This window comes from Gymnoscopelus braueri, assembly GCF_963280865.1.
Source record: "Gymnoscopelus braueri genome assembly, chromosome: 4".
Classification (NCBI taxonomy): Eukaryota; Metazoa; Chordata; class Actinopteri; order Myctophiformes; family Myctophidae; genus Gymnoscopelus; species Gymnoscopelus braueri.
In genome coordinates this window covers 13,136,431-13,196,544 of record NC_137605.1, presented here as the reverse complement: position 1 = coordinate 13,196,544, position 60,114 = coordinate 13,136,431, and the positions used below count along the sequence as shown (strand labels likewise).

The following is a 60,114-nucleotide window of genomic DNA, read 5'->3' as shown; positions in this document are numbered from 1 at the left end:
TCTCCACCTCCTCCTCCTCCCCCCAGAGGGGAAACGGAGGTTTGGGTGGTGGGTGTAGGGTGTTGGGTGTAGGGTGGCAGAGGGGACGGAGGGGGCTAGCTAATGAGAGAGGGATTGCAATACGTGGGAGAAAAAAAATAAAGAGAGAGTGAGGAATGTGGGGACTTTACTCTTCCAGCAGTCACATCAAAGCCAGGTATGCCACGGAAAGCAGAGAAGAGGTGAGAAAACGCCCGCAGCTGCAGGCAGCCAGTACAAAAGATAGAGCATGAGGAGAGCATGGGGAGTACAGAGATGTTGGGTCTCTCAGTCAGGACTGTTCAGTCAGAGAGGTTAAGCTTGATTTATACTACTTTGCAGGTCGTAAATAGCAGATCTAGGTAAAGATGTTGAGCTTGTTGATCGGCTATTCGGCGTTCGAGAAGAATGGGATCACATTTGACAGCGAGATCCATTTTATCGTCAAGTATGCGCTCCCATTCTTCTCAACTTCTGTTCTGCATTGGGACTTATGTGCCGACAAGTTTACCTGCTGTAAGTAAGCCTTGCCGAGCCATGTGAACCCATAGGGCAGGAGCCTATCTCCTGTTTCTGTAGTGTGAGGCAGCTTGATGTACAAGTACACCCCCTGGACATGATGCTAGTATGTCGCAGGGACTTACCCCCAATCCAACCCTTGATGCTGAGTGCCAAAAGGAAGGCATTGGGTCCCATTTTTAGAGTGTTTGGTATGACCCGGCCAGGTATCGAACTCTGACCTCCCAACCTCGGGGCGGACACTCTAACCACAAGGCTGCTGCGACCCACTGTAGCTACTAGTGATGAGCGGGTCGACCCGTAACCCGCGGGACCCGCGGGTCAACCCGCGGCGCGGGTAGGTCGAGTCAGGATTTCAGAGAAAATTATGCAGGCTGAGGGTGAGCGGGTCAGCCGCTCTCCACGAAAAAAAAAAAAAAAAACCTATTTTGACCAACATGCTTGTTTATTCAGCCCATGACAATGTTGTGCTACTGTAGACATTTAAAGGGACTTTGGGTACTTAAAAGAGCGCTATATAATATATATATATATTCCCACCGCGGGTCGCGGGGCGGGTTGAGCCATAGATTTATATATGGGTTCGCGGGGCGGGTTGAGGCGGATCGCGTTCCGTCGCGGGTTGGGGCGGGGCGGGTCATGAAAAAACCCGACCCGCACATCACTAGTAGCTACAGTTAAGAACATGCAAACATTCTGAAGGGGCAGAATTATAGCAGGGGACATGTTAAGTATGTACCCCAGAAGTGACATCTGCATTTCACACATATATTTAAAAAGAGCGATTATTTGTATTTATAAAACTAAATGAAATCAACGTGTAGCTCAGTAATATTCCACTTTACATTAAGGGGAAATACTGCATATTTCTTGTCAATTATTTGTGCCGTTATGGTTATTGAAAATTACACTTATTCACTAGCTTCTGCTGCCACTTGAAAGGGTCCTGTCTGTTTCACCCAAAGTGTTTAATAAAACAAAAGCGCCAATAAAAGCGCCTCTTATCCAAAGCACTTTACAATGTGCATTACATTCACCCATTCTCTCTCTCACACACACACACACACACACACACACACACACACACACACACACACACACACACACACACACACACACACACACACACACACACACACGTTTTGCTAACTATAAGACCTTTGATAGTGGTATTAAAAACTACCAGCTCATTGCCATAAGATTAAGATATCTCTCTTTTAACAATATTAAATTGGATGCTATGCTGTCACAAGTCACAACTACCTAGCAAGCCAGAAGGCTACACAACAGATTGAGGGATAACGTTAGCTACCTGCTACAAGCCAACTAGCTTGCAAAGCAAAAGCAAACTATGCCTATATTTCAATCAAATGTGTATCACTAATCGTCACATTTCATTTTCACACGTTAGAAAGAGGCACTGCTGCTCTACTAAACTGTTCGACAACAAACACACTGTTTAAGCTGTAGCCAATCTCCTTCATGATTGAGTGCCTGCATACTAAACTACCTGCTGTTGCACCACTATTGGAAGAAACCAATACTATAGTCTCTTAGCTAAGAGAGAGACAAAGCAGGAACCCCCAATACATATGTTGTATAAAATTGGGTTGTATATTATATCTAATGTAGCTTTTTGGGGAGGGGAATGTTTTATGACACAAATAGAAGAATATGTTTGAACCATTATATAAAATGATCACTGTAAAAAAAATATATATACATATTTTGTGCACCCCAAAAATTGTGCCCCCTCAGTTTCAATATGGCAATATGCCACTGTTTAAGAAGTGTTATTCCTCTGTGCACATCACTAACACTAATGACCCGACCCCAAGCAAGAAGAGCGTGTTTGACTGTGAACACATGCAGTTGAATGAAGGCCCTCCTCAGTGACTTACTTCTCTCACTGTAGTGTCTCATCTTCCTGGCTAGTTCATCCGACGACGTCTCCTCTGACACCTTCACCTCAGGCACTGTGACGGAGAACAAGGCACAATGAGAAAAAGACAAATGTGTTAATTGTTTTCCTCTTTCTGTTAATTATTTTCCTCTTTCTTCCACTGTTTCTTTTCTTTTTTTTTTTTTTTTTTTTTACATTACATCATGTATGTATTGTTCATTAATATGCGCTGTCCCATCCACAAATCATGTGATGTGACACAACAGTGTCACATCACTCCAGTCCTGGCCTCTTTGCACTGGCTTCCTGTTCATTTCAGGGTCCAGTTCAAGCTCACTTATGGAGCTCTGCATGGTCAGGCCCTGGAATACTTAAAGAGATAGTTCACCCATTTTGACCAATTTTTTCATTTATTTTCTATATCACCCATTTTTTAAATTAGCTTCTATCGATTAGTCACCCCATGGAGAGTTCATGGATATTTTTTAGTTTTTTGTCGCATTCCTAAGCCAATAATATGATGCCCAGCGGATCGGTAGGCAGCGGTTCCGGTAGGAGGCAAAAAGGAGACTGATTGGCTGCGGTTACATGCACAGTTTTATTCCACTTATATTCGGAATGAATGAATTCATTCAGAATAGAAATGCTCATGTAAACACCTCAATTGGAATAGAATATTCCATTCCGGTCTGACCCGAATACATTTTCATTCGGATTTGGAGGGGTGGTATATACCGTTTGAAATCGGTATATACCAATTGGAATTTACCATATAAACACTTTATTCCGAACGCTCCTCTCTGTATACAATACATGCATTATTTTGCACATGTCTGTGCCTGCTAGTAGTGCTGTCAGAATTGGCCAAAAATGACCTATCAAATCTCTAATTCGGCCACGGTTGGTGCTGAGAAGCGCTCGCTCCTGCGGGATAAAATGAATGATTCTATTCTATAGCGTCATTTAATAAGCCTGTAATGGTTAAGCCCAGACTTGTCCAGGAGAACGGAAGCTCCGAGGATCTGAGCCTATGATGGAGGAACAATCTTTACCTGTCCTTGACATGAAACGGGAACTTGAATAATCAAAAGAATGTATTCGGTCAGATGAAACGTTTTTTGTTTAAATAAAATTAAGGTAGCCTACATGAGAAATGTGACAAGTAGTATAGGCTAGCCTAAGTTTTACCGTGTCTGCTACCAATACAAAAAAAGAAACTGGTCTGAACTTGTAGATCTGCTACTTTCGCATTAAAACGGCGATAACAAAGGAACGCCGGCTTGCACCGCACACAACGCTGCCTGGCCAGGAGTCGGTGCGTTGCTTCCCGGCCTGCCTACGACCGACAGACCTCCGCCGCGGAGGCACAAGGGGGCTATTGCCTCCTCCCATGCCCACCAGGGGAAGCTCCGCTCCGGGTAGTGGAGCCGGGCGGCCCCTGGTCCATGCCCAGGCGTAGGCGGGAACCACTTTGCGCATGTCAAAAGTTATATTTCGAATGAATGCTTTGGGTCATGTAAACGAGGAAGAGTCTTATTCAGGTCCCATGTAAACAGATGAGTGGAACAGATTATGAATCTCTATTCGGAATGAGTTCATTGATTCTGAATTAATGCATGTCCATGTAACCGCAGCCTTTGTGTCTCCTATCGGAACCGCTGCCGGTCATCAAATTATTGGCTTAGGAATGTGTCCAAAACAATTCTCTCAATTCTCCATGGGGTGACTAATCGATAGAAAAAAGTATTTTTGGGGGTGAACTATCCCTTTAACTGACCTGCTCCCACGTGGGGCCCTAAGGTCTACTGAACAAGATCTGTTAGAAGTTCCCCATACTAAAACTAAAAACAAAAATGTGACAAAGCCTTTCAGGCTGTAGCTCCCAAACTTTGGAATGCTCTTCCACAGGTCTTGAGAAACTGCAGCCTCGGTGGACATTTTTTAAGAACAACCTTAAAAGGGCAAGACCACTTTGGTAGAGGTTTGGGTTGTGTAGTTACCTCGCCATGATGTAACGCCAAAGGTGGTCAAGAAATAAAAAAATCACACCCAGTGTGAAGTGGGCGGTGTGGTCACAGTGGTCATCACAGTGATGGAAGTTCACTTAAAGAAAAGTTATATTGTGGACCAACCATTGTACACCCCTAACTTTAAAAAAAACATAAATGTGTTTTTTTTAAGTGCATAGTCCTATTTATAGGGCTATGCACATGTGTCATGTTTCACTAGCCAATCACAGTCCTGAATAGACTGTGATTGGCCAATCACGGTGCAGGGTTAGGGGGTACACTGGTGGCCAATCGCAGCGCAGGGTTGGGGCGGTGCAAAATCCAAACCTCACATATAGGGGCGGTTTCACCGCCCAAAAATAATTGCTGCATTGATTAGAAATTGATAATTCAAAATATGCCCCCCATTGACTTACATTGTAAAACAGCTCTCAAAGTCGCTCTTTTAGCATGTAAACGAATGTAAACTAAGTCGATTCAGACAATATAGAACATCACCAAACCCAGTACTGTTTTTTTTTCAAATAAAAATGTTAACTTACTGTTGATCTAGCTATTTTTATTAGAACGAAAACCTGGACTGGATCTCCGGATCTTCAAATAGTAAAATCATCAGGAAGTTGACATTTTTATTAAAAAAATTAACAGTACTGGGTTTGGTGATGTTCTATATTGTCTGAATCAGCTTAGTTTTGTGTTCGTTTATGGGCTAAAAGAGTGACTTTGAGAGCTGTTTCAGTGTACAATGTAAGTCAATGGGGAGCATATTTTTAATGATCAATTTCTAATTAATGGAGCAATTATTTTTCATTTCTTGTCCACCTTTGGAGTTACATCATGGCAAGGTAACTACACAAACCAAACCTCTACCAAAGTGGTCTTGCCCTTTAAAACGCTACTACTGTATTTGAACAAGCGTTTGCAGATGTTACATGATTTTATTTCCATGCTTGTGTTGTTATTTGCTGTCCTGCTTGAGATTAATTGCACAGGCCTTTTCTGTTCCAACTGCTTTAATACCTTGTTTTGTTTTTAATCTCACTGTATGTAAAGCGCTTTGTTAGGACTCTTTGTGAGAAGTACTTTATAAATATAAAAATTACTTACTTCCTTACTGGGGGGAACAAAGAGTGGCATTCAATCAGTGACACAAACTGTTGTCCGTGACTTGGGCTCTCATAATATACTTACTTCTTTTTTTCCTGCTTTATTTTCTTTACCATACAATATGCACAACCCTTTTGACCTAATTATACTCTTTTTTTTTCTCACTCAGTTAAATCTACAGGGATTTGCAGCTTAAAAAGTGTGTGCGGCAGACAAAACAGCTTCAGCCGCGTTCCACAAGAAGAACACATTAGTCATTATGTGTGAAGACAGGTGACATGATTGTCATATCTGGTATGTTAGACAGGGTGGAGAATAAGACTAAAGGTATTAAATAGTTGTACTGTAACTAAGGCTTTGTTATGACACGGTAGGTAGGATATCGTATAGCAAAATAACTGAAACGCCCATCCCTGCTCTCCAGTGTCACACACGTTCCATTCTTTATTTTTGAGGTGGGGTACATTTATTCAAAGTCCATACTTAACTAATACCGCGTGTTCTAAGCCATTTGATAGGTCGGGGCATAATCAAGTAAGTTCATGCACAGGTTTGCGGTGGTTTAATTCAGTGGTTCACAAACTTTTTAGCTCTATACCCAAAAAAGAAATCTGATGTCTCCCCTGGACCCAAACTAGGTGAAAATAGCAGATCTACAAGTTCACAATGTGGCGCGATGCGACGCGTTGTGAGCTTGAAGATCGGCTACTTCCACTAACTTATTTTTAGATCTTATTCATGAAATTCTTTTGAAAAATGTTTGAATTCGATTTTAATAATTAGATCGATTTTTCCAAATCTTTATAGGAAACTAAAAATAAATCTACTTGCAACCCACAGAAATGGGGCCGCGACCTACAAATGGGTCCCAACCCACTGTTTGGGAAACAGGTGGTTTAATTGATTACATTTAGTTAGGGTCATGCATTGTTAGTATTGTTCAGTGGTGTAAAGTAACTAAGTACATTTACTCAAGTACTGTACTTAAGTCCAATTTTTAGGTACTTCTACTTTACTGGAGTATTTCCAATTGTCTATACTTTTACTTCTACTCCACTACATCTCCGAGGCAAATATTATACTTTTACTCCACTACAATCATTTGAAAACTTTAGTTACTAGTTACTTTGCAGATATAAATTATTATATTATAAAACATATAAAACATAAATTAACCACTTTAGCCCTATTTTATACGTAGGCTATTTGAAAATAGCAGATCTACAAGCTCACAACGTGTTGCATCTTGACGCGGTGTGAGCTTGTAGATCTGCTATTTTCAAACATTTTAGCACTTTTACTTTTGGTACTTTAAGTATATTTTTATACCAATACTTTTGTACTTTTTTTTTTACGGAATTTTGGATTCCGGACTTTTACTTGTAACAGAGTACTTCTACATTGCAGTATTGATACTTTTACTGAAGTAAAACATTTGAGTACTTTTTCCACCACTGGTATTGTTACGGTTAGGGTAAGGATCTGGGGTTGGTTACCATTCCACAGAGCACCCTTAACCCATTAAGACCGGGAACGCATCTGTGTCGTTTGAGATTTCTTTGGCTATTCAAAAATAGCAGATATACAAGCTCATAGCACGGCGCTACTGTATGAACTTGTAGATCTGCACTTTTTTTTTTTAATTGTGGAAAATTAGTGCAAATCTTTGAACATATGTGTTTTAACTCCGATCTTTTTTTTAGATAATGTATTTGGCCGCGGACCCCCCCCATCTCAAAATGTTTCGTTCCAGGGACCCCCAGAAGCAAAGATTTGAGCTACAAATATTCGCTTTAATAAAAAATATATATATTCAAAGATTTGCACACATTTTCACGATTTTTCAAAAATAGCAGATCTACAAGCTCATAGCATGGCTATGAGCTTGTAGATCTGCTATTTTTGAATAGCCAAATAAATCTAAAAAAATGACACAGATGTGTTACCGGTCTTAATGGGTTCAACTTTAACCCATTCAAACAATTATATGAAGATAGGTGAAATGGTCCTTTAACGGTTAAAGGACAATTTCACCTATCTTCATATAATTGTTCCTCCCTAATGCCCATTATAAGATGTCACCGTTCCTGTCTACACTCACTCCGTGTCTCAGAGATGGGCTATGGACAGTTTAGAAACCTGCCTACCAGTGACATCATCAGTAGCCAGGTTTCGTAATGTCTTTCTTTTCCTTTTTTTTTATTAATGCATGAACAATGGCTTCTATTTCAGCATGAAAACTTTCCAGGAAGAGAAAGGCAGTAGTTTCTATTACCTTGCAATACTTATCGATGATGTCATTGGTAGGCAGATTTCTGAACGGTCTATATAGCCCACCAATGCGACCCCTCCCCCCCCCCCCCCCCATCTCAAAATATTTCGTTCCCGGGAGTCGGGACCCCTAGCAAAGATTTGAGTTACAAATGTTCGCTTTAAAAAATATGTATATTCAAAGATTTGCACAAATGCTCAGGATTTAAAAGAAATAGCAGATCTACAAGCTCATAGCATGGCACTCGGTATTAAATCTGTCATTTTGTTTATCTTGTGGTTTTAAGTGTTATACTAACTAGACTATTGGACCACAATAGAAATAAAAGCCCTTGGGCTTTATTGTTTTTTTCCCCCCCCAATTCTCTGTGATTTTTAACATAACAACTCTGTCGGGTTGGAAGTCCAAAAACCAAAACTGTTAACTTTTCAGGATTCAAAAAAAAGAAATAGCAAAAGTAGCAGATCTACAAGCTCAAAACGCGTCGCTTCGCGCCGCGTTTTGAGCTTGTAGATCTGCTACTTTTGAGTGACGCTGGCTGTAATATGATCAAGTAGGGCATTGAGTTACGAAAAAACACAAAAAATGTAGAATATGGAGATTAGACGTTTCTGCCCGACAGCAACGATATGTAAATAAATGCAGTGCAGTGTTATACGACGCGTTATCTTTAATCAATAATTTGATGACCAGCGTACCGGTAGGCAGCGGTTCCGGTAGGAGACACAAAGGAGACTCCGCTGCCGGTCATGAAATTATTGGCTTAGGAATGCAACAAAAACAAAAAGAATATCCATGAATTCAAGTCTCCATGGGGTGACTAATCGATTGAAAAAAAGTCATTTTGGGGGGTGAACTATCCCTTTAAGTGGTACTGAATTTGCAGCTCAACAAAAGCTAATTCGTCCTAGTGTATGACGGAGGACAATAATTACGATTATCGTCCCATCAAATCTCTTACTGTCGCTGCTCTATGAAGGTCATGGTTTGTATAAAGTCTCTTACTGTCGCTGCTGAAGGTCATGGTCATGGTCTCGTTGCCGCTGTCAGGAAGGGTCCCGTCGCTCCTGCCGTTGTTGTTGTGCCGCTCCGCCGCCGTCAAGGGGCTCCTGTACCTCTTGCCCTTGCGGGTGCTGATGCGGATGACGCCGTGCACCAGCTTGCACTCGGCCTCCTGCTCCTCCAGGTTGTAGTCCTGGGCGATGCTGTAGATCAGCTCGCTGATCTCGTTGGTCTTGCGGGAGAACGAGGAGTCCGAGGTGCACTTGGCCAGCTGGTCGATCTGGTGCAGCGCGTACAGCTCCAGCAGCTTCTTGGTGATCAGCGAGTCGATGTCGGTGCCCGTGTCGCTCAGGTCGTCCAGGTCCAGGTCCTCCCTGGAGTACAGGCTGGTGTTGCTGACGGGCCGCTGCTGGCTCTCGCCCTTGCCCTTCTCGCGGCTCCGCTTGGCCGCCGAGTCCGGCGGGAAGTGCCTCGGGTAGACCACGGTCTGGCCCGCGATGCGCACGTCCGGGTATCGGAAGCTGTCGCTGGCGGGCAGCTTGGTGGTCTTGGCGGGCTTGCCGGAGTCGAGGGGGACGCCGCAGGTGGGGTTGGACAGCGCCATGCCGTTGACGGGGTGGGCCTCGCCGCCGCCGCCGCCCGCCTTGGAGGGGTGGTCCGTGGAGCTCTCGTTGACGGGCAGGCAGGGCTCTCGGCTGCCGTAGAAGCCGCACGTCAACACGCAGCAGATGAGCGTCTTGCAGCCGCTCCAGCCCATGGAGGCGCACGAGCCGCAGGCGTGTCTGCCGCCGGCCGCCGTGTCCGCCGAGCCGGGGATGAAGCCGATGGTCTCCGACCCCCGGCCGTTGGTGGTGTTCCGCGGGTGGCCCCCCCTGTGGCTGCTGTGCTGCTTGGACTCGGAGGAGTGGCGGGGGTGGTGGTTGTCCCCCCCGTGGTGGTGGTTGTCCCCCCCGTGGTGGTGGTTGTCCCCCCCGTGGTGGTGGTTGTCCCCCCCGTGGTGGTGGTTGTCCCCCCCGTGGTGGTGTTCCCGCGTGCGCTGGTCCCCGTGGTGGTCCTTGTAGGAGTCCTGGCTGGTGCCACTGTCCCGGGACACAGTTCGACCCTGGCGGTATGCGCCGCCCGCCCTGGAGCTGGAGTGCATTTTGCCGTGATAGGGAGGGGGTGTCCGTCCGGGGGGGTGGGGTGGGGTAGGGTGGGGGTGGCCTGTACTGTGGCCAGGGAGGGATCAGAGGACCCGAGACCTGGTGGTGTGGGAGCAGGACAGACAAGTTGAACACAATCAGAAGCATCACAGGTGTTTACAGGTGTATACATTCGTTTTTTTGTGCAAAGCTTCTATCATTCATAGTTTTCAGGAAAGAAACAAGGGGGGGGGGGGGGCAGAGAGGAGCAAGGAGAAAAAACATAGGAAGTAAACAGGCCAAAAGATGTGTACATATATACACATAGCATAAAGATATGTACATATATACACATAAAGATATGTACATTTATACACATAGCATATAAAACATATGTACATATATATACACATAAAGATATGTACATATATACACAAAGATATGTACATATATATACACATAAAGATATGTACATATATACACATAAAGATATGTACATATATATACACATAGCATAAAGATATTATGTACATATATACACATAAATATATGTACACATATATACACATAGCATAAAGATATTATGTACATATATACACAAAGATATTCATATGTACATATATACACAGCATAAAAAGCAGCAAGTAGGCCTAATATGTACGTGAGGTACATACGGTGCAACAAGTGGCAACACATCGGTAGGTCCACATAACAGCAGGTATGTACATAAAACAGTGTTTCTCTACCTTTTTCATTTTAGGGACCCCCCCCCCCTCTGGGATGACCCAATCTACACTGAAATCCTCAGTGTTCATTTAACTCTGAGAGTGTACAAATGGACATTTGTACACTCTCAGAGTTACAGCCCCCATAAGGGTCCATTCATTCATTGGGACCCCCTGGCCCCTACGTCGAGAAGAACAAGGGACATAAAAACTACTTCATGAATACATTTTTAACACCACAGGCACACACACTCACACACACACACACACACACACACACAGCCATCAGCCATGTAACCTCCCATGACATGATGACATTCTGTAAATGTCATCATGGCAGGAATGGCGAGAGTAAACAACTCAGAAAGAAAAACATTCCTATAGTGTGATTTCCATCTTTCCCGTAAGTAAGCGTCAGAATGTAAATAAATAATAGGCTACCAGCAACCATCACAACACTCTGTTGGCCCGACCTGTTGCACCCAAAAGCTTATTGTTTGTCTGCTACATCTGGACACAATGTAAAGGATTATAATGTAGCTACATCTGGACACAATGTAAAGCATTATAAACTACATCTGGACACAATGTAAAAGGATTATAAACTACATCTGGAGGACACCGTGTAAAGCAGGGTTCTTCAACAGGGGGTCCTCAGAGTAACTACAGGGGGTCCGCCAACGTGAATCGAAAATAGCAGATCTACAAGTTCACAAGGCCTCGCACTACGAGGCCTTGTGAGCTTGTAGATCTGCTATTTTCGGTTTGTTGTAGAGGGGGGGAGAGCAGACCAAGTACAGAGTCAAAGGTCAAGCTGATTAAGTATTGAGGGTTTTAAGTGGTTAAATGTCTGAAAATACACATTAACATGAATCCACATAATATTACTAGTAAAAATAATGTGTGGACAAATAAACAAACATCAATTTCGACAACAACAGTGCTGTCAATGTCAAGTCAATGAAGCTATCTATGAAATCTATGAACACCTGCAACACAATTGTATACGATATGTAATGGTGGGGGGTCCCTGCTTCATCTCTCTCAGCCAGGGGTCCTTAGTTGAGGACCCCCTGGTGTAAAGGATTATAAGCAACAACAACTACAACAACAACAACAAAAAACTGAAATTAAACCAAACCACCATATGACATTCATTCACACAACAACGCGTTTCCAAACAGTTGGTGTGGTGTGGTGTGGTGTGTGTGTGTGTGTGTGTGTGTGTGTGTGTGTGTGTGTGTGTGTGTGTGTCTTAAACTCACCTCATATGAAGAAACCTTCTGGCTTTGTTGTTGTCGTTTTTGTTCGATTGTTTTTGTTTTTTGACCCGTTTTCTAAACGTTGGATCAGCGGCAGAAAAGAAAAGGAAAGAAAAGAAAAGAAAGAAAAGAACCACGGAAGTGTCCGAGAGGAAAAGCTTGTTTTATAGTTGTTGTTCTTCTTCTTTTTAGTGGCGGCTGGGAAAAGAAAGAAAGAAAGAAAAAGTAAGACAGACTTGGACGGCTTTGGACGGCTCTCTAACTGAACTGTCCAGATGGTCTTGGAGATCTCTTTTAGTGCGTGTTTTCCGCCCTCATCTCGCTGTGTTCCCTCTCCTTATGGTGGATGTGTGTGTACTGTGTGTTGTTGTTGCAGTGTGTACTGTGTGTAACCTTGTGTGTGTGTGTGTGTGTTTATTACCTGCGGCTACAGGTTATTCCTAAATCCTGCACCCACCTGTGTTGCCAGATTCTGCGAGAGAAATAATCAAACAGGTCTATGAAAACAAGCCCCAAAAGAAGAGACTAGGCTATGGCTATTATATGGCGACCTATAAGCTCAAGCTGTTTTTTTTGTTGTTGTTTTTTTTTAAAGACTTTTTTGATTTTTTTTGATTTTTTTTTTCTGGTGGGCTGGCACAAATTATTTTGAGATGGGGGGGAGGGGGGGGGGTCTGCATGTGTGGACAAATACATATTAATTTGGGGGTCCTTGACATGAAATTGTTTGAGAACCACTTGTTAGAAACAAGCCCAAATATTGCAAATAAGCAAACACTTTAGAAACAAGCCCAAATAAACAACTGCACTTTAGAAACAAGCCCAAATAAACAACTACACTTTAGAAACAAGCCCAAATAAACAACTACACTTTAGAAACAAGCCCAAATAAGCAACTACACTTTAGAAACAAGCCCAAATAAACAACTACACTTTAGAAACAAGCCCAAATAAGCAACTACACTTTAGAAACAAGCCCAAATAAACAACTACACTTTAGAAACAAGCCCAAATAAGCAACTACACTTTAGAAACAAGCCCAAATAAACAACTACACTTTAGAAACAAGCCCAAATAAGCAACTACACTTTAGAAACAAGCCCAAATAAACAACTACACTTTAGAAACAAGTCCCCCCAAAAAAACGCAACTGCAAATATTTACAAGTAACTTTACAAGTAACTTTACAAGTAACTTTACCTTATTCTTCACGACCATAACCTCAGATTTGGTTGAAAAACTACCCCCTCACTCTGGGTGCTATGGTGAAGAGTATGTTGACTCATTTTACGAAAAACAGGGTGTACGCAAAGAGGATTTTAAACTCTCCCCTGTGAAAACAGAAGAGGTGTTTAAAAAATTGAGTGCTCTTCATCAACACAAAGCCACAGGCCTCGACAATATCCCCGCCAAATTTCTAAAAGACTCAGCCGCCTCCATTGCTCAAATCATTACCCACATAATAAACCTCTCCATCATACAGGGACGGGTCCCTAACGATTTCAAAAAAGCAAGGGTGACCCCTCTGTACAAAAAAGGAAACAAATTAGACCCTGGCAACTACCGCCCTATTTCTATTCTTAGCTCCATCTCGAAAGTCATGGAAAAAATAGTCTATGAACAGGTCGATAAGTATCTTGCCGAGAAAAATCTAATCTACAAATTCCAATCTGGTTTCAGAACAAACCACTCCACTGACACATGCCTTCTCTATTTGAACGACTCTATCAAACAAGATGTCGACAAGGGCAAATATTGCGGCATGGTCATGCTGGACCTCCAGAAGGCCTTTGACACCGTTAATCACCCAATTATGATCAATAAGCTCAAAGCAATAGGTTTTGATGATACGTCAGTGAACTGGATGAGATCCTACCTGGAAGGGAGGGAGCGAGTGGTGGAAGTAAACGGCACCCAGTCCCCCCCCCCTCCCTGTGACTTGTGGTGTCCCACAAGGAAGTATACTAGGACCTTTACTGTTCCTGATATATGTGAATGATATGTCATCAGCCTGCGACTGCAAACTGTTCCTGTTCGCAGATGACTCGGCCCTGCTAGTCTCGGACAGGGACAGGCTGCAGGTTGAGAAAACTCTCAGTTCCGAACTCAACAAGATCTGCATCTGGCTCTCTGACAACAAACTTTCATTACACCTGGGTAAAACTGAATCCATCCTCTTCGGGTCCAGTCCTAACCTTAGCAAGGCAGAGAGTTTCACGATCAAAGTGGGTGATGATGTCATCAAAAGAAAGGATGAAATTACCTACCTGGGCTCCATCTTGGAGGCAAACCTCTCTGGTAACAAAAACGCAGAAAAAGTTATCAAAAATGTCAACCAAACAACACGCTATTTGTGGAGGATTGATCGTCTAGTCAGTAAGAATACTCTGAAGATTCTTGCAGGGGCCCTCATTCAAGGTCATTATGATTATGCATGCACTTCATGGTATCACAACACCTCCAAGGCCTTAAAAACAAGGCTCCAAACATCCCAAAACAAACTTTTAAGGCTACTTCTTGGCCTCAATCACAAAACCCATGTAACCCCTGCTCATTTTGCTAGGATTGGATGGCTTAGGGTTGAGGACAGAGTACAGCAACTTGCTATGGGCCTGGTCTTCAAGATACACCACAACATTGGGATCCCCCTGTATTTGTCAAAATACTTCCAAAATGTTAATGAAGTCCATGATCATAACACCAGAGGCAGCTCCACAAATCATGTTCAACCCAGATTTGGCTCAACTAAGGGAATGAACTCGTTCTCATGCAACTCATCAAAAATGTGGAATGCCCTACCAAAAGGAGTAAAGAGTGTAAAACACTACTCACTTTCAAAACTGCCCTAAAGATACACCTTCAGGAGGCTGCAATTCGAAAATGGCCCCTGTCTAAGTCTTAACCCTTATTCCCCAACCCCCCCATCCTTCATTTTCCTCTTTTGTATATATATATATTTTTCTCTCTTCATAACCTGAAAGCTGATTGTATGACATTCTGTATAGTAGTGTGTATATCTGTCTGCCTCTTATATGTCATCATGATTTGTGTGCATGGGGTTCTCATCTTAAACAAGCTGCGTGCTTAATGAGAGTTCCAGTTTAGTAGACCTTGTATTGTGAATTTGTACTTCCATGTACTGTTATGTACTGTCATGTACTATTCTCATGTCTTACTAAATAAACTACATCAATCAAAAAAAAAACGAAAAACAAGCCCAAAGTCGCTTATAATAGGCGGACATGGCAACACTGGCACCAACCCACACAGGTAAGACATGACGTCATGACGCTGCTGGCTAGTGGGCGGGGTGGACGCACGCACTGCACGCAGAGCCTTGTATGTATGAAAAGTTGCGCACCGAAAACAGCCGATCTGCATTCTGCAAGCTTGTAGATCGTAGTAAGTAAGTAGTGGAAAATAAAATGCCCATGGTGTTTGGTGTAAAAAAAAAAGTGATACAGAGATCGAGGGCACCTCATCAAACAAGGGGTTAAATTCGTTCTGCTGTTATGCCACCAAAATGTGGAATGCCTTACCAACAGTCATAGAAAAGTGTGAATCCTTACTCTCCTTCAAAACCGCTCTAAAAGACCACTTACAGGTGGCTGCTATTCGGAACTGGCCCCTGTAAAGAGTCCAACCCTACCCCCTTTGGATTGCTACTCGTTTATATGATGTTTTTGCATAGTATTATTGTATTTGTCTGTCACTAAATGACATGTTCCTATGAATTGAGTACACACTACACAGAACCCCAATGGAAACAAGCCATCGTTGCTTTCTTGGGTTTTAATCTTCGTATTGAACTATAGGCTACTTTCTGTGCTTTTTTTGCAAACTGTTAATAAAGTATTCAATCAATCAATCAATCAATCAAAACCTAAAATATTGGACAGTGGACACCTCGATCTATATGGATTGGATTATTTTGTTTTAATCTCTCCAAAATGAAAATAAATAAATAAAATAAATAAATAAATGTATGCCTTGGAAATGCACTGTAGGCCTACTGTGTGTGCATCATTCATTATCAAACCTAACTCCATTGAAGGGTAAATTTAGGAACTTCATAAACAAGAAGTTGAAGGCCCTTCAACTTCTTGTTAATTATGCCCATAATAATGACTGGCTAGGTTTTGTATCAATTCGTAGCAGTTGTAGAAATATTAGGCCTTACATGTAATTAAAAAAATGATTATATATATTTTATATATATATTTTAAATATTAGATAAATATAAAAAATGGTGCCTAGAGTTCTCAGGTGCCCTCTCTTCCGGTTACAGAAAAAAAAGTACTATCTCAATGTAGAAAATAAGAATGAAAGGTGGGCACTAGGGAAAACTGGGCACCATCTTTTAGGGAAGACTGGGTACTAGAAAGAGTGGGCACTAGGGAAGAGTGGGCACCAGAAAAACTGGGCACTAGGAAGAGTGGGCACTAGAGAAATGTGGACACCCAGAAAAGTGGGCACTTTGGGGGGAGTGCCCAGTCTTGCCCAGATTCCCCTAGTGCCCACTCTTCTCCCCTCCAAAGTGCTCACTCTTCCGGGTGCCCACATTCCCTAGCGTCCACTCTTCCAATGCTTTGGTGCCCACATTTCCTGTCACCATTACAAATAAAAGTCCTGTATTCAAAGGGTTTAGGGTTAGTAAAAGGACAAAAGTATTGGCATTAAGTACCAGAGGCTACTCATTATGCAGAATGGTCCATTTCACAATTATATTATATTTATATATTGAAATGATTTGTCATATCTGCCCCTGTGCAATTCTTGTTTACAAAGCCTAAAGCCTTTTTTATTTATGTTCCAATGTTTAATGCCAAAAAACACAATGAAATAACTAATAGCAATTATTTGTATCACAATTAATCGTCAAGGTAAAATTCCATTATCGCTGTGAATAGTTGTCAAGCAGTAGAGGCCTTTATCACTGACGTCTCCTTTCACACACAACCCATGTCCTTTTCTCTCTCTTTCTGGTGTGTGCGTGTGTGTGTGCGAGTGCACGTGTGCGTGCGTGTGTGCGTTTATTTATTTAACCAAATTAACCCATTCAAACCGGTAACGCATCTGTGTAAACACTTTATCCATATTTCATACGTTGGCTATTTCTTTGCTTCTGGGGGTTCCTGGAACAAAACATTTGGAGATGGGGGTCTGTGGTCAAATACATTATCATTTTGCCCTTGACATGAAAATGTTTGAGAACCACTGATTATAGTAACATACATTTTTGCCGGACCCAGGGGGTCTGGCTTTCATGAGGCTTTGTACCTGTTTTCTCCATACATGGGCATGGTCACTTTGTCCTTAGGCCCCAGCCATAAAAGTCTGTCCCCCTTTCGTCCATACATGGGCATGTTTTGTACCTGTTTTCTCCATACATGGGCAAAAAAATGGTTTTGGTCACTTTGTCCTTAGGCCCCAGCCATAAAAGTCTGTCCCCCTTTCGTCCATACATGGGCATAGACACAGGCTGTCATGTGAAGTCTGGGACTGGCAGAACCAGGTCTCCTGGTCTTGTTTTTCTCCAAAACTGTTAGGATTTAGAAGACATTTGTACAATCCCCAGAAGCAAAGATTTGAGTTACAAATGTTCACTTTAAAAAATAATATATATCCAAAGATTTGCACAAATGTTCATGATTAATTTTTTTTTTGCAGATCTACAACCTCATAGAGTGCCGCGCTATGAGCTTGTATATCTGCTATTTTTGAATAGCCCAAAGCATAAGATAATGGTTAAAGTGGTTAAAATCTAAAATGACAGATGCAATTTCCAGGTCTTACTGGGTTAAATCACGTTGGGATTTCCATCTCTTCTTCAAGTGGGCCCTGAGGCCTTTCCAGCACAGGCCTGCTTCACATTCATACAGATATACTGTACTAGCCTACACACCGACACAGACACCTGGGAGCTGCCCAGTACCAGCAGCACACACACACTGGTGTTTCATACCGTCGTCCACTGGAGCAGCCAGGGGTTGGGTGTCAAGGACACTTGGAACAATCAGTGTGTTATTCAGGAGGCACAGCGTGTAGAGGCTTGGGAATTGGAAGGTTCCCGGTTCGATCCCCCCGGCTCCCTCTCCGGGTCAGTGCCGAAGTGTCCTTGAGCAAGACACTCAAGACACCTACAGTAACTGCTCTCGATGAGCTGATTGATGCTTTGCATGAGTCTCTCCGCCGTCGGTGTGTGTGTGTGTGTGTGTGTGTGTGTGTGTGTGTGTGTGTGTGTGTGTGTGTGTGTGTGTGTGTGTGTGTGTGTGTGTGTGTGTGTGTGTGTGAATGGGTGAATGCAATGCACATTGTAAAGCACTTTGAATAAAGGCGCTACTGTGTACACTGTAAATGCACCATTTACTCACAGATTTTTCCTGCGTGTGCGTGTGTGTGTGTGTGTGTGTGTGTGAGAGAGTGAGAGAGAGAGAGAGAGAGAGAGAGAGAGAGAGAGAGAGAGATACAGGGAGAGAGAGAGAGAGATACAGAGATACAGCGATAGATAGAGGGCGGGAGAGAGAACATCTGCCGAGCCAGCAGGTGTATTTCCAATGAAGATCTTTCATCCTGTCCTAATTTCTCCTGTATAGCAACACTTAATCACCTTCCTGTTGCAGAATGAGGATAGCAGGCCCATCATGTGAGAAATACAGCCTACGTCTGTGGCAAAATGAGGCGTGGCTTCTCTTCATTAGAATAGAATACAACATAAAACCAACAGGAAATTAAACATAGACATATTTTATTGAACATTGACAATCTACATTATCTAAATATCATAGGCTTAAGCGGTAAGTTGCCAAATTCCCATCAATATTAGCTACTTCTCGTCATACCTGTGTCAATATTATATGACAATAGTACATGCACTGCTCAGTAAAGATACATTTCTTTGTATTTCATTTCTGTATAAGTGAAAAATATACTCTCTAAAAGAGCCATCTACTGTATACTAAACATTTCTGGGTCTATTTCCAATTGATTTACAGGAGATTATCTTTATGGATTATGTTTTAAAGGTACTTTAGGTCATGCAACATGCATTATTCATACAGTACCATGCCATATATGTCAAATATTCTTCTGCCAATCTTCCACAATGCCAAGCAAAGCTGAAAAACAAGGATTAGGTCAACTGTAGTCTCGTGTAGCCAGACAAACTATTCCATGACGGTAGCTTTTGAAAATTGTGGGAGACAACAGTCTGGCTCGCGAGACTAGGTCAACTGTAACTGTCTAAACTGAAAAAATCCTTTCCAATGTACAATGGAAAAGATTGTTCACTGTTTACAGCATTATCCTTTTTATAAAGTTAAAGGTGCTGACTGATAAAAGTAGAAAGATGCAATAACGTCTGTGTCAGTTGATAATATTCCGAGTGACTTGTACACAAAAGAGTTGAACTTGATTTTCCATTTCTTTTTAATATACGTAGCTGTGCAATTGCGTTCTTTAGAATTTTAGTTAAGTGACGTAAGCATGAATTGTAATGAAACAGTATTGGTGATATTTTCACTAAACAATCATCGATTACTGTAAGTAGATCATTTTAGCATTTGACACAGTCTGATGATGTAAACTCCCAATTGTGGAAGGAAGTGACTATGGGCCGCAATGCTATGGCCAGGGCGGCCATAGCTGAGTGGTTAGTGAGCCAGCCTAGGGAGCCAGAGGCCCTGGTTGCCCCAGGTACGATTCCAGGCCACGCCAGCATATGTGTCGATGAAATGAAATTTGTCCCTGAGCAAGACTCTTAACCCCTAATTGCTCACATCCCCTCATTGGAAACAAGCCCGCAAGGACTTACATGAATGTCCTGTTAAAAGGAATTATCCTTATAAAAACAAAAAGGCACTTTTCTCTATAGGCTGTATAGAGCCTGGAACTGGAAGCTCACATAATATATCTCTGCTGTCCGGCAGGAACCAGCTAACTCCAAAATGTTCATTTTTCAGGAAATGAAAAAAACAAAACAAAAATGGAGTTAGGAGGTTTTGTTCATCATTGATAAGAACAGCTGAATGGACCTCCAAGCTCACAATGAGGTTGGAGGTCAAAAGGGGGTGGAGCCTGGAGTCAACTAAACCAGCTAACTCCACCCCCCTTTGCTGGAGTTAGCTGGTTTAGCAGAAAGTTTGAGGATCCAATGGAGTTAGCTGGTTTTGTCAGAAGCACGTTTTAATACTTTTAATTGGTTCAATATTTTAGCACTGATTTATGGAAAAGCGGAAAAATGTAGTTAGTTGGTTCCTGCCGGACAGCAAAGATACAGTATACACACAGACATAAAATTAGGTCTTAGAACTACATTACCAACCCTTAACCCATTAAATCCGGGAACACATCTGTGTCATTTTAGATTTGAGCTATAACCATTACTTTATACTTTGACTATTAAAAAATAGCAGATATACAAGCTCATGAGCTTGTAGATCTGCTATTTTTGAAAAGTCTTGAACATTTGTGCAAAAATATGTTGATGGGGTTGGCTACCAAACATTTTGGGACCCCCAAAATGTTATGTATTTGGCCGCGGACCCCCCCCCCCCCATCTCAAAATATGTCGTAGCAGATCTACAAGCTCATAACTAATCTGCTATCTTTGAATAGCCCAAAGACATCTAAAATGACACAGATACTTTCCTGGTCTTAATGGCTTAAACTAAGCCTTAGAAGACATTCCCTTGCGTTCATGTTGTACCAGTTCCAGCTCCAGTGAAAGGTCATCATAGGTTCCCAGGAGGGGAGGTGGTCACCTGTGTGTCTGTGGGCATCTGAACCACGCAGGGGTCAGCAGGCACCTGTATCTGTCCCGACGGAGATTTTCCCAAATGGCCGGTGCCACCGCCCTGCGGCCCGTCTCCTCCTCGGCGGGGGTCCGAGTCCAGTTCGTAGCGGTAGTAATACCCCTCCAGCACGTCGTGGCACCCGTCTCTCATCTCCACGATCCACTTCTTCATGCCGTCGCGATTCAGGTAGAGCACAAAGATGAACACCATGCCCACGAACCCCAGCACCAGCCCCAAGAACACGTAGGAGGTCTGCAAGGAGAGGTCGCCCGTCTCTCCCTGGTGGTGGTACGGGACGTCACATCCGATGGCCCGCATCCCGAGCCCTCGCATCTGCGCGCCCTCCAGCGCTCTGGGCGAGCCGCACCTCACGTTCTGCACGTCCACCACCTGCTGCGCCTGGGAGCCGTTGAGCCAGGCGACAAAGTCGCGGATGTCGCAGGAGCAGTCGTAGGCGTTGCGGCCCAGCAGGACGCGGGAGGAGGAGGCCCCCAGCCTCCCCAGCTCCCGCAGGGCGACGGCGTCGAACGTCCTGAAGGCGTTGCCCGTCAGGTCCAGCGCCTCCAGGCGGCCCGCGCCGGAGAAGGTGCCGTCGTAGACGCCCGCCAGGGAGTTGTTGGCCAGGAGGAGCTGCCGCAGGCCGGGCAGGTGGGAGAACATGCCGGGGGGGAGAAACACCAGGCCGTTCCCGGAGAGGTCCAGCCGGAGGAGGCCCCGGAGGCCGCCCCAGCGCAGGGCGGTGGTCAGGTCCGTCAGGGAGGTGGAGTTGTACAGCGAGCGGCTCAGGTTGAGCTCCTGGAGGGGAGCGCCGGGGATGCTGAACGCCGCGGGGTGGATCAGCACCAGGCGGTTGGCGCTGAGGTCCAGGAGGCGCAGGTTGGTCAGAGCAGAGAAGGTCTGGGACATCACCTCTGTGATCCTGAGGAGATGGCTTGTCACTGTGAGGTCTATCCTTACAACAGTAAGCACTTATGCTCTATATTAGAGTATATCGTTGCTGTCAAGCAGAAACCTATCTCCATATTTTAACTTTTGGTGTGTTTTTTTCGTAAATTGATGCTCCTACTTGATCACACTACAGCGTCACACAAAAGCATCAAAAGTAGCAGATCTGCAAACGCGAAACGCAGCGCGACGTGACGCTTTTTTAGCTTGTAGATCTGCTATTTTTGCTATTTTTGAATTTGAATCCTGAAAAGTAACAGATTTGGACATATGAGGTTTCCACCTGACAGAGACGATATTAGGGTATATTAGAGGCTGCAGAGTTTGTTGAAAGACAAATACCTAAAATAGCAGGTCTATAAGTTTGTGAGCTTGCAGATCTGCTATTTTTGCTATTAAACGAATGACAATTTTTGCCTATAATGACAAAACAAGGATGCCACATTGAAAGTGTTTAATATTACTCTGTTTGGATAATGTAGCTAAAAGTAAAAACACCTGCAAAAAATTTAAAACATTAAAAAATAGCCACTAGAAACAATAAGCAAAGTAATATCTTTTAATATATATCTTATCTTATAATTATTAACACAACCTCCAGGTCCACATCCACAGAAACACATACTGTATTTATGATCAGTTACACTCATATATTATCTCAATATGTTCTGCATCATAATATTGTGTGATGAACAAAGTATACATGCTTTTCTCACCCGTTATTGCTCAGAATGATGTTGGTGACGTTCTCTAGGTCTGCAAAGGACTCGGGTCCGAGCCTGTAGATGCTGTTCCCTGTGATGATCACAGTCCTGGCGTGTCCTGGGACACCTTGCGGGACGGCGCGGAGGTCCCTGGAAAGACATTTCACCGTGCGTGTGGAGGCGAAACACTCGCAGCCCAGAGGGCACTCCAAGCACTGGCACGGCACACAAAACAATACCCCCAAAATTATGCAAATTGCAAAAAGACACATTATCTATTCTAAACTGTAGCCTTTGACAGCAAAGGTTTAGAAAAAATTGAGAGAAAAAACAACAACACCAGAATACGTTTTAAACACAGAGAAAGTCAAGGTTCCGTGCAACTAAATTTCAAATGTCTTTTTAAGACGGTATTTTTTTAAAAGATGCAAAAATTGCTATTTTTTTCTCCCTCTTTTCTCTTAATTTTAAACTAACCGACTGAGAGGGCAAACAGCGCTCCTGAGCATCAGTCCTCCCATCTGCCCTACTGTGAGAATAAAGGTTACAGTAAACTGATGGTAGTTCATCACGCACCGTCTCCTGAAGGAATAGGTGTGTGTGCCTCTCTCTTAAAGCTACAGAACACCACTATACTGTACAGCTATGTTATGAGGTTGTCCTGAATGGTGTGCTTTGGGAATTTGTGATAACTATTACATTATTGCTACAATTGTATTGTTGCGTCGGGTGGAAACCGTTATTTTTCAGAACATGGAACAGAAACTTTCAGAAATAGTGAAAATAGCCGATCTACAAGCTCACAATGTGTCACGATGGGACACATTGTGAGATTGTAGATCGGCTATTGTCACTTCTTTTGCACTCTTGTATGACGCAGTAGGGCATTAAATGACGAAAACATTAACATAAAAAGTAGACATTTGGAGATACAAGGTTTCTGACGGTCAGCGACGACATTCAACTCTACAAAAGGTTATGAATTATGTTTTAATTGACTATATCAGCACTAAATTCCCAATACAGGGTGCAAAGTCTATACCCTAAAACAAATATATTTGAACTACTTTCAACCTGGCATCCCTATTTGGGGCAAAAATCACACACACACACAAAAACAACCCATCTACAAGCTCACAACGTGCCGCATCCCAATGTGTTGTGAGCTTGTAGATCGGCTGTGTTTGCTATGAATGCAAGTGTGTGCTGAGATTTTGAGTTGCCCGTTGGTGCGCCGCTGGCACAAAAGGTTTGAGAACAGCATCGCTACAGCATTTACACACAGACTCTCATTTACTGAGGCGTTTCCTTTATTTAGACAGTTGCCTATAACTCAGTCTCTCAAAGGAAAGAAAGGCCTTTAGAGGGAATACATCTCATGAATGCACATCAAATGAAATGACAGTCTAATAAATAAATAAATAAATAATATTTTCTTGGGAGTAAGAACACAATAAATATTGATAATGAAATAAAACTTGATCCCACATTATTCAGACAAAATGGCATTTGTGCCATATATAAATTATATACAGTATACTACACAGATATACCATTGAAGGCCAGGTCAAAGGGAAGGGACATACTTATATAAATAAAAATGTTCATGTGATTCTTGCATTACTCTTGCCTTGATATGGGCTCATAATATAGTTGACAACGTACCTCATGTACCCCAGCAATCATCAAGGCAAAAATAGGATAGTTACAACAAAGGTTAGGATTACAAGCATATATCCTACTCACTGACAAGACAATCACATTCATCTGCTTCCAAAGTTGAGCAAGAAATAATGCTTTTGAAGCCACAAAGCGATGCAAAACTATTGTACAGAGGTTGTCTTGTTTGTGTAACTGTATTTACAGTATGTCACACTCTATATCCACAAACGTGTCCATCAGAGAGCGCTAAAACACCAAAACAAACCTGGGAGTACATTACAAGACACCATGTGCCATGTGGCTCAACTATGCACCCCACCATGTGCCATGTGGCTCAACTATGCACCCCTCTAGGTTGCCTTGTTAGACGGAAACATTGGTTTACTGCTGCTATTGCGTCGTACACAGACGTTGTACTTGTTTTTGTACATTTATATACAATGTCCACATTGTATGTAGACATTGCAGTTTATTATTATTATTATAATGTTTAATGCTGCAGCAATGTCCGAGGAGCAGAACAAAAAAAATATTTTTACTTTTATGTACTTGTGCACAAGACGTTACAATAAAGACAATGTTGCAACTTGAACCTTGTTGGAGGCGTTAGTGTTCATTATTTAGCTTCACCAGACAGATTTAGACAAGATGCTAGGTTCATTGTTTATCTCGTATCCTAGTCGTCTCTTTTTTTGGCCCTACAAGGTTCTCTCTGCCCTCTATGTATGTGATTATTTACCTTGTTTATTGACTTCAGTTCAATAAAACACTTGTATGTTGCTCTGGATCAGAGCGTCTGCTAAATGCCTAAATTGTAAATTGTACCAGACTATTAACCCATTAAAACCTGAGGCCGATTCTACAAATGCCTTCTAAATCAGCAGTTCTCAAACTTTCAAGATTTTTCAAAAATGTAAAAAAAATAAATAGCAGATGTACAAAATTTGCCATTTTTGAATAGCCAACGCAAACATCTAAAATGCTTTCCCAGTTTTAATTGGTTAACACATTGGAGGGACAATGTTGGCACAAATGTCATTTTCCCTAAAAGCCATAAAAGTGTTATTTGTAGAAGCTACCTGTACCATTTGGGTTCATTAATGAACACATGCAATACTATTCAAAATGTATCCCTGCCTTCTGAACCCATTAAGACCGGGAACGCATCAGAGTCATTTTAAGATTTATTTGGCTATTCAAAATAGCAGATATACAAGCTTATAGTACAGCACCGAGTGCCGAGCATTGAGCTTGTAGATCTAGTATATTTTTTTAAGTCTTGAACATTTTGTGCAAATCTTATATATATATTTAAAGCGAACATTTGCAACTCAAATCTTTGCTTCTGGGGGTTCCTGGAACAAAATATTTTTATATTTTAATATCATTTTGGGTGGTCCTTGACATGAAAACGTTTGAGAACCACTGATATTATAGCAACATAACATGGCACGGCACTCGGTGCCGAGCTATGAAAAAAAGCTATTTTTGAATAGCCCAAAGAAATAAAATAAATGACAAACAGATGCGTTCCCGGTCTTAATGGGTTAAGTTTCCAAAACGAACCACAACGTGCTGCTCCTTCCTCGCACTACATGACGTCACACATCCATCCCACTGATCACTGGAGGTGACAATGAAGTAAAGAAGTCCTACATCTGGTTTACGCGCCAAGAAGACGGGTCTTACAGCACAACGGCAGCCTGTTGGGTTCAGCAGACGGGTCCATGAGGAGACCGTGAGGAGTAGAGGAAAGGTCTCATGAGCCGTCCCATCCTCTGGACAGACAGACACCCCCCTACCCTCTCTGTGTCCTGGGTGATGAGGAGGAGGATTACTGGAGGTTGAACGTTAGGAGGAAGGTGGTTAGGACCCCAGTGAGCATGAAGAAGGGGAGCCAGGTCTTGAGGAATGCAGCGCAGCTGAATGACAAAGAGAGAGAGTTTGATTTGATCTGACTAGGTTTCAATGAACAGCTTCTCATAGCAACATGAGAAAAATCCAGAGGATAGCGCTTAAAGGGGTATTTCACTTTCAAAAAAAATTTGGGTCATTTTATCATCTACTCAGGCCTTTGTGAACCCCCCAGACAGTTTTTAAGTTGCTTGATTAATTATTTAGATATTTTATATTCATTTAATCAGACACGCCCCCTTCCTATTCAAACCCATTATAACTTCAAACTCCATTTTAACCATGTTAGATTCATCAAAAACACCCGTCCTTGGTTCTGGTGACTCACCCTGCCCTCCTAATGCGTGAGGGGGCCGTGTTTTTCCGATTACTTTTTTCATTTATTTTATTAAAATTTTGTATTGTATTTTATTTTTTTAATTTTCCAAAAAAATAATAAAAAATAAATGAAAACATTTATTGAAAAAACACGGCCCCCTCACGCATTAGGAGGGCAGGGTGAGTCACCAGAACCAAGGACGGGTGTTTTTACGAATCTAACATGGTTAAAATGAAGTTTGAAGTTACAATGGGTTTGTATATGAAGGGGGCGTGTCTGATAAAATGAATATCAAATATCTAAATAATGAATCAAGCAAAGTGAAATACCCCTTTAAAAGCATTGCTCTTAAAACACTTATTTCCAAACTGGTCCTCATTGTAAAACAAACTAATATTACTAACTCATGGACTTAAATAGCTATAATAAACAAAAAACACCCAATAACCCTTTTTCAACCAATTTGCCTAAACTTTAATTAAATAGAACTAAAACAATAAAACAAGCACAAATGTACAGTAAATGTCTACATGTTTAATCACATGTATTACACTTGTTATTGCTTCAAGTACTCTGCTAGCTATGCCCAGAAAGCCTCCTTCACTCTTAAAAAAAAGTACTCAGTAGCTATGTATGCCCAGAAAGCCTCCTTCAAAAAGAAAGTCCTTCGATTGGCTCTGTTTGGTGCTTAAAGGTAGATTGTTCCATAATGGGATCCCTGAGGGCAGAATGAAATCATTACAAGCTACAGTTTGTGTTTCTGTGTGGAGATGGTGTTGGGTGGAGGGGGGGGGCAGATGAAGGGCTAAAAAACATTCTCCTCTTCAATTCCCAGCACATTTATCATGTACTTAGGACAGGGAAGGTCACAGGGAATCTATTTAGTTCTCCCATGGTCCAGTCTGTCTCTCCTCTCTCTCTCCCAGAGGCCCAGCAACCCCCCTTCGCGCTGGATGTCCTGATGTCCTCTCCACCCGTCCTGCTGGTCTTTGCCCAGCAGAGGGAGCCCCGGTGGAGAGGTGACCTCCAGCGGTGACTTGGAGGGGGAACACTTGTGTCAGTGATGAATTACGGTGTGCACTCACCCCCCCACTGTTTAAAGACTGGGTGCCCTGGGACTAGAATGCAGAGGCAGCACAAAGTACGACAACAGCGTTCTCTATGTGGGTCAACAAAGAGTAATGAGGGGGTTTCTCTGTGCCAGATGCCCATTACATGCATCCAGCTGTGGAGCTACTGGGTAGGACTAGTAGAGCTTATTGTGACACAACTGTAAACTGTATAGGGTTTCCCACACATTTTTACCAATTAATTTTTTTAACTATTCCATAACTTTTCCAAAGTAATTTACCCCATTTCCAGGCCTATAGCAATCATACGGTGCAATAATGTGGCTCTTACTCCAGTGTGCTATCAATGCCCCAGGACAGACTCGAGCCGTCTTCGCTCAAGTCTGTCTTTTGTGTTCTCCCCGTGTCCCCTAGGGTAGGTATACCCTCACAAAAAACATGCAGTAATCCTGGTCTCTATACTGCCTCCCCCTGGTCAGCTGGGGCGCCTGATGGAGGGGAATAACGTGTTCCTTCCATGCGCTACGTCCCATCGGGGAAACTCCCCCCTGTCAGATGATAAGAAGCGGCCTGCTCACTCCTCATGCATTGAAGGAAGCATGAGCTCAGTTCTGGGCTCTCCCCAGGCTGGCAGAGGGAGAGCAGCGCCCAGGATTACAGGCTTAGGCATTGGCACTGGATTTTTAAAAAATCGTGGGATAAAAACAAATCTATATACATATAAATAAATAAAAATCTGTCTTTTGTCGTGACAAAAAGAACAGACCTAACAACATATCACGGTGCAACGTGTTAGCTTGTAGATCTATTATTTTTGTCACGTGACGTCCTGTATACATTAGTCGGATTTCACGCAGGTCATGCAGCGCAGCACTACATTTTACATGTTTTGGGACATGCTTTTATGAACGAAATCAATAGTCAAAAACCTTTTCCAGGCCAGGAATTTCAAAATTATTAAATATATCAGTAATTTCTTATATTTTCTTATATATTTGAGTTATTTGTCATATTTGCCCCGTGCATTTTTTTTAATACAAAGCCTAATAGGCAAACAGAAATAATATTTGTATTGGTATGTTCTAATGTTAAATTAAATTAAAATTTGAAATATATTTTTTTAATCATGACAGCCCTATTTAATGGATGAAGTGTTGCCCCCCTTTCTACAGTACCTGACATGCTGTCCATGGAGGAGTGCCAGCACACAGAGGTTGACCATGTTCCAGGAGGTGCTGTTGTCGTAACTCATCAGGTTGAGGGCCATGGCCACGTGGGAGTGGCAGTTATCACAGCACAGGTTGTGCTAAAAACACACAGAAATAAAAAGGGATTCAGCATTTTGTGAATAAAACATTTCAAGAAATCTTTGAACAAAAAAGAATGTGGGTATTCGTATCGTATAAGTCAGGGGTTTTCAACCGGTGGTCCGCGGTCCGCGGAGTTATTGCAGGTGGTCCCTGGCCATGCATAAAAAAATAAATAAATAAAACTTTTTTTTTAAACTTTTGTTTTATTTATTTTTTTACTTTTAATAACTTACAGGAGTTCTTACTGTACGGTGTGTGTGTGATATGAAATGTGAGCTTACCATAATCACAGTATTCCTTAATCATATTCCATCATATTCAAACAAAATCACTGTATTTTATTAGATATTATAATGATATTAGCTATTTTCTCCAGCTCTCTGTGGTGCATGAACCCCCCACCACTATTGTGTGGGGTGGGTCTATGATGGACCCACCACGCACAATAGGGGTGGTCCCCAGGTTGCTCTTAGTCAGGATGGTGGTCCCTGGGTCAAAATCAGTTGAAAACCCCTGGTATAAGTGATTCTCAAACTCTGTTTCTGGGTATGCATTAGCCGATTAAGACCTGTGTCCGATTCTACAAATGCCTTCCAAATCAGTGGTTCTCACACTTTCAAGATCTTTCAAAAATAGCAGATGTACAAGTCCGCAGCGCGGCACGAAGTGGCGCGCTGTGAGCTTGTACAGTACGACTGCTATTTTTGAATAGCCAACGCTAAAATCTAAAATGACACAGATGCTTTCCCGGTTTTAAATGGGTTAAGCCACAAACCCCCATAACTTGGGAACCAAATGGACCCTTACAGGTCTGTAACTCAGAGGAGTTACAGACCTGTAAGGGTCCATTTGGTTCCCAAGTTCCCCAACTATTTAGCTGGGGACCCCCTGGACCCCCCCTCCTCCTCCACAGAGCCCACTTTGAGAACCACTGGTCTAGAAATCATTGAACATACAAAGATGTGTGCATTTGTATAGAAATGTTTTCTGGTTTATGGGATATGCTCATCATTATTATTAATTAGCCTATTATCATACCGCTCTGCATTTGTACTCCTCAGAAGCATCGTGCACGGCTTTGTCCCACGTTGCAGGCCCGTTGCCACACACTTTGTCCACGTCAAGTTTCCAATACCTACAGTATGAATGAACCGTGTTTATTTATGCACCATGTTGTTTAAAAAGCAATGTTTCAATGTTTATTTAATACCATGGTGTATTTATACCACCAATTTTCTAAATAAAAAGAAACCTCATTATGAACTTACTTTGTTGGTTTACCGAAGCCCATGTTATCTTCCTGAAAAAAAGAAAGGAAAAAAAAGAAACATTTGTAAAAACCAATTAGTCCCACATAGTTAGGATTAGGGGTATGCCTGATTTACACTTGGTTGTTGCGCCGAAAATAGCAGATCTACAAGCTCACAATGTGATGGCTGCACCGTTGACTGCATACTGAAGGGTGCAAATCAGTTATAATCTATTTCCAAATTGCACACAGTACTTGACAATGAAAGTAAATGAGACTATTCTAAAAATGTTAACAAACTTTTAAACCAGCTGTTAAAAATGTGAAATGAATCAATATTGAGTATGGCCTGTTTCTCACCCAAAATGTTATCACAGACATCAGGGGCAGCAGGGTCGTGAAACCGCCTGGTTGTGAAACTGCCTGGCCTTAGGCCATTTCACAACCAGGCCGTGAGCTTGTAGATCTGCTATATTTGGTGCGTGACACCATCATGGGATGGAGCACAAATTAGGCACATATTATCTGCAGCTCTCTCAATACGCACAACATTCTGTCTGTGTGTTCTGCAATTAAGGCGCGCCTCCGCGCAAGTGGAGCTTACTATGAAACCGTGCTCGGCTTGTGTGTGTGTCTGTGTGTGTCTCTGTCTGTGTGCACTGCCTATGTGCAGCCAAGTAAATGTCCAATATAGACGTACCATACATCAAATGAAAGGTCTTTGAAAACTGAACACACCTGTCAAGGTTGCGTTTAAGCCCGCCCCTTCCCCCGGAAGCCACGCCCCAGAGAAGGCTCCTAAAAACACCCATTGAAACCCCATGTTAAATGAAAAGTGCCCGAATCGCTCCGAAACTTTTTCTACCCCCCCTAAGTGGGGGTCTACGAACAAATACTTCGGGCTCGGATTTTGGCTCCGCCCCCCGGAAGTGGGTGAAACAGGCACTTCAAACACTTTGTTGAATTGTTCAAAAACATTCAAAGTTTTTTTTTTGTGAATTTGTATTTTTCTAAGATGCTCCTTTTAACGCAGATTTTTCTTTCTTTTTTTTTTTTTTAGAATTTGTTTTAATTAATTAAGCAAAACAGCCAGATACAGTCAAAAAAATATGCTTTTTTTGGGGGGTGGCCAATAACTAATACAATGGTGTGTTTTTAGCCTTATTTTTGCCACATCTAGAAAAAACATACATTTCTATCCACCCACTTCTCTACAATTGCTCATTCCTTTCTATTCTTCTTATTGTTATTTTCAAGCTGCGTTCGCTTCCCGCGTTCGTGCGTCTTACTTGTTTATTGTACTAATGTGAGTAAGGTCAGTAATGTCCATACTGTGCCAGTAGTGTCAATTGTATTATGTTGACAAATCATGAGACAAATTAGTTGTAATACACATCATTTTCAATAAGTACTTAAGTACTACAGAAGTAGTATATTCTGACAATCTTCCAGCAGCTTAAGAGGGTCGGAGACTGATTGTCATGTGTTATTTTCCATTGAGAAACATCCGTAGTGTTCAGCTGTAATCTTGACAAAGTAGATGGTTGTTTTCTAGAATCTCTAGTTCATTAAAGCCTTCTAGGGTCAACCATTCTCAATCTTTTTTTCGTTTGTGCTTTCTACCCCCTTTTCTCCCCAATTTAGTCGTTATGCCAATTAATTCCTCCCCACACACATTTGAGTGTTGTCACTGCCGATGTGTCCTACTGGCTCACCCGCCAGCGAGGAGCCCCCACCGGGAGGACGCACTCATCGCGCCCAAGACTCCTTACTAACAGGTGCCACCCGAACCCGTAGCGGTACCCACATTGACAAATATCACCCTCCCCGCCCGGCTTCCCTCCCCTGAAACACGGGCCAATTGTGTTCGTATAGAGACGCTCGACAAAGCCGGATGCACCACGCTAGATTCGAACCCACAACCTCGGCAGCAGCGGCGGTGCCGGTGGGCAGGCACCTGAGCGGCTCGATTCTCAACCTTTTTAGAGGACCCCCCATTTTGATATGCATTAGATTAGGCCACAGACCCTTATCTTTGATACGATTTCTATCTCTTGGAGGGACGCCAATTTTTAAGAGCACTTTTGTTAAGACGTGATTCGTTCCGATACGGTCTGTCATTTGGTCCAGAATTGCTTTATCGTTTTTAACCCATTCAATCCGGGAACGCGTCTTTGCTTCTTGGGGATTCTACAAATGTCTTCTAAATCCTAACAGTTTTTTGAAAAAAAAATTATGTTGCTATATTATCAGTGGTTCTCAAACTTGTTCATGTCAAGGACCCCCAAAATTATATGTATTTGGCCGTGGGCCCCCCATCTCAAAATATGTTGTTCCAGAGACCCTCCAGAAGCAAAGATTTGAGTTAAAAATGCTTGCTTTAAAAGTATATATATATATTCAAAGATTTATTTTGCACACATTTTCAAGATTTTTCAAACATGTTTTTGATGCCAAATACATGAAAATGTTAGAGAACCACAACTGATATACAGTAGGTAATTACACTGAATTGGACACTTAACCCATTAAAACCGGGAAAGCATTTCATTTTTTTAGATTTTAGAGTTGGCTATTCAAAAATAGCTCACAGCGAGCTCACAGCGAGCTTGTATATCTGCTACTTTTGAAAAAAAAATTAAAATCTTGATGAGAACAACGGATTTAGAAGACATTTGTAGAATGGGTCTTCATGGGTTTTTAAAGTGAGTGCTGCATGGTTCTGACCTTCTACCTGCGTCTATGAGGGATTATGTCTGTGCTGAAATAAGATACTCACAGAGACAAAGTATGAGCCTGCAAAATCCCGTATGACACCCGAGGACGTGCATATACCCATGTGACCAATGAAAGGCAGCAGCCACCTGCAATGATACACACACACACACACACACACACACACACACACACACACACACACACACACACACACACACACACACACACACACACACACACACACACACACACACACACACACACACACACACACACACACACACACACAATCAGAGTGGAGTCAGTGGACACTAAGAGCAGTAAGAAATGTGATCCATTCCATTGGTTCTCAACATTGGGTCCGGGAACCATCACCAGTGGTCCAAATTGTCCCTTACAAGTGTACAACTGCAAATGTGTACACTGTCAGAGTAGCAGACCCGTAAAGGGTCCATTTGGACCCCTGGATGTTGAGAAACAGTGATGTATAATCAATGCAATGGTTAGATTTTCATTATAGTCCAACAGCAAGGCTACTGTGGTTGTAGAGGAGGAAGGGGTTAACCAGTAGAGTGGGCACCTCAACATTGTGGGCATCTCAATGTTAAATTGGCTATTTTACTCCTAAATGTAAAGACAAAGAAATTGGAAAATGGTCTGAAGTAATGTTAAAGTATACATGATTTGAACACATAAGGCCTAATATTTCTATAATTGCTACAAATGGCTACAAAACCATTATGTCATTATGGACACAAACAATAAGTTGAAGGGTACATTTAGGTCTGATAGTGATGCTGATGCACGGTGCATGTTCACATTACATTGCATACATTCTTCAGACCATTTTACAAATTCCTTATTTTGTATATTTTTGGGGAATAAAATAAGACAGGTTAACATTGAGGTGCCCACAATGTTGAGGTGCCCAGTCTGCCCGCAATGTTGAAGTGCCCAGTCTGCCCACAATGTTGAGGTGCCCAGTCTGCCCACAATGTTGAAGTGCCCAGTCTGCCCACAATGTTGAGGTGCCCAGTCTGCCCACAATGTTGAGGTGCCCAGTCTGCCCACAATGTTGAGGTGCCCAGTCTGCCCACAATGTTGAAGTGCCCAGTCTGCCCACAATGTTGAGGTGCCCAGTCTGCCCGCAATGTTGAAGTGCCCAGTCTGCCCACAATGTTGAAGTGCCCAGTCTGCCCACAATGTTGAGGTGCCCAGTCTGCCCACAATGTTGAGGTGCCCAGTCTGCCCACAATGTTGAGGTGCCCAGTCTGCCCACAATGTTGAGGTGCCCAGTCTGCCCACAATGTTGAGGTGCCCAGTCTGCCCACAATGTTGAGGTGCCCAGTCTGCCCACAATGTTGAAGTGCCCAGTCTGCCCACAATGTTGAAGTGCCCAGTCTGCCCACAATGTTGAGGTGCCCAGTCTGCCCACAATGTTGAAGTGCCCAGTCTGCCCACAATGTTGAGGTGCCCAGTCTGCCCACAATGTTGAAGTGCCCAGTCTGCCCACAATGTTGAGGTGCCCAGTCTGCCCACAATGTTGAGGTGCCCAGTCTTCCTAAACGGGGTAGCAAGGCAAGCTAATAAATCCTAGCTAGCCAGCTAGCGTATTACAGCCACAGAAGTCAAACTTAAATATCGACAGATATGTCAACTTACGATAGAAGCGGGATGGGCGTCCAGACGATACAGTACGGGTAGCGACAGTTTTTCCTGTCCAGTTTATCGAAAGAACCGGGATAATTCATCATGATGTCGACGTCTTCTGCCTCCGCCGCCATCACTGATGTTGACAGCGTACGTCACGTGTCGTCGCGTTACGTCACCTGACGTGACGACGTCCACACCAGAGTGTAGAAGAACAGAGTAACGTCACGACTCGTCACTAGAACACAGATCTCTTGTAGATCCTATCACTCAGTCATAATCACTGGTTCCCACACTTTTTAGTTTTCTGAATGATGGAAATGATTTTTTTTATTATTTTTTTAATACATGAACATTTTTGCATTGTTTTTGAAATGTTCAGATTTTTTGTTGTTGAAATAATACAATTAAAAACAAAATGTAGGAACCAAAAAATAAAGGGAAATTTACTCGTGACCCATAACAATCTGTCCGTGACCCATAAATGGGTCCCTCCCGACCCAGTGTTTGGGAAACAGTGCTCTAGATTATATGAATGGGTGTGAAGCAAGTTTGAAGCAAGTTTGACTGCTTAAAATGCAGTGCATACTCAAAAATGCTCATGCCATATGGCCAGGGCAGGGACCCCCAAATTAAAGTATATTTATTTGGCTTTGGACCCCCATCTGAAAATATTATAATTATAATAATTGTGCCGGGGAGTGGGACCTTCATACCTGAATATGTGTTTTCTGTTTATTAAAGAGCTGGGGAGACAGGGAGACCCCTGTTACTGAACAACAACAACAAACACTCGATAGCAATGATTTTAACAAACACATAAAAATAAAAATCACTTTAGCACCTTTAACCATCGTGTCCCTATTTTGGGCATGTCATTATGGTTGACATGTTTCTAAATGTATCAACAACAAAAAAGCAGAAAAGGGCCCCGTTAAAGGTGGGGTAAGTGATAGTTTGGTTAAAACAAAAAAAAAAAGCTAAAAAAGTGAAAGCTCTATATTTTGGTATTAATTATTGCTATAATAGTCTTTGTCCAGTAACAGGGGTCTTCTCGTCTCTCCAGCTCTTTAATAAACATAAAATACATTTTCAGGTGAGTTGCCAATCAGGACAGAGAGAGTACCGATTTATCAGCTTCAATTTTATAGTGTTCCAGTTCCAATTTTGTGCTAATTTCCAGTGGTGTAAATTAACTAAGTATATGTACTCAAGTACTGTACTTAAGTACAATTTTGAAGTATTTTTTTTACTTTACTGGAGTACTTCCAATGGTCAATACTTTTACTTTCTACTGCACTACATCTCAGAGACAAATATTGTACTTTTACTCCACTACAATTATTTGAAAACTTAGTAGTAGTTACTTTGTAGCCCTACAAAAATCTTTTGAAAACAGCCGGTCTACAAGCTCACAGTGAGCTTGTAGATCGGCTATTTTCGAACGATTTTTAAATAATTTATGTATTTGAAAACTTGTGAATGGGACATTCTGCGTAATGAGTACTTTCTACTTTAGTACATTTTGATACAAATACCTTTGTACTTTTACTCAAGTAAACCTTTAATTCCGGACTTTTACATGTAACGGAGTGTTTCTACATTGCCGTTTTGAAACTTTTACTTCAAGTAAAAAACGTGAGTACTTTTTCCGTCACTGTTAGTGTGTGACTATACTACTGTATAGCTGGGTCACCTCATTAGTATGTGGGCCATGAGATGAAATCCTTGTCACATTGCCCAGCGCACTGCACACTGATGTACTACGTACACACATTTAAAACCAGATGGTCAGCAAAATAAAGAGGACATTGATAAATGAACGAGAAAACAGCGTAAGGGGTATTCTAACCTAAATCATATAGTGTAGTAGTAGCCATAGTCTACAATAAAATACAAAGAGAGTGGAAATACAATATGTTTAAGAATCTTTCTTGTTTTATTAATTTGCAGCAAACGTCATAACATATATCCTCAAAGAAAAACATAGTATCTCCAATGATCTTTTTTTTTTTTTAACAAAAAAGAAAAGGTCAAACACGCACGCACGCACACACACACGCACACGCAGTCACACGCACAGTCACACACACATGGAAGCCTAGTGTTACACTGAGGACTCAAGCCTTACATTTACTCTATTTTTGGGCCAAGACGACCCTGCGAGCTGTTGCATGGGCAAAAGATGGAATGGATCTTCTGTCCCATTCGCCCATAACTATGGCCAGAGAGACCTCCAGAGTAGGGCAGGGCAAATTAACCGAAAATATATCCAATCCGACAATTTAGAACCAATAATCGACCTAATCTTGCTGCTTGTGTAGGTTAATCGAATAATCCACCTTCATAATCGAAGAAGTAATTTTTCATCATTATCATTTTGTATTTCTTATAGATCAACGAATTGACACAAAACTCTTTTAATACATTTATTTTAAAGGAGTAGTTCACCCATAAAATTACTTATTTTCTATCAATTGCACACCCCATGAAGCCTTGAATTCATGGATTTGTTTTTGTCGCATTCCTAAGCCAATAATTTGATGACCGGGTGTATTTCCGGTAGGAGACACAAAGAGTCTCCTTTGAGTCTCCTACCGAATACATTAGCCGGTAGGAGACGGTAATCAATTTATTTGGCTTACGAATGCGACAAAAACAAAGAAAGGCTTCATGGGGTGTGCAATTGATAGAAAATAAGTACTTTTTTTGGGTGAACTACTCCTTAAGTAATCAATTAAATCGAGTCTAGTCTGATCAAACACCTATTATACTTCGTAGTACAATGGTGGCATTCAACAATAGCGAAAATAGCCACGGTGAGCTTGTAGATCTATTGTCACGTAAAAAAAAAATCAAAATCATCCATTAATCGTAATTGAGGCAAAAAGTTTGAAATAATGGCGACTTTGAAGTCTTATGGCCCAGCCCTACCCCAGAAAGTAGACATCGTCCTATATACTGCAGCAGTAGACTAGTGCCACAGACAGCTACCAGCCCGTCTCTCTCCAAAAATAGTTAGATTTTTCTCCATGGGAGAGCTGAAAGTGCATTTATGTTCCTAGTTCCCACTTTGCTATCAATTAGTATCTATAATGCTCCTACATGTCTGTGTCATATTAGGACTCATGCTTCTCTTTTAGCTCTTTTCCACTACGAAAGGTTAACCCAGAACCTGAACCCTTCCAGAACAGGTGAAGTTCTGCGATGGTTTTCCGTCTACATTTCCGTTACAACCAGAACCACCCATGAAGAGGGAGGTACGTCATAAAAATAAAAATAAACTCATGAAAACAAAGCAAAAATAGCCGATCTACAAGCTTACAATGCATTGCAACGCGACGCGTTGTGCTTGGTTGTACAGCGGCTATTCTCGCTATTTAAAAAGTATACGTTCCGAGTTGTGGGTTGCCAGAACTCAGGGTTAGCACTACCTCCTGAGCAGGGCCCAAATTAGGGTTGTGAGAGAATCTTACGTGAAACTGAGCCGTAGCGTTATGGAAAAACATCCAGAACGGTAACCGGCACGGTCGGCACCAATACCTACTTGCCCCCAGTCAAATTCCGGCGACCTCGGAACGGTCGGCACCAGGTATGTCAACCCACCGAGCGTTCCTAAAAAAAATAATTATTCCTATAGATAGAATGTCGTTTACTTTGTGTGGGTTATTCGCTTCAGTGAAGGGAGTTCATTGAGCCTATGCCATGTATGATCACATTATTTAGTGTCATGTTGTAGTAGCCACTATATTTTGAAGATGCATGATAACATAACATAAGCTTTATATCTGGTGCCGACCGTTCCGTGGTCGCCGGAATTTGACTGAGGGCGAGTAGGTATTGGTGACGACAGTTCTTGTATTTTTCAGAACCTGTGAAATGCGTTTAACAGCAGGGTAAACTTTAGTTCTTGTGGTCGAAAAGAGCCATTTACTGTATGTGCCCCAACACACACTCCACATTGACTTCCATTAATGACATTTGCAAACAATAGTTCTGTACTTTATCCAAAAAAACTACTCCTTCCCAGACGACTCCACAGTTGGCATGGGAAATGCAGCTGTCCACGACATGCGGCAGTACAGACCTCCCTCTGACCACCTTAGAACAGTAAACATGACCCAAGCCCCTTCACTAAAAGAAGTATAGAACGCCAGAAATTATGTTTTGACAAAACAGTGAAAACAAATGCAACATTAATCCTTGGCCACTTGAAATCTCAGAAAATTCACACTTTTGGACAAAGAGAAACCACACGTTTCGTCAGACAGAGCCGTTAGAAAAAAAGAAAAAAAAAGAAACCAGGAAAGTGCCGTGATCTTAACACACAAAACAAATTTTTTTTTTCAAGACTTTGAGAGTGATCTTTTTTTTCTCCTTCCTTTTCTTGGGTTTCCTGTGAACTCATCCTCTGGTCAACGTTCCATGAACTGAAAACAGAATCAAGTGTAACTCAGAAATCAGAGACTTCAGAGACTGTGTGCAACCTTGTTTTTTTCTTTTTTTCAGGGTGGGGGGGGGGGAAGATGGCAGGGCACTGTGATTCCACGCACTCCGGGCTGCAGAGCAGACACAGTACCATCTTCTAGCCTCCATGGGCCGAGATCCCCCTCCACCCCCGCATGCGGAGGACATTCCCGGTGACGACGCTCCGACCTGAAAAATAGGTCGCCCCACTGCGAGGGGGGGGGGGGGGGTTCAAATCTTGGCGGGTTTCTCTCACCAACACAAACCTGAGGAGGGATTTAGGAGTGATGTGGTGGAGGGTGCTCTCCTCTTCGGTGGAGGTGTTGCCCACTGTTACCCACAACCTTTGCAGGGTGGAGGCAGGAGGTGGAGGAGGAGGTGATGCTGTTGGTTGTGTTCCGACACCACACATGGTCTCCTCCCCCCGAAGTCTTTTTTCGGATGGGGGGGGGGGGGGGGGTTGGGCGGGTGGTGCATAGTGCAGAGATGTGACGTGACATTCACTCAATCGATGTTGCTTTCGTTTCGAGGGCGGGGAGATTTAACATTGAAAAAAAAAAAGAATATCTATGGTGCTTTTCCCCCTCTATGCGCACGCATGCACACGACACACACAACACACTTAACGTGGGTGGGGTGGGGTGGGGGAGGGGAGCCGGGAGAGTGCTGTAGCTTCCTACCTCCATTCTATAGAATGTCAGAGGGGTTCTATTCATTTAGCTGGGCCGACACTGCACCTGACCCTCTGAGCTGTCCTCGTCGTCGGAGCCCTCGGGCCCGACGCCGCGCAGGCCCGTGATGCGGTAGCCCATGTTGAGCAGCATGACCTCCAGGGGGTCGGCGTTCATGCGCCGCTGGTTGGCCTGAGCGGCGCCCTCCATGTCCTCCACCACGCGTCCGTTCTCGCTCTCCGCCTGCACAGGGGACGAGACGGCAGTTAACCCATTAAGACCTGAGGCCGATTCTACAAATGCCTTCTAAATCAGTAGTTCTCAAACTTTTCCGTGCCAAAGACCCGAAAAAGTGTATTATTATATTTGGCCGCGGACCCCCATCTGAAAATGTTTTGTGCCAGGGACCCCCAGAAGAGAAGATTTGTGTTCAATTTTAACATCATTCAAAAATGTTCAAAAAAAGCAGATGTACAAAATGAGCTTGTAGATCTGCTATTTTATTAAGTTACAATTTTAATTGTTTTATTTCCTAATCTGTTAAATGGATTTGTTCGATTTAACTGTTGCACCCCAACTGAGAATGTTCTGTGATTTACCTCTGGTCTGGGGCTCCATAGCCGCACCACAGGGTCGATGCCGCTGGTAGCCAGGAAGCAGTAGCTGGGATGGGGCTGCAGACAGTTGACTATGGACTCATCGCCCTGGAGGATCCTCACCAGATTAGTGGTCTCCTTCTCCCAGATGAAGAAAGAGCCATCGTCTGAGCCGCTGACAATGTACTGGCCTTTGCTGTGGAGAGAAGCCTAATTATACCACATGCCCCGCCACAGCTTTGCATGGATCTAATATACTGTCTCATGCAGCCTTTCATTGTAAAGGCGACATTACTAGAAAGCCTTTTAGATTATGTTCCAAATATGTGTCAGCTTGGGTGTCCAAAAGTTTTTTCAAAGGGGGCCATATTTGAAAATATGAAAATACCATGGGGTCAGAGTCGTCAGACCATAACAAAGTCATATAGAAATGCATCGCATTACAACAATTTTATTTGAATTACAGTGCAATATCAACAGTCTTTTGTTGGCAGTGCAGCCAACAACAATTCAGCCTTTTTTTCACATGCATGCACTGCATTGCTATTATATTTACAGTCCAATAAATTGTCTTTAGTTCAATTGGCAGTGTAGCCAAATGTAACCAGGTGTGAAAAGGTCTCTACAAAAAAAATACACATTATGCTTTCTTTCACATCTTGAGAATGAGACAACAACACAAAGAACAAGCAGTTCTACTAAGCCTATATGCCCAGCTTAATTTCAAGACACTTCAAATGTATACATTTCACATCATGCCTATACTGGCGGGCAAAATACATTTTAGGAAGGAAGCTACGGGTCATATACAATCTGCCCACACACATGCTACGATCGGCACCCGGGCCGGACTTTGGACATGTCTTGCCTAGAGCCTTGAACGGGATATTTAATTTTCCCCCTTGGGTTGTGTTGAGTGTTGTCAAATGTATTTTACAGGATTTTTGTGGACTTTAAATATTTAACTCTATAACTGCCAAAGACGTTTATAAACGTCTTTGAGAAATTAGCTGTTGCCTGCCAAAGACGTTTAAAAACGTCCTGAAAAAAAAAAAAGAAAAAATAAAAGAAAAAAAAAAAAAAAAATTTCTAAAAAGATTCTCTAATTATTTAGTATTGACACCTTTTCGATATTCCAAACGAATAAGGAGATAACAATTTCCAAAGATTTGCTGCTCCATCCACTTCAATGTTAAAATTGAAACGGACAAACAATTCACAATGTTTTTTGGTTTGAAACCACTGGTTTTGAGCTATTTTCAAACATCAAACAACACATGACAACAAGGTCAAATTGACCTCGTTGACATTTGTGAAACCACACCTGAATCTCATCTGTGATTAGAAATTTTCTGGGGATCAATCATACTTGAGAAAAATATTTTGTGGCTATGCGAAAAGGTACCAAAATCGGTCAAAACCCTGGCAGAGGCTACAGACTGTTCTGAAAAAACTCTGGCAGGGTAAGAGTTAATAGTATACTACACATACACAATTCATGGGGTTAAGTGTGAAGTCTGTGAACTACTGGGGTTTGCCGTCACCATTTTTGTCACGTACTGTATGCCATGTCATTTGAACTGAGGCGATATTTTGTTAGTTAGGATTCATAATGAATTAATTACAAAAAACGGTCTATAAAGTCACAGTGTTCCTGACCACTGACCTTCCGAAGAAGTTGGCCTCTTTGATGTCTGTGGTGGTGTTACAGTGGCCGCAGTAACGGTGCTTGTAGTCGAAGCTACGCTCCCTCAACACGATCTCGTCCTCGGGGGTCGACTCCTTTCTGCTGAACGAGTGGAAATGCACCGAACCGCCCGACTTCTTCTCATCTGCTGGGGACAAGAGGCAAAGCAGCATTCGATGCAAAAGGTTAGTTTGCGTACGGTATATGTCCAATGGTACAACCTTTATCCAAAGCACTTTTACAATGTGCATTACGTTCACCCATTCACACATACCTGTACATTCACACACCCATGGTGGAGGAAACCATGCAAGGCACTGAACAGTGGTGGAAAGTAACTAAGTACATTTACTTAAGTACTGTACTTAAGTACAATTTTGAGGTATTTGTACTTTACTTGAGTATTTCCAATTTCCAATACTTTTACTTCTACTCCACTACATCTCAGAGGCAAATATTGTACTTTTACTCCACTACAATTACTTGAAAACTTTAGTTACTAGTTACTTTTCAGATATAAACTATGATATAATGAAACATACATTAACCACTTTAGCCCTATTTTATACATAGGCTATTTGAAAATAGCAGATCTACAAGCTCACAACGCGTCGCATCGCGACGCGTTGTGAGCTTGTAGATCGGCTATTTTCAAATATTTAGTACTTTTACTTTTGGTACTTTAAGTACATTTTGATGCCAATACTTTTGTACTTTTACTCAAGTAATTTTTTAATTCTGGACTTTTACTTGTAACAGAGTATTTTTATATTACAGTATTGGTACTTTTACTTAAGTAAAGAATTTGAGTACTTTTTCCACCACTGGGCACTGACCTGCTCATCGGGAGCAGTTAGGGGTTCAGTGTCTTGCTCAAGGACACTTTCGACACTAACCCATGGGGGAGCTGGTGTTCAGACCAGAAACCGATTCCCAAGCAGCTGCTGTACTACCTGAGCCACTACCATACCACATGCAGTTGAAATGTTCCTAGCGTCCCTATTCGGGGAGTGAACATTCGGCTACTTGTAGACAGTGGCGTTTGGTGGATTCTAACGTTGACCGGGCCAGAACCGGGGGGGGGGGTTCGTGCAACAACGGCTGATAAGTCTATTGAGAATTACGGAGCCATTCCGGGTGGAAAACGGAACGCTCGTCCCAAAACACACAGCCCCATTTTTTTTCCGCGGATCTATTCCATTTCTGAATGGAGAGAGGTGACCGTCTCTGCGCAATGGAGAGAAGGACGGCCGAGCTTTCCTTTTTGCTACTCACAACAATAATGAAATGTGAAGCTATTTCGGGGCCCTCTTTATACTGTGTACCTGGCAGGAAACCGGTTTGACGGCTAAACTGTTTTTTTAATGGCCACTCATTAACAATTCGGCCGAATGCAAATGAGCCCCATTTGAAAACAAAGGCGACTTTCTGTGGTCGGCTACAACAGAATAGGGTGAGGTGCTGCTAATGTTGATTTTTAGTTTTTTTCCCCTGGCGGATCTTGCCCCCTACACAGGGACAAGCTGGGTTTACAGACCGGGCCATGGCCTCGTTGGCCCCAATGACGATACGCGTCTCCTTGTAGATCGCCTGTTTTCTGTGACGAGATTTGGTGTAGATGGAAATACTAGCTACTACTTATATCAAGATCCACTGTTAGCGACATGTTCATGAGCTCCAGTTTAATGAGCCACAGCTGCAGTATTGACATCGATAGGAGACATGTATAAACATGTCATTGGAGCAAACTATGCTGATTTACATATATGCTGATATATAGAGATAGAGATAGAGATAATATATAGTACTACGATAGATGTAGATATCAGCTTCAACTGCGGCAGTGATTAAAATGACCATAATTCTTTAAGATACGTGTGCATTATACAGTAATTGTCAGAGTGATCCATTTATATTTTTTAACTTTATCCAGGGGAGGTCAGCTGAGCACGAATGCTGTTATTCACCAACGCCCTGCTTCACACACACACACACACACACACACACACACACACACACACACACCGTTAGCCATTGAGCAGCTCCACCGACGCAGTTGGGGCACTTCAACAGTGTTGAGGGAGGGGTGAGTGTTGGTCGTTCACTTCATAGATATAGAAACCTAGATACCTCATTGGCCTCTGCAGTTCATTGGAGTGACCTGTATTGCGGCCGCCATTTTGGAGAAGGCAAGCTTCCTGACGACTGGCCAATCACAACGTGTCTGTTCCGGGACTTGTCAGAATCTAGTTGTATAAAAATATCCTGTTATATTTTTATATACAACTAGATTCTGCCAAGTCCCGGAAAAGACGCGCTGTGATTGGCCAGTAGTCGGGAAGCTTGCCTTCTCCAAAATGGCGCCCGAGATACAGACGCCTCAGAGCCGGAGGAGGCGTCTACCTATATATGTCTATGACAGCCACCGCTGCCCCCAAACGTTGCTGTAGATCATGTGAAAATGACATAAAAGGCCATGTATATAGGCCGTTATGTTATCGTTAGTTTGATAAGTGTAGTGCACCATCCCACCTGAATCTGTCTTGGAGAAAAGGGCAGCCTTGATGTCTTTATCCAGGGCGTCGCAGGCACTGCTGTGGGCCTGCTCCGGGAACTTGCCCTTGAAGTCGTCCAGACACTCCAGGGCCTCGGCCACGTACTTCAGCTCAAACAGGCAACGGGCCAGCCTGAAATGGGCCTTCAGGTGACCGGGGTTGAGAGTCAAGGCCTTCAGACAGTCCCTGAGAGCGTCGTAATGGTCGCCGTCCCTATGAAGCGTGCACACACATCGTATGTACATCATACACAAACACGCGTACACTTGACAACGCCATTTATAGCCTTTAAAAAGGCATAGTGGCCAAGGGGCTTACTAAACAGTATCTCTCAAGAATCTGTCAGCACCACTGCACTAAACATGTAGTGTTTAGGGAGGAAGTGGACTAAGAAAGGGGAGGAGCCAAACACAAACGAATGGGTTCCCAGATTTACTAAACAATAGCTATTGGCTAGTTGACCCCATTTATTTCTATTTTTTTAATGATTTATTTATAGCTTTTATATATTTTATGACATAACATACTTTGACACGAACATAATATACAAAAACATAACAAGGCTAGTTGACCCCATTTATTTCTATTAGCGATACTAAATTATTCTAACAAGCAGGTACCTTGGGATGCCCGATATTAAAGTTGCTGTAATTGATTGATATACTTGTTTTGCTAAAAAGTTAAACCTCTATTATATTCTGACAGTAATCATTGCTAGTGTTTGTTAACCCATTTTGGGCGGGAACCCCTATTTGTAACTATACCTTTCAGGAAACCCCTTTTGGGGTTCCTGTTGCTATATACAGTATATAGCAACAAACATTTTTTGTAATTTTTGAATACATGTTTTGAAGTTTTTCAGAATTTAGAAGGCGTTTTTAGGCCTCAGGTCTAAATGGGTTAAGTAACAGAGGTCTCCCCGGCTCGTTAATAAAGGTTGGTTGCAAGTTTCATCCAATCAGCAAAGAAACGCCATTTATCAGCTTTAATTTTATAGTGTTCCAGCTCCAATTTTGTCTGCTAATTTATTTGTATGCACTTCCAATATCACTTGTTTATCCTGGATGAAATGAGGAGAACCGTGTTACTGGACAAACACTGTATAGCTCAATAAAAGTGTTGAATGAATTTAAATACCTTTGTTAAGGTAGAGTAGATATAAATGAGACTAGGCCTACCACTTGCGCTTCATGTAGGCAGCAGCTCGGTTTCCGTACAGCATGGCGTTGCGGCTGGCCTGGTGAATACCTAGACTATAGAGCTGGATGGCCTGCGTCCACTGCTGCCGCGCAAACGCATCGTTAGCCTGCTGCTTGATCTTCTCCAAGTGAGGAGGGAGCTCACTAGAACTACAGGGAGGAAGAAGAGAAGGGAGAAGAGAAGAGAAGAGAAGAGAAGAGAAGAGAAGAGAAGAGAAGAGAAGAGAAGAGAAGAGAAGAGAAGAGAAGAGAAGAGAAGGAATACAGAAAGAAAAGATTGGCTTATGTTCAGTCATCAGTCATTATGTGGTTGTAAGCAGTAATTAAGGAGAGGAGAACACAGCTGGTACCCAGAGAAGATCTTGCTTTCAGCTAGTCTCAGATGGCTGGCTGGTAGGTGGATTCCATTTGACACTCCGTTGGTTGTCTTCCCATTCTGGTACCCATCCCCATCTGATGGGAAGGTTCCACACAAATAATAGGCAAAACAAACAAAAACACAAAAAGGTCGTCAATCCCCATTTTAATAATCACAACAGTACAATTAATGACAATAAGAAACAAATCTATTCCTATTATAGGTTTCTAAATCAAATCTAACAACAAAAAGCTTCTTTGCAGCGGTCCTTGGAACAAAATGGGGATTTGCAACCTAACGCAATTCTTGACATGAAAATGTTTGAGAACGGGTTTGAAACGGGTAGGACATACCTGACGATTGGCATTTCTTTTCTTTCTTTGGAAGCAAGAAGGTGTACGGCTTCTGTTTGAAGGTCAAGTCAAATAGGTACACCTAGAGACAGTGATGGAATAAGTAAACAGAATAAGTAGCAATACCACAATGTAAAAACACTTTGTAGGTGAGCCGGGGGGTTCTAAATGTCGGTTGCGATGAATTTTGGGTCTACCGTGATGAATTACGTAGATCGTGTCAGTCGGGTGCAAACCTCATACTGTATGTCCAAAACGGTTACTTTTCAGGATTCAAATGAAAAAAATAGCAAAAGTTGCTTCGCACCACGCTTCGAGCTTGTGGATCTGCTACATTTGATGCTTTTATGTGACGCTGTAGTATGATTAACACATTGGGTGCCAAAACCGTATATATACTTCTTTTCAAAAACTGACGTTGAGTGCCAAAACCGTTTTTTGAAAAAAAAAAGAATATATTTTTTTCCTTCACAGCACCAGGAGATATCATTTTTCGAAGATTTAGACTCCAATCCACTTCCTGGTTAACTTATGACTTCAAAAACCTGTATCTCGGCTCCTGTGTACTTTTTTTTTTTTACAATGTTAATTTAACTATTTTCAACTGGCTGCAACTATGGAACGGATTACCGAATGTTTTAAATTTTTCCCCCCCGATTGTACGAGACCTCTATGTGTGTAATGAGGGGATCACCGTGAGGACGGTGATCACTGAAAATATTTTGTGACTACTTGAAAAAGGTTCAAAAATGGTTAAAAATTCTGGCACTCAACGTATAATATTTTAATAAACCTCTGGCACCCAATGTGTTAAGTAGGGCATTAATTTACGAAAAAACAAAAAAAGTCAAAATGTGGAGATAAGAGGTTTCTTCCCGACAGCAACAATATGGACATGACACTACTTTATGAATGTGATATGATAGTAGTATATGGATATCACTTTTTATATTTGTATGGTTTTTAATTGTGTATTGTGTCTGTGTCTTGTCTGTGTTTGTATGCAGTGAAATGACATCAACAGAGTGGCAATATCATTTTGTTGAATGCTTGCACACAATGACAATAAAAGGGATTCTGATTCTGATTCTAATTGGCCAGCTCTACCTGCTCTCCACCCATGTTTACAAGCAGCTCCGTCCCATCGGGGCTGAAGGTCACGTAGGTCGCCACCAGGACCCTAAGGCGGTTGTTGTAGTCAGGGAGTTTCACAGGGAGGTGGCCTACAGCACAGGGGAAAAGATCATAGCGGATACTATGACTATGAAATCAAAATTACAGGTGCAACAGTTAATCGAACTAATCAATGGAATCGATTATAAAACATAATCGATTTAAATGAAATAATTGATTTTCGAAAATAGCAGAAATTAGCCTATCTATAAGCTTGCAAGGCGGCTCAATGCGTTGTGAGCTTGTAAACTGGCTATTTTTGTGCCACAGCATTGTATGATGAAGGATAAAATAGGGCTTAAGTGATTCATTAGACTAATCAATTTAGTTGATTATAAGAAAATGTATATGCATTTTGTCACGTTGATTTGTTGATATACATAAAAGATTAAAATTTAAATTAAATGCACTTCTCAATTATTGAATGAATTGAAAAATAAACGCTATGCCTAATTTATACTCCGTAGCAGATCTACAAGCTCACAACACGCCATTGTGTGAGCTTGCAGCTCGGCTATTTTTGGCACGGGTCATACGATGAGTCACTTCCCAATGCTCATCCATACATTTAACCACACAGGCTATTACCTACAGTAAGACCCATTGTTACAAGGCGATACAGCAATGTTACACACACACCTGCAACGTAATACTGGCCAGCTCCATCTGGGATGGGCTTCTGCCGGTCACAGAACGTGTGCACCGCCGCCGACGTGCCCCCCATGGACTTCCTGCATGAGAAGGAAGACAAACATGTCCCGTTTAACCGTGCCTGTTAGTAGGGCTGTCACAGTTACAAATTTAAGTTGACAAATAATTGCGAATTAACGATTAATTGTGTGTTTGGAACAAATGAAGCCTTTTAGGCTTCGTAATCAAAAATTGCACAGGGCAGAAATGACAAATAACTGAAATATTAAAATACGTTATTGAAATATTTAATACTTTTATACATGTAAAAAAAAAAAGCAGAAATAGCTGATCTACAAGCTTACAACGCGTCAAAAAGTTACATGTAGATCTGCTATTTCTTTCTTATTTTTTTATATATTTGAAAATGTGTGAAATGATTATGACGATTATGCAAAAAATCATTGTGATTATCTCAAATAATTGCGATTCATGTAATAATTGTGACAGGCCTACCTGTTAGCAGGATACGACCACAATGACAGTATACTGACAAATATCCATGGAAATGTTCTGAACAACTCTGTATGGCCAAAGCATCACTTTGAGCATTGTGTCCTTATTCTGGGTGGCTAAGGCGCGTACCATGTATAGACACTGACAAAATATCTTTAGAAAAGTGTCCCTATTCTGAGGCGAACAGTTGGCTACAGCTACAATGTGTTATGAGCTTGTAGTTCTGCTATTTCTGGCGAAGATATTTAGTGTAGAGAGAAAACAGCTGAAAAACAATGGGGGCACTTTTCTTATTTTTTTTTAGATTTATTTTGGGGCTTTTTATCCCTTTATTGACAGGACAATGGGGAGAGAGCGATGGGGAGTGACATGCAGCAAAGGCTGTCGGGATCGGGACTCAAACCCACGACGCGTTGTCAGTAGGGGTGTGCCGATATATCGTCCCGCGATATATCGCGATACGTTTTCGTGACGATATGTATCGTTTTGGAAAAAAAAATATAGTTTTAATTTCTTTTTTTTTTTACAATAATAATAATCAGGCATGCAATGTCACACTATTGCCCTATTTGGATTCAAAACGGCTATTGTAGCTGAAAAGCTACAAGTTCGCATATCTGAATAATGCAAAAACAGAATTATTTGTTTGCATTTCCTTTTTTTCTCCCCCATATATTTTTCATAATAAAAAAAGTGCGTATCGTATCGTATCGAAATCGTATCGAAGTTGTGAGCCAAATATCGTATCGTATCGTTTGGTGAAATTAGTGTATCGGCACACCCCTAGTTGTCAGGCTACACTACGCCAGCGGTCCAGGCCAATGATGGGGCACTTTTCTGTTATCAAACAGTCCTGCCAGACTTGTGGCCCTAGAGAGTGAGGCGTGCCAATCCATGGTCCTTTTCTGAAGTGCAAAAATGTTGTGTTCAGTTAACTTTTTCTGGCTTTAGTTGAGCTCGTAGGTGCGTTAGAATGTTCCCACTGGCACTAAAAAGTAAACACTCTCTCAGAATACCCAGAACACTGGTATGTTAGCTAATAACTAGACAGCTTTTTGAAGTTGCTCATGAGGATATTCATGTTCATGTGAGGATATTAATAGAAATTCACTATGGTAGAAATTATCTTGAGTGTTTTTATCTCGATAAAGCTGCGTTCACAATAGCAGTGACAACTTGACAGGCTACAAGCCATTTTCAGTGGAAGCCAGTGACATGAAGGTACAAAGTGATGCCCAACGCCCGAGCTCCAGAAGCTACAAAGAAAAGATTAGCTGGCTTCAATGACGCAATGAAGCGTCAACCAATCACATGTTTTCGTTTAATCGTTTCCACTCACCGTCTCTCTCTCCACACAATTCCTGCTTGTTATGGGGGGAAAAAAACGAATTATAGCCGTCAGCCAGTTCCCTATTCTTTTTAAGCCTTTATATTTTCCTTTTTTTATTTTTCTCACTCGTCACTCCCACACACAACAAGCGTCTTGAGCAACACTTGAAGGGCGACTCGGTAACTGTATAGCTGACCATGCTTGGTCGTTTTGTAGCTTTCGGCGCCGCTACTGTAAACGCAGCACAAGACCAAATCTTATATCGTCGCTGTCGGGTGGAAACCTTGTATGTCCAACAGTTCCTTTTTTAATCTTTTTACATTTTTTATTTAAAAACAGTGAAAATAGCAGATCTACAAGTTCTGATCAGCTATTTTCACTCCTTTTGTGTGGCACTCTTATACGACAAAGTAGGGCGTTAATCGGCAAAAAAATAAATAAAATAATATGGAGATGAGAGGTTTCTGCTCGACAGCAACGTTATCTTCCTAGCCCTAACCCTAGTTCTTGCTGACAACCCAAACTACACTGTTCTGGAGCGAGCAGCGAGGACCCACCTGTGGTTGTGGATCATGCGTATGTCGTAGAGGCGTACGAAGGGCCCGTTGGCGCCCACTGCTAGGTAGTTGTTGTCCTGCGGGTTGACAGCCAGACACTTGGCCTCCACCAGCTGACCACAGAACTCCGTCAGGTCAATCAGCACCTCCGACCGTTTGCTGCTTTCCCTCAGGTCATACTGCCTGTGGGGTACAGCACAAACATGTATTTCATCTGTGTATTAGAGCTGACATTTTTACCATGGAGTTAACACATTGAGTGCCAATCGCGTAGATCTACGCGAACCTATTTAAAGCCGCCACGTGCCAATCGCGTAGATCTACGCGAACCGCTGGTTCGCGTTGATTTCACCAAAAGTGCACTTTCGGATTTTTTTGATCCATTTCCGATTCCGGTTTGACCACCGGAAACAGAATTATTTGGGATCCGGTTTTGCCGATCCCGTCGGCCCTCGTTCTAATGACGAAACTGAAACTCCATTTTCTCCTTGTAGTTTTTTCTCCTCGCATATCACTGTTTAACGTAAACCGTTCTAACTACAACAATGGAGCTCCGTTTGACACGTGGATTTCACTGGTAGAATCAGTGAGATGTCGGCGATGTTTACAAACAGTGCACAGCTCAATCTTAAGGATTTTAACAAGGTCTATGGCGACGTGAAAAAAACAAAAAAACAACAATAACACGTTGGCACTGGTGAGTACATAATGAGATTAACGTCTGGCATGGAATGTGTTAATAGAGCCTGCCTGCTTGCTCAGGGGATAAATTGAATCTTGACCTCAGGTCAGATCCAGTGTCTAGGTGACACATGACCTTTGACACCATCTAAACACCATCAGCTCTCAACAGAAGAGCAGGGAGACAAAAAACAACCACCCCACTTATATAAGTTATATTGTATTAACATACTCTACCATACAGATTGGACGCAATTACATGTTATTAATGAAAAAAAAGTTACATAGTGTCGCTTTAACCACTTCCAACCTGGCGTCCCCCTAATTTGGTCAATCTTTTTTATAAATAGCAAAAATAGCAGATCTACAAGCTTAAGTGTTACGATGCGATGTGTTGTGAGCTTTTAGACCGCTACTAGCTACAGTACTTTTGCATAACAATGTCATATGACAACGTACTGTAGGGCATTAACTTATGAAAACATAAAAACCTGAAATAATATGGAGATACAAGGTTTCTATCCCGACAGCGACAATATTCACCCTGCTCCAGGCTACTACAACACCCAGAATTCACCATGAAGGTCAATGACAATTTGATCCCATCACATAATGAAGGGTCTATTATTTTTCTGCGTTCTGACCTGATAATGCCGTCCTCCGCAGCGCTCCAGAAGGTGTTGGGCCACATGGGCGCGGTGGCGATGCGCTTGACTCTGTTGGTGTGGTCAGAGAACATGTGGATGGTCTCTTTGACCGTCAGGTCGTGCACGTGGACCTTTGTGTCCGCCGCGCCCGTCACCAAGATACGGTCATTAGAGTGAGGCAGGAACTGCACAAAGAGACGAACGAATAAGTGGTCTCATAGTAGCCATACGATTAAATAAGGACCACCCTCTAAGACAAAAAAAGTGTGACAGACATTATGAATTGACCAATCATGTACCCCTTTAGATCAACCACAGACCAATAACAGACTTCTATTACAGAACAACAAATCAGAGGTTTTTTGTATGTTGTCCTAAGTGAGTATCTTTGTGGGGCGCCGATAGTACAGTGGTTAAGGCGTGTACCACATAGGCTCTGATGCCTGACAGCAGGTCCCGAGTTCGATTCCCGAGCCCGAGTTGCTGCATGTCATTACATGTCATAACTTTCTCTCCCTGTTTCCCGTCTCTCTTAACTATCAATAAAGGCAAAAATAAGCCCCCCTAAAAAAGGGTGTCTTTGTAATGTGTACTTAATCTGGCCAAAAATGAATAAAACAATATTGAAAGAGAGAGCAGTGTATGTACAGTCCCACTATGGAATACAGGAGGGTAATTAGAGACAAAATAGGTAGGTACTTCTAATTGTGAAAGATTTGCTGACACCATCTTTGTACCTCTCATTTGGAATGTACATGTTACCTTGACAGAGAAGATGTTTGCTGCATGGCCAGTGTGCATAGTAGTAAGCTTCTTGTGTTTTAAGGGGTCCCAGATGATGGCGTGCTGATCATCCGAGCCAGAGGCCAGCAGACTGAATGCAAGTAGAAAGAATGGCTTAAGTACATTTCAAGAGACATTTGGTTGTGGCCCTTAAACCACATGAAACCTAGCGTCCTTATTCTGGGGCAAACATTCTGAAAATAGTGAAAATAATTCCAATGCGTTTGCCATTTTCAGCAAAGGGATTTGGTGTAGAGGGGAAAAAGGAGAGGACTAAGTATAGATCAGAAGCCCAAGAGTTATAAACTGTTGATCCCTATTCGAGTGGATCAGATTTGGGAAAAAAAAAAAAAAAAAATGTTAAAAAAAAGAGAAAAAGAAAACAACATTGGGGTCATATAATTATCTCAGCAGACATTATGTCGATACTAATAAGAAATAAAAGTTTTTCTAATAATATTTTAACACCCAAAATCCAAATCTGATCCACTCGGATAAGGATCTCTTGGGCCTGAGGGATGCCGGTCAACAAAGTATAAATTGTAGGGTTTAAGTGGTTAATGCATATACCACTTAAAACTTACTAGTGAGTACTACGTACTGTAAAGGTGATGACAGTAATAAGGGCTGCATGGACATAAGCTGGATGAAAACAGTGTTAACTTTTAAATTACATGGTTACCTGATCCTGGATCAGTAACACAATTCTTACAGTCGCTATTCGGGGCCATTTGGCTCAATTTGTACCCTCTGAGTTAAATGAACACTCCCTGTTACGCAAAGACAATATAATGAGAATATGGGACTCAGAAGTTTCAGTTGTATACTTACTCTCCTTTCTCGTTCCATTCCAGGCAATTCACACACCCAGTATGACCCTGTCAATACAAATTATTAGGAGAAAAGGTTTTTTATTCTGTTTTTGTTTCGTAAAAAGGTACACAGGTGGAAGTATTCCGTTACTCTCGCTTCCCCCTTAGATGTTCTGTCACACTCAAATGCAACACACATATCCATTCACAGTTGCGCACACACGCAAATGTGTAAAACAAAAGTGACAATTCACCTGAAGCTCAGCTTCCAGCCCCAGTCTTTTGATAAAGGGCTCAGTCACATGATGGAACCTTTGGAAGCCCAGCGCTCTCTTGTCCTGGGGACATGAAACAAAAGGTTCTTATCAGCTCAACACCTCCCATCACTGCTTGCATATTTGCTATTTTCACTGTGATAAAAAAATAACAATTGTTCATTAATTGTAAATCGAGGCAAAGGTTTGAAATAATTGTGATATTTCAAGTCACATTGCCCAGCCCTAGTTCTGGGTTATTATGCCCAATACATACTTTTTTTCCGGAAAGGGAGGTGATAGAAAAAGTTCTATCACCTCCCTTTCCGAAAAGCCGTCGTAGTGAAAAAGAGCCTAACACTTGAAACCCAAAAGGAGCGCAAGCATACGTGCACGGACGGTGATTTTCTTCCGCTCCGTGTTAATGAATGCAGCCGCTCTCACATGGACACTCCACTCGCGCGCATTCTCATTGAAACGCATTGACCATACATCCAGCTGTGGCCAGGTTTGGCGAGAACAGTCGCTAACAAACCTCTGTCAGCGCACAATAAAGCGTGTGAGTGACGCTTTTTTTTGGTGGGTTCCCACTTCAAGTTCCCAGCCTAACTTACCCTGATCTGCCTGTGCAGGATGTCTCTGGTGATGTTCACAGAAGACATGGCCTCGCTGCGGCTCATACAGTAGGCTGGAAGGGAGGGTCCGGGTGGGGTGGGTGGGGGTGCGGGGTCAGAGATCAGATGACATTTACTCTGTTCTTCTGTCGTAAAGAGCTGCAATAAAAGTTAAAAAACACAAAAGAGAGAGGCACCATGTCAAGTTAATGATTATTACGCAACAGTACACTAGTTATACTTGTGCAGTGGTGGACAGAAACAACATGCATTTAAGTACTGTACTTTACATGAGTATTTGTATTTTTGGATACTTTCACTCCACAACATGTCATTCAAAGACAAATATTGTACTTTTGATTGCACTACATTTCTAGGAAGGGAAAAGTACATTATGAATAAACCACTAGACCTATTTCAAATATAGTGCAAATAGCAAATCTACAAGCTCTGCTTGAGCTTTTAGATGATATTTTTCACTAGTGTATATATATATATTTATATATATATTTTTTTTAACTGTCTTTTTGAATACAGCAATGCATTGATAATAAAAAGATGGTGTACTCTGTAATTTATACTTTTGTTTTGAATACTTACTTACTTGAATACTTATGTATTTTTAAAAGCAAGTATTCCTGTACTTTAACTTAAAGGAGTAGTTCACCCAAAAAAGGACTCCTTTAAGTACAAATTTGACAGAAGAACACCTTTCAATTGTAGCAGCTGAGTAATATTCGACAAGGCGTAAGTATACTAAAGACTCTGGGGGCTTGAGTACTTTGTCCACCACTGTACTTGAATTAGCATGGTGATAATAAACAGTCCGAAAACTACACTGTAAATCCTGTAAATTCACCCATTAACCTTAACTTAACCCAATTGAAATAGTAGTAACGAGGATTTTACTGTTGCACATTCGCTGAATTCAATAATCCTGATTATAGAGGCAAGCAGCTGTCTGAACCTAATGGATACAGGATAGGTAGGCACTAGTAGGGACATCTCCATGCAAAATTGGCTATTTTGTCCAAAATGTTAAAAAAAAATATATATTAGAAAAATGGTCTTAAGTAATGTAAAGTATACATGATCTGAACCTGCACGGTACATCATTATCAGACTTAATAAATATCCTTCAACCTCTTGTTTATGCCCCAAAATGACTGGATATAGAGGTTTTGTAGCTGTGTGTAGCAATTGAAAAATATCAGACCTTAATTGTATAATGTTTAACCATGTATACTTTACTTTTTTTCCAAATATTTATTTATTTATTTTGGACAAAATAGCCCATTTTACATCGAGGTGCCCAGATGTCCCTATAAGTGCCCACCTATCCTGTATCCATCCTAACATTTACGTTAGCCTAACGGAGTGAAGTCTTACAGCCTTTTGACACTAAACAACCCAGATGACAGTCATGTTAGCTGGTGTAAATGAAGAATACAGACACGCAGAGGGAGCTATCTGACTGTCAACCAGCTTTACAGCTTTCTGGGAGGCGAAGCCAACATGTAAACAAACCCTCCAAGACTAGCTGTTAGCATGTAGCATGCTAACAGAGAACCCAACATGTAAACAAACCTTCCAAGACTAGCTGTTAGCATGCTAGCAGACAACCCAACATGTAAACAAACCCTCCAAGACTAGCTGCTAGCATGCTAAGCTAGCTGGCTACAGTACACTGTATGATGTCAGGCCTCCACACAGTCAGTGTTATGCTATGTTAGCGCATTAGCATGCTAGCTGGACAGATCAACCAGGCAGGTATGCACTTACATTCACTCTTCTTGGTTGTTGTCGGGTCGATTCCGATGCTTGTATGAGCGCTCACCACGGTCCTTGAGCTTGAGAGGTGGCTGTCAGAACGTGTCCATTTAATGCAGGTGACAGAAGTGACACAGAAGTGACAGTTTGTTGACACGGTGCTGCTCTAAGTCCTTCTCTCTGTGGAGGAGCAGAAAGCTGGCTGACAGCAGGGTTGCCACATCATGTGAGTGAAACAAGCGACACAGTGGTGGAAGAAGTACTCAAAGTATACATGATGTGAACATGCAGGTACATTATTATCGGACTTAATTTTATCCTTCAACTTGTTTGTGCCCCAAAATGATTGGTTGAACAGGTTTTGTAGAAATTTGGAGCAATTGTACAAATATTACACCTTAGGCCTACTTATCGAAGGTTTAAGCACGTTCTAATCATGAAAGTCCTTGCGGTCTTGTTTCCAAAGAGGGCCTGTGAGCAATTAGGGGTTAAGAGTCTTGCTCAGGGACAAATTTCATTTCATTGACACATATGCTGGTGTGGCCTGGAATCGTACCTGGGGCAACCAGGGCCTCTGGCTCCCTAGGCGGGCTCACTAACCACTCAGCTATGGCCACCCCCAATATTACTTACAAATATTTTGCAAATTTCCTGTTACCACAGAAGCGACCAGTGTTACCACTTGAGTCCTATATTACATTACATCAGCTATTTGAAAATAGCAGATCTACAAGCTCACGTCGCAATGCGATGCGATCCCTTATTATAAAGTTATTTGTCCTCCAGATCACAGAAGGTGTATCTAAATGGCAGCCTGTCCAGTAGCAGAGGTCTAGAGTGTGGCATTCCGCAAGGAAGTTGCCTAGGACCTTTGCTCTTCTCAGTATTTGCTAATGACCTATCTTGGGCTACCAAATGTGCCACAACAGTTCTTTATGCGGATGATTCGACATTGTGTATTACGCTGCACCATCCTGCAATGAAGGCTACTTAATGAAATCTTGAGCAGAGAACTTAAAGTTGTGCATGACTGGGTAGTATGTAATAGACTTGTCCTTAACATCTCCAAAACTAAATGTATTGTGCTGGGAACAAGGCACAGGTTATCTACAAGCCCAAAGCTTCATTCAACTTGTGTAATTCGGCAGTTCAACAAGTTGAAAGTACTAAACTCCTTGGAGTGATGCTGGATTGCACTCTGTCTTGGTCTCACTATATTAATAATAAATGTTGTTTTGAAAATGGGAAGAGCAATTGGTATTTCCAGGAAATGTGCTTCTTTTGTTGCCCGTCCCCTTTTATGTGAGATGGTTCAAAGTTTAGTTCTATGTCATCTTGACTATTGCTCTCTACAGTGTGGTCATCTGCTGCCAGTGGTGACTTCAGGAAGCTCCAGGTTGTCCAGAACAGGGCAGCACGGTTGGTACTGGGCTGCTCACTAAGGTCTAATGTGAGCCGTATGCATGCCTGCCTCTCTTGGCTTACAGTTGAGAATAGGTTGTCTTTTAATATTGTGCTGTTCCTGTTCAAGTCAGTCATTAGCAGTAATACTCCAGTTTTTATACATAAACAGATTGTTTATAGATAGTAATACTGTGCATGATCATTACACTAGAGGTTCCAGTAATGGGCAGCTTGAATTACCTGGTCCAAAAAACAACGCTTTAAGGAGATCTTTTATTTATAGATCATTGACTCTTTGGAATAACCTGCCTCGAAACCTCTGCTGCATTTACAGTAAATTAACTTTTAAAAATAATCTTAAATTGTATTTAACACTGTAAAGTATTTTTGTTTGTTCTTTTTGTTTTCTGTTTCTTTGTTCACATGCAATTTCAGCTATCTTATTTGTTAGTTTCATTATATTATGTGTTGAGTACTGACATTTAATAATTTTGTATTTGCAACTGTACTAATATTTTTGTATGTTTTTTGTGTGGACCCCAGGAAGACTAGCTGGTTGCTATGGCACCAGCTAATGGGGATCCTTAATAAAATAAAAACCCTGGCACAAAATCTTTTCAGATGGGGGGTCCGCAGACAAATACATCTGGGGGTCCTTGTCATGAAAACGTTTGAGAACCACTGGTTAAACAACATCAGGAAACAAGCCCAAATAAACAACTACACTTTAGAAACAAGCCCAAATAAACAACTAGTCTTTAGAAACAAGCCCAAATAAGCAACTACACTTTAGAAAGAAGCCCAAATAAACAACTACACTTTAGAAACAAGCCCAAATAAGCAACTACACTTTAGAAACAAGCCCAAATAAGCAACTACACTTTAGAAACAAGCCCAAATAAACAACTACACTTTAGAAACAAGCCCCCCCAAAAAAGCAACCTGCAACTACCAATATTTACAAGCTACTTTACAGAAAAACAAGCCCAAAGTCGCTTATAATAAGCAGACTTGGCAACACTGGCTGCTAGCTTAACACACATGGGGTATTTATTTTTGCCCTAGTTGTGAAAGGCTAATGTTTCTATCTATTACATGAAATATATGTAATTTCACAGCCATTCTAGGGCTATATCCAGTAGGGCTGCAACAGTTAATCGAACTAATCGATTTAATTGGTTATTTAAAAAACTAATCAATCAATGGGTATTTCATTATAAAAAGGGAAATATGTTCAAATATAGTGGAAAATAGCAGACAGTTAATCGAACTAATTGATTTAATTGGTTCATTTAAAAAATATCGATCGATTAATAACTTATTAATATTTTGGGCATGTCATTATAGTAATAGGGAAAACAGCAGATCCACAAGCTCATAATGCTTCCCATCACGACACGTTGTGATGCGAAGCGTTGTGGAGTTTTAGTGAAGGTTCTGACAGCTTCCCTGTGTTAGCTGATCCGAGAGAGCGGGAGGGGGTGTAGGGTTGGATCAGGCTTTGAAGATACGGGGGTGCCATACCTTTGGTTGCTTTGTAGGCCAACGTCAGTGTTTTGTACTCTGTGTGGGCAGTAACTGGGAGCCAATGGAGGGAGCGGAGAAGGGGGGTGACATGTGAACATTTTGGCTGGTTGAAGACCTGCATTCTGGATCATTTGGAGAGGCTTAGAGGCTTAAGTGGGGCGGCCATAGCTGAGTGGTTAGTGAGCCCACCTAGGGAACCAGAGGCCCTGGTTTGCCCCAGGTTCGATTCCAGGCTATCCCAGCATATGTGCCGATGATATGAAATTTGTCCCTGAGCAAGACTCTTAACCCCAATTGCTCACAGGTTCTCATTGGAAACAAGACCGCAAGGACTTTCATGAACGACCTGTTAAAAGGAATTATCCTTATCCTATCCACATGCCAGGAGGCCAGTAAGGAGAGAGTTAAAATAGTCACGTTTTGATATGACTCCTGGGTGAGGAAGGGTCTGATCGTTCGAATGTTATAGAGTGTGTGCTGTGATGTGGCTCTTGAATGAGAGCTGACTATCCAGGACAACACCAAGGTGCTTGGCTGTTGGAACCGCAGTCACCATGGGCGTTGTCTATGGAAATGGTTAGATCCTGCGTGGGGCAGGACTTAGCTGGGAAGAAGAGAAGCTCAGTCTTGTCTGGGTTCAGCTTGAGGTGGTGAGAAGACATCCACTGTGAGATGTAAGCCAGACATGCAGTGATGCGCTCTTCCACCTGGGTGGCAGAGGGGGGGGAAGGATAGAAACAGTTGAGTGTCATCGGCATAGCAGTGATAAGATAGATTGTGAGCAGAGATGACAGCGCCAAGAGATTTAGTGTACAGGGAGAAAATGAGGGAGCCAAGTACAGATCCCTGGGGGACCCTGGTTCGGAGGGTGCGGCGGGAGGAGAGCAAACCTTTCCCAGAAACCTGGTAGGTCCGGTCAGTTAGGTAGGAGGAAAACCACTTTAGGGCCGTCCCAGCGATGCCTAGGTCAGCAAGGGTGTCCAGGAGCAGTCAAATGCTGCTGATGGGTCTAAAAGAATCAGGACTGTGCAGTGGAAGGCAGCCTGGGCAGCATGTAGTGCTTCTGTGACTACAAGGAGTGCAGTTTCCGTGGAGTGGGCCAGTTTGAATCCTTACTGGTTGGGATCCAGCAGGTTGTTCTGTGAGAGATGGAGAGAAAGCTGGTTGGAAACAACACGTTCAAGAGTTTTGGAAAGAAAGGAAATGAGTGATACCGATGTCTGTAGTTCTTAAGGTCTGAGGAGTCAAGAGTTGTT

At 42.2% G+C, this 60,114-nt stretch overlaps 4 protein-coding genes across 5 annotated transcripts in view; all 4 read right to left on the bottom strand.

Annotated features, from left to right (window-relative positions):
- kdf1a (keratinocyte differentiation factor 1a) overlaps positions 1 to 12,327 on the bottom strand; it is a 14,285-nt gene extending 1,958 nt beyond the window's left edge. Inside the window, exons 1-3 of the mRNA XM_080426033.1 lie at positions 11,942 to 12,327; positions 8,834 to 10,071; positions 2,439 to 2,513 (exon numbers count right to left, since the gene is read on the bottom strand). Of these exons, the coding sequence (XP_080282159.1) occupies positions 2,439 to 2,513; positions 8,834 to 9,971 (1,213 nt within the window). The 5' untranslated portion in view covers positions 9,972 to 10,071; positions 11,942 to 12,327. The remainder of the gene's footprint in view (positions 1 to 2,438; positions 2,514 to 8,833; positions 10,072 to 11,941) is intronic.
- An 8,343-nt stretch (positions 12,328 to 20,670) lies between these two features.
- LOC308083443 (trophoblast glycoprotein-like) lies at positions 20,671 to 22,654 on the bottom strand (the record flags this gene model as incomplete). The annotated part of the gene is made up of 2 exons (XM_080425757.1): positions 20,671 to 21,652; positions 22,395 to 22,654. 2 exons carry the CDS (start codon positions 22,652 to 22,654, stop codon positions 20,671 to 20,673), a joined length of 1,242 nt encoding a protein of 413 aa, XP_080281883.1.
- A 1,700-nt stretch (positions 22,655 to 24,354) lies between these two features.
- LOC308083865 (transmembrane protein 222-like) lies at positions 24,355 to 34,408 on the bottom strand (the record flags this gene model as incomplete). Its single annotated transcript, XM_080426273.1, has 6 exons — positions 24,355 to 25,966; positions 28,523 to 28,653; positions 29,696 to 29,792; positions 29,926 to 29,957; positions 32,686 to 32,770; positions 34,287 to 34,408. 6 exons carry the CDS (start codon positions 34,406 to 34,408, stop codon positions 25,879 to 25,881), a joined length of 555 nt encoding a protein of 184 aa, XP_080282399.1. The 3' UTR covers positions 24,355 to 25,878.
- Positions 34,409 to 36,185: 1,777 nt separating this feature from the next.
- On the bottom strand, positions 36,186 to 56,109 carry wdtc1 (WD and tetratricopeptide repeats 1). Of its 2 annotated transcripts, none has more exons than XM_080427447.1 (16): positions 55,940 to 56,109; positions 54,158 to 54,328; positions 53,544 to 53,627; positions 53,309 to 53,355; positions 52,457 to 52,568; positions 51,692 to 51,879; positions 50,367 to 50,549; positions 47,973 to 48,064; positions 47,268 to 47,383; positions 46,161 to 46,242; positions 45,800 to 45,902; positions 45,429 to 45,599; positions 44,228 to 44,463; positions 41,675 to 41,840; positions 40,012 to 40,204; positions 36,186 to 39,655 (listed from the first exon to the last, which is right to left on the bottom strand). In XM_080427447.1, the coding sequence occupies exons 2-16, from the start codon at positions 54,221 to 54,223 to the stop codon at positions 39,458 to 39,460; spliced, it is 2,037 nt and encodes a 678-aa protein (XP_080283573.1). In that variant the 5' UTR covers positions 54,224 to 54,328; positions 55,940 to 56,109; the 3' UTR covers positions 36,186 to 39,457. The 2 variants fall into 2 exon arrangements, with proteins under 2 accessions (XP_080283573.1, XP_080283572.1); XM_080427446.1 differs by having other exon boundaries at positions 54,158 to 54,316.
- Positions 56,110 to 60,114: the final 4,005 nt, after the last annotated feature.

Bases quoted from the DNA above. Each gene is read 5' to 3' on its own strand.
- wdtc1 (XM_080427447.1), bottom strand. From the start codon at position 54,223: ATGAGCCGCAGCGAGGCCATGTCTTCTGTGAACATCACCAGAGACATC. The intron at 53,356-53,543 runs GTGAATTGTCAC...TTGTATTGACAG, and splicing joins GGCTGGAAGCTGAGCTTCAG to GGTCATACTGGGTGTGTGAA. The intron at 51,880-52,456 runs GTAACATGTACA...CTCTTTGTGCAG, and splicing joins CAAACATCTTCTCTGTCAAG to TTCCTGCCTCACTCTAATGA.